The sequence below is a fragment of the Macaca fascicularis genome, chromosome 11 (assembly GCF_037993035.2).
Source record: "Macaca fascicularis isolate 582-1 chromosome 11, T2T-MFA8v1.1".
Taxonomy (NCBI): domain Eukaryota; kingdom Metazoa; phylum Chordata; class Mammalia; order Primates; family Cercopithecidae; genus Macaca; species Macaca fascicularis.
Genome location: NC_088385.1, coordinates 22744680 through 22816768, shown reverse-complemented (window position 1 = coordinate 22816768; position 72089 = coordinate 22744680). Strand labels below are relative to the sequence as shown.

Here is a 72089-nt window from a genome sequence, read left to right as displayed (position 1 = left end):
GCTCATCAACTCAGCATTAAAAAGCAAATGGAGTCATTGGCAAGATCTTGCAAATGACTATCACTTTTAATGCAAATGTCCAAAGTGAACCAAGAATATAAATCCTGAGGAAAGACCAATTCATCAATTCATTAACAATTTACAGAGGCCTACTGCATACAAGTCAGTTTATAAAGGACAGTGAATATAAAATTGATATAATACCAGTTCCTGTCCTCAATATCAAGAATCTCAAGTTTGGAAAGGGGGAAAAAAAAAACCAACTTGGAGGGAAATAATTAAAATGAATTTGAGCCTTTTTCTTACCACTTTGCCTTCTTTTCTTTTTCCTTCCTTTCCCCACCACAGGGGAGGGTATTGCATGGTAGTATTGACGGTAAAAGAAGCACAGAAAGATTTGTGGCAGGGTGTCCACAGCCTCCTGAGGAGGTGAGAAATGGGAGAAGAGAGAGACCCAAGCAGATGATGGATCCATCTACCTCAATCAGAGGCAGTGTGCGTGCTGATATCTCAGGAGGTAGGGTACATGGAGTGGACCAGAATGGGACACACTGAGAGAAACACAGCATCGTTTTTGTGGTATTCCTACCAAGACGGCCTGCCCTGGGACTAGTCATCAGGAAACACTGGACAGGCCCAGCCTAAGTGTCATCCTATACACAGAACATAGACCCTAGGCTATTTAAGACTATGAACAGCATGAAAGACAGGGGAGGGGGAAATACCCGTATTCCAAATTGGAGGCAATTGGAGAGATGCAACTGGATGCAACATGCATTCGCAGATGATATTCCGGGCCAGAAGGCAAAGACACTTTGTTGGAACTGCTGGAGAGATGTGAATGGGGTCTGTAGGTTAGGTGATAGTATTGTACCAATAATTTCCTGATTTTGAAGGTTTCCTAAGGGTCAGATAAAAGAGTGTCCTCGCTTAGGGAAACCACACACCATAGTATTTAGGGGTAGTGAGGAATCACGTCTGCAACTTGTTTTCAAATAGTTCCAGAAAAAGACTAACGGTCGTGGAGAAATATTTAGAAAAGGGGGTGATAGAGCAAATATATGAAAATGGTAACAGGAATCTCAGTGAGGGAGTACATAGCAAGCCTCTATAATATGCTTTTAACTTTTCTATATTTGAAACGATTTCAAAATAAATCCCTGAACTTTTTAAAAAAGTGAATGTTAATAAGGACTATTACAGAGGGGTATAGCAGGAGCAACCTCAGGCCACATTCCCAGGTAATGTAACTTTCTTCACTTGTTTCTTACTTAACTAAATTTCTCATTCAAGCTTGAGAGTATGCCAAGAGTCACAGAAACTTAATATATATCAACTAGGTGACTCCTCACACACCTATTTTCGGAGCGTTGCATCTAAGTTCTGGACGCTAATAACTTCCAAGATACTGGGGAAAACAGTGAAAAAATACAGCACTCAATTTCACCGGCCTTGTAGAGCTTCACCGACGCACTCATATTCCAACCTGCTCCACATCAGCTTTCGTGCAGTTCCCTGGGGAAATTTTGCTCATTCTTCTCCCAGGCAGCTTCTTCAGGTTTGCCGTCCTCTCCACCCATGAGATGCCCTGGTATTACTTAGCTCTCTCTCATCCCACCAGAAAGAACACCCATATACAACTCAGCATCAAGTATGAGGGGATTCCTGAACTGACCACCTGAGATGAACTTTCTCCCACTTTAGGAGAATGAGGGAACACGTTAAAAATTTATCTGAAATATAGATTTAAAAAAATAACTAATTTTCCTGAACATTTGAGTTTTTGATGTGACAACAGGAAGTAAAGAGAGTGGAGGGGGAGGGTTCCTGCCTGGCTTTTGGATTTCAAAATCCTAGGTCCTTGGGAGAACAGAGAGGAAGCTCTTAGAGTTTACAGTAAAACATTTTGGAGAAAAACATCATGCACTAGAGTGAGTCTCTCCTCACCCACACTCCCCACAATCCCCAAGTGAAGAAAAGGATTCTGTAAGCTGAGGAGAGGCAAGAGAGTCAGAAGAAAAATGGTGGGACGTGGCTAGGACATACAGACAGGGATTCTGTGCCCTGTTTCCAGAGCTAAGCCAGAGAGGTAAGATGACCCCGGACACATGATACATGTGTGGGTTCTAAATCAGATAGAACTGACATCTCATTTCCCCCAGCAGAGTCTTGGGGAGGTGGCAAAACCCCCCAAAATAGTGGTTTTCTGATATGTCTAAGCCAGCGGTTCTCATTTCCAGTCAAACATTGAAACTCCCTGGGAACTATGCTAATATTCAGGCCCTTTCCCAGGGCAGGATCTCAAACTTTAGTGGATATCAGAACCACCAGGAGGAGTTCTTTTTAAAAATGCAGATTTCTGGATACCACCCACACAGTTTGTGATTCAGTAGGTCTAGCGTGTGCTAAGAATTTGAGTTTCTCAGTGGTCTTCAGGTGAGTCTGAATAATGCTGTTCTTGGACCACACTTTGAGAAGTCCTGCCCCAGGTATTGGTAGCTGTAAAGCTTGTCAGGTGATTCTTCCATCCAGTCATTGTGGAGAACCACACGCCTAAGCAGATGGAGGCTCCGGCGATCTCCTAGACATCCCTGCTTTTTGTCTGGGAGAAGCAAAAAGCGCTCCCAAAGTGGGCCCAAGAGTTTCATATCAGTAGGGGAGGGGTCCTCTGACTCAAAAGCCATGTACACAGAAACTAACATGTCTAAGAAAGCCACATCAATGGCTGATCAAGAACTAGATGGGAAAGAGAGGGCTCAGAAGATGCCTCTGCGGCCAGATGACATCAAGAGCAGAAAGCCCTTTATGCCTTTTTAGGCATCCCCCTCCCCCAACATAGTCACAACCCAGGGAGAAAGTGAAGGGCCAGTGGGAATCACTGTTTGACTGACAGAATTACGTTTCTGCCACCTTAGTAGAACAGAAATTCAAAATAGAAATTGTACTGAAGTACAGAAAAATTTGAATGCTAGAAGTTTGTGGGCTGATTTTTTTTTTCTTTTACTTTTATTTTAAAGGTAGGAGGCAAGATCGTTTTTCATTTTTCATGGCTGCAGGGTGAGGGGTGGTCAGAAAGGGCGTGAGAAGAGTGGTTAAAGTTTGGCATGCTAGCTGAAGTAATGGGCATGGGAACTGACCAGAGATTGCTAAAAGGATTATCGACCTGAGTTGCAGGCCCAGCTGAGATTGGAAACCATAAATTTGCAGTGGCATCAATCCACACAGTGGTGTGACTTTTCTCCCATGGTGCTGGCAGCCACAGCACAGAAGCAGAAGGGGTTGCTTATATTGATCTAAAGTTGGAGGTTTGTGGATAGGTATAGCTGAAGGGCAAATCAATAAAATAAACAAAAGATCTTGAATGTTAGTTGGTAGGTTTAACATAACTCTCTCATTGGAAAGACTAGCCGCCAAATAGGTTTGAAGAAGGTGGAAAACCAGCAGCCCAAGGACGTAACACAGTATGTTACAAAAATGAAACATATATTCAAACTCAGTATTGCTGAGAGAGAAGAGGGCTTGGCTTCAGCTCGCCCCTACTAGGGCATCTTGTCCTGCATTCCCACTGATTACAAAACCCACACAACTACCTCACTGATGCCATAATGTTTAACCATGCCTTTTACTTAAAGAGTTCCAGGAACTGGCCTTAGGAAATAACCAAGCTTGCAGAGTGTCCCACCTCTGGAAGGAATGCTGAGCAATTGATTTACATCCTTGTTGCCAGTGGCCAGACCACCAGGTGGCCCATTACTCAAGATAACCATGGCAACCAGATATGTTGACCTGCACACCCTATCCCTCATGTGCTTTGCCCTGCCCAGCCTGCATACCCTACCCTTAATGTCAATTCCTGTGCTTTGTCTAGTAAAAAAAAAGCCGTACCAGCTCTTTTTGTGGTGTCAGGCAGGGAATCCTCTCTCTCTCTTTTGTGCTGCCTCCCTTATGCCTGGGCATAAGCTCCAAGGAAGCCTCCTCTGGGAAAACATTTTTAGCCACATGTGAATTTCTATTGCACTGAGACCCCAAGAACTGGTGGTCAGTAACCCTGTAGCACCAAGTACAGAAATCCGCAATGGATGCAGAAAGGGAGAGTCAGATAAGCACAGTTTGAGAACCTAATTAATCAGATAGACAACTTACTTAACACAATAAACTTAAAAATAATAATTTGAGGGCAAATAAGGAACTAAAGTTTCATGCAAAAGACATTCCTTTCTGAGAGAAACAAATAGCAATTCTTTCATGCATTCCCGCTGATCACGAAAACTAAACCACCACTTCACTGATGCCATGTTTGGCAATGACACACAGCAGTATACACAATATGTACTGTGCATAGCAGTGACACATAATAAATAGCAATACCATATCTAAAAATTATTGTTGCCAAACTTTTTTCTAAATGGACTAAAAGACTAATGATTCTTGTATTATAAAAAATAAAAATGTTTCAACTGAAAGATTTTTGAAAATCATAACTTGCAAATTCAAATATTACCCAAATTATTTAACATCTTATACTTAGCACCAAATAAGACAGTCCAAGGGTTATTATCTGGTGTACGTTTTAGATGCTTGCAATGATAAATAATTTCAGTGTGCAAAAGTAAAGGAGCAATTGCTTGCATGTTGATCAGCAGGCTCTATTTTAACAGTCTTTTTTTTTTTTGGCCATGAAATATCCACTAAACTGGAATTAAACCAAGAGTTATTTGTGGTGAATCTGAGAACACAACATACATGTTTGCAAAAAAAAAAAAAAAAAGTTATATGATAATGCTAAATTAAATGAGGCATTTATCACATGAGTTTTAAAAGAAGAGAAGAAATGGCATGATACTTTCTCCTAGCCTTCCCTGAGAAAATTCCTTTACAATGATTTGCTGATCAGATTCTACAATTTCATTGAAATTGGAATTGCAGAAATGAGTATCTGACCAAAATGCCTGGAAGCGCTAAATGAAATTCCAGGGAGTGATTGAAAATGTTGAACCAGATGGTGGTCAGACAATGTTTGGGAACTCCACTGTCAGCGTAATTGTGAGTAATGACAGAACTCTGAGAAGTCTGCACATTTAAATCAGATAAGCATCCAGAACATTGGATTCTTTCAGACTTTGTTTGAATGTGCCTTAGGTCATTATTTATCTTTTTTTCACTTGTTTCATTTTTGAATATTTCTATTTAAAAGATCTATTTCTACTTAATGCCTCTTTAAGCTACCTTTAAGTCTATAATTAATTCCATGAGGAAACTTTTTGAACTGAGTGTTTTGGGCATATCACACCAAAAAAGTAGCCTATTATTCATTCACCAAATGTTTTGTATGAGCTCCTCCTCTCTGCCTTATTTCTGCCACCACTTTCTTCTTCCTTTCCTTCTTCTCTTTTTTCTGAGTGCCTACTCTCAAGGCTGTGTGAGGCTCTCAGAGATCTCATTGTTTAGTGAAAAGGAAAAAAACAAACACATATAAATATAATTGTTACACAATTGTAATAACAGCTATAAAAACATACTGGGTGTACCATGAACAGTGGATGGACAATGGAGATGAGGAGGCAGGAATTTGCGTCAGAAATTATGGTCATGGAAGACTTATTGGAGAAGTAGACTTCAAAGAGAGCTGACTTCAGGATTGATAGTCCAGGCAAAGGAACTGATGCATAATATATGCATACAGCTCTAAGTAGGAGAGGGCATGGGGTATAAAAAATCACCAGCTTTTACAGAGAATGGATGGAAGAAAGACAAAAGTGAAAGCACGGAGAACAGTTAGGAATCAAGTTATCACAGTCTAAACAAGAGAGAGAGTGGCCTGAACTAGGCTGGTGGCAATGGAGACATCCTTCTCCCTTTCAACCCTTTGTACATATATCCAATTCTATTTTTATATTAGCAAAATGGCCTATGTTTGTCCCTTTTTTTGCTCATGGTTCTTTATCAGTATGTAAAGACAAAAGCATCTAATATAATTGAACATTGTTTTCCTTTGTTTCCAAATGAATTTGTTTAATCTTTCCTAAATTGCCATTTTTATAAGGGATGTCTATGAGAGATTTAAAAGAATGATGACATAGCCAAAGTCTACCTTCCCAGAATTGATAATAGTCAAATTGTTTTTTAGAGTGCAAGAATAATTTCCATTTTAGCTCATAAGAAAACATCTATATTATATTTATACACTCTCTTGTCTTGGTACCTATTTTATACAAGCACGCAAAATGGTTCCAAGTCAACAGTGTAAATCCAATCCAAAATTAAAAGCTAAATTGAGACCTAAAGGTGTTTCCCAAACAAATTTACTAAGCTCTATTCCTTCTCTCTATTAATGAAAATATCAGTGTTTATATACCCAAGTGGTTTTAGCATTATGAAAATATTCACCTATATTTCTCAACCAATTAAGGAAGGAAACTTAGCACACTTAGCCATTTATAATTGTTCATAAATTAATCATTCATTGGTGACACTAATTATAAGAGAAATACACAGTGTGACACAGACTGAAACTTTTCATTTCAGAGTAAAGTCCCTTGTTAATTAATTATTTTGTTGGTTTATGAAGGGCTTAGTCTCATGATTAGAATACTTTCCTTACTAGAAAATGAGCAAACTAAATTCTTAAATCATCTCTGTAGTCAGGCCCAAATCATTCAATATTTTTTTAGTATCCATAGTTGGGCATAGGTTGCTGTCTGCTCTGATTCTAATCTCTGGGAAAGCCTTTCTGGATAGATAACAATTTACCATATGAATGGGTGGATATGTTGATAAGAAAGAAAAATAGAGGCCGGCACAGTGGCTCACGCCTGTAATCCTCGCACTTTGGGAGGCTGAGGCAGGCAGATCACAAGGTTAGGAGATCGAGACCATCCTGGCCAACATGGTGAAACCCCGTCTCTATTAAAAATACAAAAATTAACTGGACGTGATGGCACACACCTGTAATCCCAGGTACTCAGGAGGCTGAGGCAGAATTGCTTGAATCCCAGAGGCAGAAGTTGCAGTGAGCTGAGATTGCAGCACTGTACTCCAGCCTAGCGACAGAGAGAGATTCTGCCTCAAAAAAATAAATAAATTAAATAAAAAAGAAAGACAGGAAAAGAAAAATATAATCCCTAATAATAAGTGGCTCACTTTTTATAAATAGAAAAAACTATTATCTTCCCATGATGAAATGAAATAATTTTCTTTGGCTCTACTGAGTAGCATGGGAAAGGGATTGAAATCAGCTTGGACTAAAGGTCAGTCAATAATATTTTAGCACTGTAAACACGGCTCAAATCTATTTTATTTATCACCTCAGGGAGCAAACCCTTTATTCCAAATTAGGTCTCCAAATCCCTTTCTATTCTTCAGTTTATCCTCGCTGATTTAAATAGCTATTTACCTCAGACTCCTCCTTCTATTTTTGTTTTTTCTTCTCTTTCATGTGGCCATACTTGTGATGAATATTTGAACATTTCGGCACTGCTTACATAACCTTAAGTGCCAAGCTTCTCAGAGGGAGTTGAGTCAGCCAAGCAGCACATATCGTGGAGAGGGAGGAGGAAGTGCTACCATGGTGATTTACCCAGAGGACTCACCCTACGTGAATGTTGCATAAATTAAATTCCATTCATCATCCTGGTTGTCTTTATCAAAGCCATCTCCCTCTTTTGCAAATAGCAGGGTTGAGTAGGACTAAAATACTAAAGAAAGAACAAGAGAAAGGGCAATCTATGTGCTTCTACAGGGCATTCAGAAAATCTGTGGCACTAATGAAGAAAACTTAATTCCATCAGATGGACCTGCTCCATAGTATGAGAAAACATTTTGCAGGAGAGTGGATGAAAGATGTGATGAATGAAGATGGCATTATTCAATGGTGGCTCCTGCAATAAATACCCTCATTGTATAGAGTATTTTTCCAGATTTAATCATGTGACAGTTTTACACTTGTCACTGTTTTCTTACCCAGCACTTCACCCGTCTTGGTTATTTCTTGTAATCTGTTCTGTATAGTGTCTGTGTCCCGTGGCTCCTTAACACATGGTCAATAAGAATACACGCTTGCCATTACATCAGTCACCAGATAGCCACCCATAAAAGGAGTCAGGTGACTAATTGTTGGCAACAAAAATTAGAATGTCCATGCGGTTTGCCAACCAGGAGATACCTCTGTGCAATTTATTTCCTGGGGTTAGCATGGGTTTATTTGTGTATCTTCAAACTGCGTCACTAGAAGCTGTGGGCTCTAGATCCATAAAAGATTAACATTCCTGACAGAGAGGCAATCAATAACAGTGAGAAACTTCTACTGCCTTACTTTAGAGGGACAATATTTTGTTGTTTCATTCACATTTTTTGTGCGTCTCATTTATCAGATTTATTCTATAAAGAGTTAAAAAAAAAAAAGCTCTAGGTTAAATACCTAATTAGTGTCCCCAACTTTTAAAGGTTCTCTTCTCTTCACTAATTAAACTTTATTAAATCATAATCTTGGATTAATTTTAATTATAAATGTTTTTGTAATTAATTTTCTTATTTTTACCACTTGAAACAAGTGGAAAACAAGAACTACATTAAAGGGATAATTCCCTTCATGTACCAATATTTTATAATGAAACCAAAATATTTTACATAATTTAAGAAATACTTAAATTTCAAGGTAGAATAACCATAATTCAGCACTACAGATAAGTATTTTTGGAAAAAGAAGAAGAATATATTTATAAATATTTACTTATATATATAGCATATAAATATATATGACCATATATATAAATTAATATATATATGACACCGAAAGGGAAACTCTTGTATTATAAGCACCTACTATAAGCTCATCTCTGAGCATAAAATGGTGACAATTCATAAGCCTTGTCCTCAAGAAGTTTGCTACCTAGTAAAAAAACACAGAAAAATCCTCAAACACAGTATGTCCAACAGAGAACGTATCTCCTCATACGAATTCCTTCCCCTATATGCTTTATCTCAGTGATGGTACCACCATCTCTCTGGGCCCACAAGCCATAACACTAAGAGACATCCTTGTCATCTGTTTTGCCATCAGCTCCCATTTCCCACCAACACCAACCCTGTTAACTGGCTGATTTTATCTCCTAAATGCATTTGCAATGGTTTCACTCTAGGCTAGGCTACCTACATCTTTCACATAAGTAGTGCAAAACAGTCTCTTGTTTTCCTCTATCTTCCCTTTCCAGACTCCAATTACTCTCCACAATGCAGTCAAGCAGATCTCATGAAGATATAAATCTCATAGCCTTCTCTAAAACTTCTCCCACTGGTATCCTGAGGCAAGAGTGACAGAGGCAACTACTCAGAAATCAGGATCCATGATCAAAGGAGCAACAGCAGTGTCAACCAAGAATGTGTTTTTAGCAAATCTTCCTACACACTCCCCCTATTCTCCAGCCATGGCAGTTATTAACCTTTCTAGAATACAATACAGCCTCTGTGATTCTTGGCTTCTAAATGAACTTGTTACACTTTGTCTGATAAACTCGTACTTTTTCTTTAGGACTCTGTTCAATCCCTCTTGCCTCTTTTAACCATCTCTGGCTGCTACAGTGCTGGGTTAGTTGATCCTCAGACCTTCCACATTTTGTTTATACTCACACAAAATATAATTGTTTAAATACATGACTATAGTTACGATGGCAATGATAGCCGCTATAGGTAAAGAGTATTCATTCATTTGTTCTCAATTTTCAACAAATATTTTAGAGTACCTACTATGTGCTAACACATGTAACTCTAGCATGTGAAAGGAATATGGTAGACACTCAGAAAGCATGTCCAGATTAAATTTTAGAAAAACTTTTTTTTATCAATGTTCTTTGTCTTCTTTAGGAAAGGAAGAAGGTGTTTTTTTTATCACCATCGCTGATGTTATAGCTTTTTGATTTTTAATCTTTGGTGTTTAATACAATGTCTGGCACATAATAGGTATTACGTGAATGTTTTCTGAATAGATGGACAAAGCCCTAGAAAACCCTTCCCATATTTTTTGCTAGGTGAACTCCAATTCATGCTTCACATTCAGGAAGCATTACTCAGCTCCCTCACACAATTTTGGCAGCCCTTCCATTAGCATCCCAGAGCAAATGTGCATACCCTTAGAATACAACTTAGTAACATTTTAAAATCTTTTTGAGTATCTGTTTCTTCACTAGAGTATGAGCTCTTGATATTATGTGTCTGGTTGACCCCGCATAATGAATTAATGAACGTACAGACTACAGTGAAATACAATATCTGAAAGTACATAAGAAACACCCCTTAATTTTGAATTGAAGGATGGAAGATTAGGTTTTCTTGAAGAAAATGGCATTTAAGGTGAAAGATGAATAAAATGAATAAAATAAATGTTCAGGAGTTACATAAGGGACAGGGACAGGAACAGGCAGTGCAAATAGAGAACAGTAGAACAGCAGGGTCTGACAGTGCCAGTACAGGGGGTGACAGCCGAGTCTGGGCCACCAAGAGAGTGGAGGATTTGGAGATGCTGCAGGGAAGGTGCAAGAAAGGAGCTGGGAGCCTTTCTTTTGGAAGGTTCTGAAAGGCTAATGCACGCTCAGAAACTTTGGTCAGAGGGAGAATTTAAGTGTGGTTTAGGAACGCAGCAGGCTTCCGAACATTAAAATCTACTAATGACAAGAAAGTGGTCGCTGCATTTGGTGAACAGAAAGTGAGAGCTTTCAGGAGACTGTTTTTGTTGGACATGAGAGTCGAAGATCAAAAATGCGAAGATTTCACAATGAGTGGAAATAACACAGGTGCAAAAAGAGTAGCTCATTCTGAGAATTTTAGTAATGAAAGAAAACGTTTCAAAACAAGGACAAGAAATCAAAGTTGGTTAAAGAACATTAGACTTATGAGTAAGTCTAAGAAAAAGAAGCTAATTAATGGAGGCAATATCAAGAAATGGACAAAAATGAACACTACAGCTGCTAGGATGATCCTTTGAAAGAAAGATGGCTATTTCTCCTTTAGAGATGGATTTCCAACCTTAAAAGGGTCAGCATGCTAGGCTTCTTTAGGATCTTTTTAATAGGGTGCATGTGTTCAGGGTAAATATTAGCATCAAAGTATTTAACAATATTTTATTTATTACTTCAATGGATGAAGACTGCATTATTTTAGAAAGGCAAAAATCTAGGCAGGATTGGCTGAGAGACGATCTCTAAATTTTTTTGTGACCCTAAATTTCCTTGTCTATAAGCCTCTTCCAAACCAATGCTCCTGACAGTTTTCAGTGTCAGAGATGTGGGAACGTTAGTCGTTTGCTATAGGCTTTAATGAACAGTACTGGTAGATGTCTTCAGTTTTATGTCTCTAAACATGCCTTCCAAAGACAGAAAGTTATCACAGTTAAAAGTTGTGAATTAATCTGTATTCCTGTTACTATTATTTATTCTCTGGCATACTGTGTTAGGAAACTGGTATAGAAATGTGCCATACAATTAAAACTTGATTTCAAGTCAATATACATTTCTTATTCCTGTAAGAAATTAGCAGAATGATGGCTCCCATGCACAGATCATTCAGTATTCTTAAGGTTCTGTCACAAAAACAAAAAATGAAATTTGCTGCTAAATATAAAGCTAGTTGAATCTTATAGTGACAAAATTAAAAATTAAAGAAATAAATTCTTAGAAAATGAAATCAGTTACTTTACATAATTTGCTGAATGTTGCTGTGTATAGTAATATCTTAAACCAGAAGAAAATTTCATTAAGTTCTTACAACTGCACCATGATGATCAGAGTAATTTTTCTTTCCTTTTACCTCCCAAAAGAAATGTAACACTGTTATTATCTATTATAAAAATTATCTAAAATGATAGCTAGTGAATTTTAACAACATACTAAGCTTAATATGAATTATCTTTAGTTTTGCCTTTTCCTTATCTTAAATTGTCCAGCTTCTCCCCTTTCAACCTCTAATTCATATTTTGTTTATCACTGTAGATACAGACACATCCCATACACATCCAGATCCATCCCTTATATCCTATAAAGTAAGTTCAGTCGTTCTTTAGTAGAAATCTTTTTTTAACCTACATCATGCAAAAAAAAAAAAAAAGAAGAAGAAGAAATAGGTTGACCTAATTGTCTTTTGGAGCATGTGATCTTCACAGCCATATTTACAATGTCTCTTTTTAAATGCTGATGTTCTCCCTACTCTAGCTTTAAAAGTTTTAGGGAAAACATACTGAAAAAAAAGGATGGCGGGGGTGTGCAGGTGGAAACCATCTAATGCCATGTAGGATGCTGACCTTGCTAGTTTTTAAATTCCACTGTGCTGGGCCTATCTTCCCATCTTGATTGATTAGAGCTTGATGGCATGGTAAAGGCCTGCAGCAATGTTAAAAGATTGCTGCTGCATCACTTTGACATAATTCCAAAAAGTTGCCAATGACAGTCTGCTTACCCTCCCGCTCCAACCAGCTTCTGTTGTTTGTTATTTGCAGAAGTCATTGCCCAGGTTTGGCTCTCAAGAAATCCTGAAAGTCAGATAAGTCTCTTAATGAGCAATGGGATAAGAGGGGAAAGGGTTGATGGTCCAATAAAAGTATCATCTAGATCATTCTCATAGGTAGTTACCTACTCCACTTTCCAACAAGAGTTTAAACAAATGGTTTTAAGTAAAATAAAACAGAATGCCTATATTCTTCCTTTTGTAAAACTGTGAAAAGACATCCAACTGCAAGCATGAAAGTATTTTTAATTTAAACTGATTTATAGCACATTTGAAGGATAATATATACTAAGCCTCCAATAAAGTGGAAAAATATTTGAAGTAGCTCAAGAATTGCCTTACTCCAAGATATAGAAAGTAATCCATTGTAGAGGATCCATTTTATAAAAATAAAATTAATCTTGTGAGTCACCAAGTATCGTCTCTAGTGATTGCCTCAGTATACACATGAAATATGGAATTAACCTTTATTGTCACCTCATATCCTAAGAAGGTAACAGTTTTTACTTATTTCTATAAAGATTATATGAATACTTACCTATGTGAGATTCAGCACACAAATGCAACAGGGATACAAAATATCTAAGCTAAGAAAGAGGTAGGAGTAAGAGTGTATTCTATTGTGTGTTAGAACCCCAGCATGTCTATACTCACCACATGTATCACTCATTCAGTGACTTGTCAGAAACAAATAGTCCTATTTATACTCACTTTCATTTTCAGGTTACAGATTTTTTTTCTTCAAGTAAGGTTTGATGCAAGTATTTTAGTAGTTTTGCTACTAAGAGAAAGAAATAGACATGTTTTTTCTTCTTTTATAGTTGTATTAGTCTAAAGGGGTTTCTTTTTTTTTAAGTCAATTAGATGAGCGATTTCAAGATAAATAGTTAAAAGATTTTCACTTTTTTCTCCTCTCAAAGAATCACCCCAAAATAATTAGAACAAGAAAGAGAAAACTCAATTTTATCTTTGATGCAAGGAGACATGTATAATGCAAACTATTTCTATAAATATGAAAACAGATGAAAGAACAGTCAGTGGCTTAGCAAAATAGAAAAGAGTCAAACCTAAGTGCCTACAATGGTGTAAACCAATGAAAAACTAGTTGATTTTCCCTGTGGAACCTCAGAATAATAATACAAAGGACAACACAGAATGACTCAAAAATCAGATATCATCGAAAGCAAGAATAAGCAAATGGTATAAAGTGATTTTTCAAAAATTATTATTAAAAGAAGCTGACATGGTTAGACTTTGTGTCCCCACCTAAATTTCATCTTGAATTGTAATCTCCATCTTCCCTACAATCCGCATGTGTCAAGAGAGAGACCAGGTTATTGAATGATGCGGGTGGTTTGCCCCAGGCTGTTCTCATGAGAGCGAGTGAGTTCTCACGAGATCTGATGATTTTATAAGGGACTCTTCCGACTTTGCTTGGCATTCTCTTTCCTGCTGCCTTGTAAAGAAGGTGCCTTGCTTCCCCTTTGCCTTCCACCATGATTGTAAGTTTTCTGAGGCCTCCCCAGCCATGCTAAACTGTGAGTCATTTAAACCTCTTTCCTTTGTAAGTTACCCAGTCTTGGGTATTTCCTTACAGCAATGTGAGAACAGACTCATACAGAAGCAGTTAGATCTGTGCCAAAAATGGAGAATCTCCAGGAGGAAAGCAAGAGACCAAAGATTTATTCTATGGACAACCTTCCAAGAGTAACCCCAAGCTCCAGGTACAAAGAAGGGCCAGTGTGCAGCCATACCAAAAACAGGGGATTAACATACTGAACCACAGAGCTACTCTCCCAAACCCCTGTCCACCTGGCTCCAGAATGGCAGCAGCTAAACTGATGTCTCCAGACAGAATACTGCAGGACCCTTTATCTAGAGAAAATAGGGAAAGACTCACATCTACTAACACGTAGGTCCCCTAATGACAAAGCTAACGAGCTTGTCATATGACTTTCCTAGAGTAAAGGTAATCAGTGTATAAGCCTGCCCCTACCCAACGATCTTCCAATCAGGTCTTTACCTCCTCACCCAAATGAATGGGCAGCCAATGATTATTTGGCATTTAAGAAAAGAACCCAGCATAAAATGTAGCTAGGAAAATGAACAAATGGGAAAAAGTAGCTAGGAGGAAACAGAGAATGTACAGACAACAGACAAGGCAGGTAAGAACAATCATAACGTCATAGAATTAAAAGATGTTAACAGATCAACTAAATAAGGAAAAAGTATAATAACAAAAAAATCCAAAAAAAAAAGCTCTTGGAATTTTAAAATATAATTTCTGCAGTACAAAATTCAAAAGAAGTCTTAGAAAACAATATCCTGGAAATAGCCCCTACTCCATAATAATAATGTCTCAGAAAGTAAGACAAAAAGCCAATGAGATGGGTAAGAGAAAAAAATATGAATAATGGGGATTCACCTAGGAGATATTTCATGCAACTAATAGGAACTCCAGAAACAGAACAGATAAGATGCTGGTGGGGAGATAATCATCAAAAAACTAATACAATAAAATGTTGTATAACTAAAGAACATGAATCTCCAGAATGAAAATGTTTACTAAGTGCTGAGTATAATGAATGAAAAAAGATTCACAACAAGGCAACCCATTCTGACTAACTCAGTTAGTAGAAAAATTCCTTAGATTTTGGTATTTTACTTTCGCTTTTTCTTTTGTTGCTATTTTATAACGATCCATGATGTTTCCTGAATATTTTAATGAGAATTAAGGGAAATATGACAGGATGCTTGTCTTCTGCTATGTTAAAAAAAAAAAAAAAAAAAACACTTTCGTTGGTAAGCATATATAGCACATAATTTATTATGTAATTGTACATTCTTCTATTATTTCATGGATATTAAATTTGTTTCTCAAAATAGAAGGGATGGATCACACATATACTGTCAGACGATTTTTAACCAGAGCACCAAACTACATTCAATGGGAAAAGAAAAGTTACCATCTGCAAAAATTATTTCAAGATGATTTTCAGACCCAAATATAAAAGTTAAAATTATAAAACTTGTAGAGGAAAACATAGAGGTATATTTTTCAACCATGAGATAGGCAAATATTTGTCAGATAAGACAGAGAAAACACTATCTATAAGAGAAAAAAAGTGATAAATCTTATTTATCAAAATTGAAAACTTATTTTTATCAAAATTTCCATTAAGAAGATAGGCTGGGAAAAATATTCGCAACACATAAATGACAGAAGATTGGAATTCAGAAAAAATAATCCCTGCAACTCAAAAACAAAATGGTAAACAACCCAATTAAAAATAGGTAATAGATAGTTCATAAAGGATGATATAAAAATATTGAATAAGCACATAAAAATGTGTTCAACATAGTCATCAGTGAAATGAAAATTAAAAATGCAATGACAAACAACAAAGCACTACACATCATTAGATTGATCAAAATGAAAAAGATGGAATACAAATATTGATTAGGATTTGGAGCAACTAGGACTCTCATACATTGGTAGTGGATATATAAAATGGCAATCACACATCTACCCATGACAACAATTCCACTCCTAGATATTTATTGAAGGGAAAGGAAAACATGTCCTCTAAAAGCCTTGTATAAAAATGTTTACAGCAGTTTTAGTCATAATAGCTAAAAACTGGATATAGCTCATTGACCATCAGCAGGAGAATAGATAAACAAACTGTGGCATTTATTCTATGGTGTACTTCTCAGCAATAAGGCGGCACAGGCTACTCAAACAGGCAACACATAAATCTCAAAAGCATTATGCTGAGGAAAAGCAGCCAGACACAAGAATGCGTGCTATATGATTCCATTTAAATAAAATAATGGATTAAGTAAAACTAATCAATTAGCAATGCTTGGTGTCTGTGTGGTAGGGTGTTATTAAATGCAAAGGGGCACAATTACCCTTTCTGGGCTGATGATAATGTTCTATATCTTGGTAAGAGTTATACAGATGTATTCAATTGCTCAATGCTGGCTGATCTATACATTTAATATCTGTGCATTTCTCTGTATATAAACGATATCCCAATAAACTTATATGGACAAGATAGAAGGGCTAGGATTCTGTTAGACTCAGAAGATTTCTTCCACAGTAATTATCAGAGTATTGGGTAACGTAACTATACAGCCCAAATGATGGATTATAAAAACTCAACCAAAGCAGATTTTAATATTGTTACATGAGCAGTTCCAGTTTCATGGTGCCCCCATCACTGCTTCTGAGGAACTCTACTGTAGATGGAAGTTCACCTGGAAACTTCTCCCTACAAAAGACTATACATATTGCAGAATGCCCTAAGTTAGTTATCATTAACTTCCAATGGTTAAAGGTAAGGGAGGACAGGGGATGTCCTTCCACTATAATCTCATCTCTGGGAGGTATGCCACTATAAAAGGAGGCCTTACACTGAATTTGGTAACACATGCCAACATTTATTAGCAAGCAACCATGAAAACAATCATATGAAATGTTCTGTATATGCAAAGTCCCAGCCTTACAAGTTTAATTAGAAACAGATGCCCTAGTGGAAGGAGTCAGCTAATATTCCATTGGGACATGAGGTGGATGTCATTCTTAAATCAGGGGCAGAGGTGGTTCAGACCACTCGATTCTTAGGTCTTGTGTGAGCAAAGTTGAGGCAGCTGCATCATATTTCTAGTGAATCAGCATATCTTAAACACCACCCATTTCATCAATAACAGATCACTTATACCTTCATTTATGATAATTTATAAATGCTCTAGAGCTGACCTCTGGTAAAAACAGTTGTCGCTTAGCAACTCTGTGAGTATGTGTCCAATTAGAGCAGTAGTCTTCAATCCTGGCTGCATGTCAGAATCACTGCGGGAGAGGTTTTAAGTTTCCACACCCAGAACCAATAAAATCAGAATTTCTGGGGTTGGGATCAGTCGTTAGTATTTTTCAAACTTCCCTAGGTAATTCCAATTTATAGACAAAGTTGAGAACTACTAGATTAGAACCTTTCAATGTAGCCTAATTGCAATGTATATTCCCAAATAAGTGTTTTCAATGATATTTAATCACCTTTAAGAAATAGATAATATACATTCTATATCATACTGCTGGTGTTTAAATGTTTTCAGTAAATAATACAACAGTACACAATTCATCTCATTTCCTCAATGATAGGACAGAGACAAGAGAAGTAGAGATATCAACCAGAGCTATAATAATAACTAAAATATCTCTCAGGAAGTGAATTTGATTATTCCTGAGTAATAGATATATTTCAATACGGAGGATAAAGACTATGCATTAAAAATCTGATCTTTAAGCAATTCTGTACTGAGAAGTGTCTGTGAATAATAATATGTTCCCTGAGTCAGAAAACTGACTATTCTCAGTCAGCCAAAGCAGCAAGGCACAAATAGAACAGAAGCAGCCTGACAAGAATGACATAATGGACTTTGGGAACTCAGGGGGAAAGAATGGGAAGGGGGTGAGGAATCAAAGACTACAATTTGGGTTCAGTGTACATTGCTCAGGTGACAGGTTCACCAAAACCTCACAAATCACCACTAAAGAACTTCCTCGTGTAACCAAATACCACCTCTTCACCAATAAGCTATGGAAAAAAATATACATAGAGAGAGAGAGAGAACAGAAGCAGACTCGGTGACAAAAAAATAAAACCTAAAACATACCAGAGCACTGATAATTCCATGGTCAAAGATTTTACTCACTCCTAATAATGAGCACTTGGAAAATATTTTCAGAACACTATTGCTAGTTATTTGTACTTATGGTATATAAATATGTTCATGTAAATTACTGAATAAACTATTTTCTTCTTATTTGGTGAGAATTTAAACATTGTCTTTCAATCTTTTTTTATATAAAGCCTGTTCTACCAGAAACTTTGCCCAATCCCAATCAGTTCCCTACCTTAATAGACTCTCCCTTAAAGAACTTCAGCCCAGACAGCAAAGCCTTATAAATATTCCTCTTCTTACTTCCTCTTCAGAGACACTGCTAGAGTTGCCAAGGTGGTGTTCACTCTTATTGAGTCATTTTTTTAATAAATTTACTTTTTCTTAATTAACAGGTTGTCTGGAGATATTTTGAGATTTTCCAACAGCAACATCATAAAGAACGCCTCATCAGGAGTAATTCCTGTTCTGGAATGCTATATAATACATGAACTAAATTAATGTATATTGATCATGTTTAAGTAGAAAGAAATTTAACAAGATAGCATTCCAATCAATTGTCACAAAATATTTTGTGCCAACCCATTTGTTAATTCAAAATAATCTGAGGTACCTTGAGGAAAACCAAAAATTCCAACTACCCGAATAGAGCTTGTTCACAAGTGTCAGGTAACCTAAAAGTTATTCAAGAATTATTTCTTTAGGTTTTATATCCAAATGTTATATTCAATCTCAGGGCTTTTGTCCATGATTTCCCTTCATCTCGAATTCTCTTCTTGCAGTCTCTTTCAAACACAGTTTAGATGATATTTCTGTGAACTCTTTGGTGAACTTACTCAACCTTCCCTTTATATTTAATTACTCCCTCCGCTCAGCACCCCCCCTTTGTGTTTAGCACGTAGCGTTTGTTTTCAGTATATTTCTCCATCTACAATGCTTTGATCTACTTGAGGGCAGGGTTCATGGTGTATGTGTATCCTTGTTTCTTAGGGGCTGATAATATCAGAGTCTAAATGTTGAAAATGTCAGTATTAATTGAATTATTTAACCAGTTTTGATTTTCTAATTATTTTATTTAATTGCCAACACTGTTTCTAAACCCTAACTAACTAAAGGCACCTGAAGAGTCCATTACTTTCCCAGGAGAAAAAGATCCAACAAGATGGAGATACATGACTATCAGTTGGTCAGGACAGACATTCTAGCTTCTAGAACAAGAGCAATAAAACAGAAGCTAGAAAGATGCAAAAAAAAAAAAAAAATTTTTTAAGTCAACCATTTGAGGGTCATTTTTTGTAGTTTTTGCATGCTTTCCAGGGAAACAGAATGTGCTTGGTGTACTATTTTAGAATAAAAATTTATTTTTGTAACATTTCCATTTTGGAGAAAAGAGTAATTGCTATATGAGATTCTATCAGTTTCAAAAGAGCAGGGTGTGTGTGTGTGTGTGTATGTGTGTGTGACTGCAGAAAAGGAAATCTGTATTACTTTGTCATATTTCAAATTGTTATTGTTTCTGCATTTTTTTCAGGAATATAGCCTTGCCATTATATTCCCTATTTTAAAAATAGGAATATATTTTTTCATTCTGCACTGAAAGAAGCAACTGGTTTTCTCTGTTTAAGGGGTCTGAGAAGTTAAATGGCATATTCAGGTCACTAAAAAAAGAAAAAAAGAAAGAAAGAATGTCAGAGTTGACAGGAGTCGAGATTTACCTAGCAAGCCCTCCCTCGCCTGCTGTCAATGAGTAGTTGCACGGCATAGAAAGAAAGGCATTCGTTTTAGTGTCTATAATCCTGAGATCGAATTAGAAACTCAGAACTTATCTGGGCAACAATGGACCATCACTTCATGTCTCTGGGCCTCAGTTTCTTCTTCTGTTAAATGGGAATAACGGTACCTCTTTTACAGAATTTTCTTGAGTAACATGAAAAAGTATACCACTGGGCAATAAAAATGTTTTTGTTGAATTGGAAATTTTTATAGCAACTCTATGGATCAATTAAATCAATAAGATAATTTCACTCATCCTATCCTTATTATCATCTGGATTCTCACTACTATATATGGGATCTGTTGACCCACTCAGCTCTATGAATTCAAAGCGTAACTCCTTATGAGCACAATTCAGGCAATGTAAGCTTTGCCAGGACATTGCAGCCAATAAACCACCCGCGCATGAGACCACAGAGGTGCTTCGATATCCACAAGTGGACCAGATCTCTGTTTTATGTCTCTCCTGAAAGAAGGCAAAGTGTTTTTCTCTATCGAGTTCTCACAGATGAAGTGGGCAAAAATGTTAGCCCTGTGACCTTAAAAACATCACACGAACAACTTTCCTACGCACTGCTTTGGAAATGTCACCAAATGAAATGTGGCGTTTCGAATGGGCATAAAACTGAATGAGATAATGGTACAGCCATTGCCTGGCACACAGTTGAGGACATCACCTTTGCTGCTAGAAAATATAACAGGGATGTAAAAAGTTGGGTTACCGCATTGCACAGTAATGACCCAAACATGTTGATACACCTGCTTCACTTGAAAATCGGTTCCTCTCCCAAACACAACCAAATAAACCCAAGTAAGACCTGGAGAGAGAATGCCTGGAATGGCCTACAGGTGCTTGTTTTTCTGTTGTTAGGCAGCTGGAAGTTTGGCCAATGCTTAAAATGCACACTCAGTCACTTACACTTAACACATTTTCTGTTACCATAAGTACGGTTGATAAAGTTAGTTAAAAACTCTCTCAGATAATACTTCCAGAACTCCCTTCTGTTTCAAGCCTGCTACCTATGGAACTATTCCAAGGAAAACAATCAGTAAGAATTTCAGGACAACCTCTGTGGAGCCCTTACCCCCCATTCACATGATTAAACTCTCATCTAATTGCCATTTGGCTGCCCCAGGTCTTCTAAAACTTAGCTTGTTTACTCCTTTGTAATGTATACATGGTATTAAAGCAAATACTGCTTACTCTGACTAGCTGTCTCACTGGATCATTGTTAATTGTATGTATTTCTACTCTCACCCTAGGCCAGGAGCTCATGGAGGGTTGGTGAAATGTAACACGTGAATCAATTTTGTATCACTGATGCTTAAAACAGAACTTGGCATCTAATATGTCTTCAATAAATATTTGTCGACTATCTTACGGATGCCTTAGTTGTCATACCTTATTTTCTATCAACCCCATAGCCTTTGTTTGTAAAGTTCCTGCCTCTGCATCTCCATTATATCTAATGATACCTAGATTCTTAAATATCTGGCAGCAAATTTTAGCCCTCTGAACTAACCAAGCTCTTCCAGCAACTTATCACTCATTCACTAATTTACTTTCACCAAGTTCCTAATCTACGTTCTCAGTTTCAACAAATATTCAGCGTCAACTGCATGAACACACCACATAACACGCATATATGCAAGTCTGAAAATTGCACAATCACTGACATCTATAATAACACTCTCCAATAGAAATATGGTAAGACCCACAAATGAAAGCCATGTGTGTGACGGCTTTCTAGTAACTATATTTTAAAAGTAAAAAGAAACAGGTAAAATTAATTTCTATACCTTTAAAAAGGTATAGAAATTTTTATTTAAATGTTAAAATACATTTTATTTAACCACGCATAGTAAAATGTTATTTTAACAAATGATCAAAATTAAAAATTATTAAGGAGATATTTAATGTCACATTTTTCTTATCTAGTCTTTGAAATCTGGAATATATTTAGGCATAGAGTAATTCAATTTGAACCAGCTACATTCCAAGTATAGCATGGCCACATGTGGCTAGTGGTTAGCATATTGGACAGTGCAGATGTATAAAATCATATTTTCATAAAAAAGAGATGTACATAAAACTCATATAATACATAGTATAATACATGTGATATTAAGTTAAAACAATAAAACATGGGAGCCAAGGAATAACTCAATTCTAAGAGGAAAGATAGAAGTAGGATCCCTTGGACTTTTTCTAATTCTCTTCCCTTTACTGAGCCAAGCATCCTCTCATCCTACCAGGTACGTTCTCCAATGATTGTGTGTATCTATGTATCTGTGCAAGCAGTTATGTCTTTTACAGAACTATATATAAATAAAGGATACATTTATGTGAGGATAAGACCACACATAAAGAAATGTGATTTTCTACAGCTTATATTAACACTGTGATTACAATACCTGGCAGAGGCAAAAGCAAGATAAAAAGAAAGGGCTGTGGTTGGCAAAATATATAATGGTGTACCCTTTTCCTAGTCAAGTACCGAAATGTAAGGGCAGGCAATGAGTAGAATACAGATGTGAACCTAGTTAATTGAGAAGCCAACTAATTCTGCTTTTTTTTTTTTTTTTTAAGAGGAAAAGGAATTAGTAGAAATTAATGATACTGTTTTCACAGCACCTATTATACAAGGCTTTCTTTGTTCTTTACTATTAGGATGGGGTTTGAATTTTGAATGTAGAACTTAGAACTATAAGGACTTATAAAAATATTCCCCATGCCTGGCAGAGGTTTCTGTAATGTTACTGTTTTCTATCTAGCACAGACTAGGGTGAGGAGATACAGAGAAAAGAAACAGAACACCTACGTAAGGATCAGATGTAAACTAAATGATAGAGATTGAAAAGGCTGCATCAAAACAACTCAAAACATATGTAAAGTTTACGAGTGTTGAGGGCTTATCTGATAGCATTAACCTGGGAAGCATTCACCACAAAGCAATTGAGAGGCAAGCTGTGTTTCCCAGACTAGGGATTTCATTTGATTTGACTGAGATGAAGGGAAAGTGATTGAGAAGAAGAAAGACTCTGGAATGAAGCATTATATACCCGAGGCTGATTTAAGAGAGTAGAATGGGAAATAAAATAGATAGCTTTATACAAAACTTACCAACACAAAGCAAACAGAGGTAAGGGAGGAAGGAAGTAGAGATGGTGAGCCTGGAAACCGACACTTGACAGACTTAGCCTAGATCCACTGGCCACTAGCTGGTCATATAGTCTCTCTCAGCTTCAATACCCTCATACCAAGGACTCAAAATGGTACCCACTCCATGAGGATTAAATGAGTTTTTATATATATATAATATTAAATATTAGCATATTGGACAGAGCAGATGTATAAAAATCATATTTTCATAAAAAAGATGTACATAAAACTCATATAATAAATGTGATATAATACATGTGATATAAGTTAGCACATTTGATATTGTTATTTTTCTAAATATTATATATTAAATGAGTATATATAATATATATTATATATATCATGTTTAGCATAAAGCTTGGTGTATAATAAAATGCTGAATACATTTTAGTTACACTTGTTAGGTTTGTGGGCACAAGGTTTGGAGTTTGATAACAAAGGCAACTGGGTACTTTCGGGAAGTATCAAATAAGTTACCTTTAATAGAAAAAAAGTCTTATTTTATTGCCATCTGTTGACAAAAGAGCTTGTAAATGAAGAGTCCAACTTAGAATGTGGTGGTAGTCTAAGTGAAAGGTTGTTAGAATCTGGGCCACAGTTGTGCCTAAATCAATAGAAATTAGTGAAGACTTGGCATATTTTTCATAAATAATGTGAGAATTTGTAATGAACAAGGTATGAGAAGAGCCAAGAGAAAATCATAGTCCTAGTTCTTCACAAACTACTCACTACTTGTACACTTTTGCAAGAGCACTGAATCTCTTCAAGTGTCAGTTTCCTCCTTGTTAAAATGGGTGTATTAATACCAACATCATGGGGATGTTATGAGGATTAGGGGAGTTATTCATCAAGCACTTGGAACAGTGACGGGCACATGGTAAATGCTGTGAAAGTATGTGTTGGGTGAAACTGAAAGCACAACACAAACTCTTTAAGCATTTATTTTTACTCTCCCAGGCAATGTATTTTTCAATCCATAAGAAATACTGTGATGGCCGGGTGTGGTGGCTCACGCCTGTAATCCCAGTACTTTGCGAGGCCAAGGCTGGTGGATCTCCTGAGGTCAGGAGTTCGAAACAAGCTTGACCAACATTGTGAAACCCCATCTCTACTAAAAAAAAAAAAAAAAAAAAAAAAAATTAGTCGGGCGTGCTGGCGCACGCCTATAGTCCCAGCTACTCAGGTGGCTAAGGCAGGAGAATTGCTTGAACCCGGGGGGCCAAGGTTGCAGTGAGCGGAGATCGTGCCGCTGCACTCCAGCCTGGGTGACAGAGCAAGACTCCGTCTCAAAAAAGGAACACTGTGGGCTGGACACGGTGGCTCACACCTGTAATCCCAGCACTTTGGGAGGCTGAAGCAGGTGGATCACCTGGGATCAGGAGTTCAAGACCAGCCTGGCCAACATGTTGAAACCCCGTCTCTACTAAAAATACAAAAATTAGCCAGGCATGGTGGCAGGCACCTGTAATCCCAGCTACTTGGGGGGCTGAGGCAGGGGAATCAATTGAACCCAGGAGGCGGAGGTTGCAGTGAGCCGAGATCACGCCATCGCACTCCAGCCTGGGGGACAAGAGTGAGACTTTGTCAGAAAGAAAGAAAGAAAAAGAGAGAGAGAGAGAGAGAGAGACAGAAAGAAAGAAAGAAACACTGTGAATTAGTACAACTCCAATTTGAAGGATAAGGAGAGAATCTTGAAGACACAGAGTCACATAGACAGGAGTTGTTCCCAGCAAAGAGTGCACCCGGGTTTTTTACCCAGACCAGGCTCTTTCCCCTACCACAGGCACCTCCAATGCTGTGAACCTAAAAACATGGGAACGGTGATGTCACAATACTGAGAAGTTGGCATGGGCTAATCGGTGCACTAATCTGTCGTTAGAATTCTTGTTACTTAAAGAATCGAAATATCAGAAGATCGTTAGAATTGTGGAAACAAACGAAGACCAAGCAAATGAGAACAAGCAAAGGCTATTTCTTCAGAGCTTGCTCTAGCAAGAGAGCCTCCATCACTTTCATTTTGGCAGAAAGCGGCAGAAAGGGGAGTGGGAAAGCTTCAGAGGGGAAAAAGGCAAAGGTTTCAGGTCAGCCCTGTTTGGAGGCTGTTGGCACGGGGAAGCTGTTGGCACGGGGAAGCTGTCAACGGGCTAACCTATGTGATTGGTCAGGAAGGCATGTTTGGCTTTTTCCAGTTGGACCTAACTTGGAAAAAGGGAAAAAAATCAAGGAAGCTGCCAGTTATTAATCAATTCCTGGTTGGTTGACACTGGCGGTTACAGGGGTTATTGTTTGGCTCCCTGGACCAGTTGCTAGAGATAATGACCTGACTTCCTACATGTCTGATTTATAGAGAGTGGATTGGTTTCCTGGACTGGTTACTAGAGATTATGAATTGATTTCTGGGCTGGTTGCTGCAGATTGTGGATCAGGGTTCTCTTTTTATGTATGGTCCAGCCATTGTCCATTTGTATACTCAGTCTCTCAGAAGTCACCTGGTTGAAATCCCAGCCCAAGTATTTAACCCCTAACCATTGTCCAGCATAATGGAGAACTCTATCATACAAAGTGGCCGATTCCATTCTGAGACAACTCTCACTGTTTCCATATTCTAGTGATATTAATATTTAGAAAATTGTGCCTTCTAGTAATGCCCACTGCTTAGGTCTAGATCTGTGTTCTGACAGAAAATCAAACCCTCGGTACATGGAACTCTCTGATGGCCTCCTTGGCAGATATTCCTGATATCTAAAGAAATGCAGGCTTTGTATGCAGTGGAAACATCTTGATGTCACAGCCTTAATCTTTCTATTCTACATCTCAGGGATAATCCTTTGCTCTGTCCACCCATGTATTTCATTGTAAATATACAACCACCACTCTAACTGTGAAAGTGAATCCTAACAGTAGGCCAAGATCCTTTCACCTGTTTCTAATCTGGGTAAAATATCTCAGAAAAACATTATTTGAGTCAGCACCGGTTACTAAAATGCCACCCTACATAAGTACTTGGGACTTGAATAAAATTTCAATTGATGAATTCATATTTCTTAACTTTCCCTCATAGCAGATACTCTGCTCTGTCTCCCCAACCTCCAACCATTAGAGTCATAGAACATTTATGTGCTTTTCTTTTTTCTTTTTTTTTTTTAAGACACTGTCACCTAAGGCTGGAGTGCAGTGTCACAATCTCAGTGCACTGCAACCTCTACCTCCCGGGTTCAAGCGATTCTCCTGCCTATGCCTCCCAAGTAGCTGAGATTACAGGCACCCACCAGCATACCCAGCTAATTCTTGTATTTTAGTAGAGATGGGGTTTCACTATATTGGCCCGGCTGGTCTCGAACTCCTGACCTCAGGCAATTTGCCTGCCTCTGCCTCCCAAAGTTCTGGGATTACAGGTGTGAGCTACTGTGCCCAGTCTATTTGCTTTTCTTAAGCGAATGAATTTTTTTCTTTGTCCTTCCAATATTCAAACATGAAGAACATCAGAGAAAGAAAGACATACAAATGGCTCTTGAGCGGATCCTCCTTGGCATTAGTAAAGGAAGAAGGGGTTTTCTTAAAGTTGTTATCTACCTGCTTAGATATAGCAGAGCATAAAACAACAAAATCAGAGGATCTCTTTCAGACTCCGCACCCAACCATAGTGTGTTAACCTGCTATATGAACACTGACTTACCTTCTCTGGCCCAGCCCTCTGCATTAGCAGACAATACTAAGTATTCTTACTAGGCAGAATAGGTCATTTCCCCCCATGTACTCTTACCTTACTCTTCAACCTCAAACATTGTAGTTAATACTCTTTCTGTCCATTGTGAGTGGATTACAGAAAAAAAAAAAAAAAAACTCATTGTCTTATTCCATGTTGCAAAGAAAATGTATATACTGAACAACATTACTTCTTACTATATAATACTCGCACACAAAAATTCATGCTAGTAAATAGTATCTCCACCAAGCCCCTCAACTATGTATGTGATCAATATAAAATGCCGTTAAGTCACTGGACGTGAGTCAAAGTGGGAGTACAAGGCAGACCTCAAACAAACAAGAATTTCACTATCTCCCACACCCTACCACCACCACAGAGAGAGAAAGAATGCTCATTCATCCTGTAGACAAAAACTGTATGGAGCAAACTTTCTCACAACGGGGAATCCTATCAGCCTTTCTTCTCTCCTGAGAGATTCCAACTGTTTTTAGATTCAGTCAACAAATTATAAATAATTTAACTTAGTGATTATTGCTAAGGGAAGAAAAATTAATACATAATAATGGGTAGGTTAAAAAAAAAAAGAAAAACAAGATCATGTCCTTTGCAGGGACATAGAGGGAGCTGGAGGCATTATCCTTAGTAAACTAATGCAGGAACAGAAAACCAAATGCTGCATGTTCTGACTTATAAGTGGGAGCTAAATGATGAAAACACATGGACACATAGAGGGGAACAATACACACCGGAGCCTATCAGACAGGGGGAAGGTGGAAGGAAAGGAAGGAGAGGATCGGGAAAAATAACTAGGCTTAACACCTGGGTGATGAAATAATCTGTACAACACACCCCCATGACACAAGTTTACCTATGTAACAAACCTGCATATGTACCCCTGAACTTAAAATTAAAACAACAATAATAATATGGGTAGAAATCAACAGACAAAATATGATTTTTCTTTCACTCTCTGTTGCAGAGATTACCAGCTCCCTACCAAAGAGATTTTCTTCTTCCGTGGTGGTGTTCTGGAAAGTAGCTACCCAACTTTCATTTAGGATAGAGCCATGTGACCCGTGCTCACCAATGGAACATGAGCCAGAATGAGTCACTTCTAGGCTGAAGTACATAAACAGCAGTTGTGCCTTCCTCATCATTCTTTTTCCCCATCTGCTCACTGAAATTACAAGACTCTAATGTTTGCAGGAGATGGAAGACTGACAGGATGGAATAAGCTTGAGTTGCTGAATCACTGCCTGGAATGCCATCCACAAACACTCGATCTCGATTTTGTGTGAGCAAGAAACATATTCTATCAAGCCACTGAACCATCAGCATTCACTTATTATAGCACCTATTAATTAATATTAATAATTAATACATCAATTCACCCACTTATCCTTTGGGAGATACCCCTAACCCCTACACTCTCTAATTTCAGTTGAATTATGCTGGTTCACCTCCAACTCTCCATAAAAAATATTGAATTGCTGGCTCTGCTATCATATACCTAAAAGCTACTGTGAGCAGGCAGTTTCTGGAAATCTAATTTTGATGAAAATTCATAAAGGACTTTGGACTTTAGCTGTGATCAGCCCTTTACTCTACAGACTATCATGAAGACCAGAGAGGAATGTCATGAACCTTAGGAATAGGCAGGCTCTTGCAAAATTTTTAGTCTGTAATGGGAAATGGCAGCTGGTATCCAAACCAGGCCTTAACCCTGGAGGAATCCTTTGCTTCCTGGTTGCGGTTGAAATACTGGACCTTTCTCTTCCTTTAAGCCTCAGATATATTTTCTTATGATCTCTCTTATTTCATATCTTCACACTGATAGTAAGGCCTTTTTCCTGTTTCCAAATCACTCCATGTCCTCTAGTGGAGTTTCATGTGTGCTGTTCTTACAGCAGTTATTCCACACATTTCAGTAGGCAAAGAATAAAGAAGAGAGAGAGGGTACTACTCATGAAACATGAGTAGAGCCCAAATCACATCAGGTCTCATAGGCCATGGTAATGACTTTAGTCTTTACCCTCAGAGGAAAAATGAAGCCACTGAAGCACATTAAGTATGATGAGGATGATATAATCTGTTTTGCTTTTTAAAAAAGATAGCTTTGGCTACAGGGTAGAGAATAGGTAAAGAGGGTAATTAGAATGCTGTGACTGATCAGTCAAGAGATGGTGCAACCTAAGTCAGAGAGTGGCAGAGGGATGGATAAATAACAGGCTTGTGATAAGGTCTAGATATGGGGAATAAAAAGAAAAAGAAATGCTAATGGAAGTACCCAGATTCTAATGGTGCTGGGAATGCTTTTAAACAACAGCACTTGCTCTACTGCTTTTATGTTTGCTTGTTTGTTTTCCTTACAGGTACTTTTTTCTTTTTTGAGACAAGTTCTCGCTCTGTCACCCAGGCTGAAAGCGCAGTGGCATGAACAGGGCTCAGGGCAGCCTCAACCTGCTCAGCTCAAGTGATCTTCTCACCTTGGCCTCCCAAATTGCTGAGATTACTGGCATGAGCCACTACATGCAGTCTTTCTACAGGTTCTTTTTTTTTTTTTTTTTTTTCTATTTTTTGCAGTTCTCCTTGGCGGGGCTTTATTTAAAAGGTATGTTGCCTCCATAATTCATTAAGCCAAAGCTCGGTTTGGGCCAGCTTGGAACCCTAGATGGTTATTACAGAGCAACGGCAGATCAACAGCTCTCCCTTCTGCCAAGGTGGAGGGGATCGTTCCGCTTTAAAAGCAACAAGAAAATGCTGAAACGTTGCACTCTGACTCAGTATGGTTCTGGATTGTGTTTCATTAGTTAGCAGTAAAAGGAGAAAATATTTTAAAGACTCAGTTTCCCTCCTTATAGGTACTCCTTAAGCAATTGTCCTAAAGGGTGGAAAAGTGTCTCTGAACACACATACATATACACACACAGACACACACACACTCTCTCTCTCTCTCTCTCTGCTACCTGCAAGCCATTAGTGAACCATCCATTGCCAGACAGCTCTGCTCCTCCCTCTCCCCTTAGAGTTCTCTGCTTCCCCACAGATTATGAAAAAGCTGGAGATTCACAAATGTTCTTTAATTCTGATGTCAGTGCCCAGAAACACCATCAGATAACAGCTTAGGCCTGAGGGGCTCAATCTACTGATACCTCCCTCAATAAATGTTCTTATGGCTAGTTCTGCGAAGCAAGCTTTACCTACTACCACTTCCTCAGCAGATAACCCTTCCCTGACATTCTCTTGGACATGGGGGTTTTGTTGCTTCTCTCCTCTACATGTTCTCAGGCTCCAAGGGTGATCCTTCCTAGATCCAACACCCCACTACCACCACCAATTCCAAGGACCACAGGGATTCACTTTACCTCCTCTTTCTCAGAAGGACCAAAATTCCTTGGTGCCCATCATGTTGGAGTCCTTCCTCTGTCCTCTGTTCTTGGTCCTAAGGGAGTTTATTTCCTTCATGATGAGGGTGCAGACTCAGCTTCTCTCACTTTTTCTCTGGAACCTCCACTACATGGCAGATGTTAACTGAAAGAGAGAGAGAGTATGTAGCAATTTTTCCCCTTGGAAGTTTGCCTCAGATCAATCAATTTGCCATATTTAACATTCACGCTTTGTGCATATGCTAATAAATCATTAAAATTCATGTGGATTCTAACAGTTTTGGGTTTTCTTTCTTTTTCTATATTTTGTAATTCCTACTGAATTCTGTGAATTATAATGTTGCAACTGAAAGTAGTCACCAGCAGAAATATTCATTGTACACAGGACTAAAAAAAGGAATCTCAAGTTAAAAACTCCACCATTTGTTATATACATCTTGGCCTTGAGTAATTCACAATTCTGTTTCTCTTTTCCCAGATGGAATACTTATTAACCTCAGATGCGTTTATGTGTTGTTGAACACAGTAACAAAATATGCCCCCTAAAATGTCCAGATAACCTAAAGAACCATAAAGAAGTTAGGGACTTGGGAGGTCATCAGAGCCAAGCTCCCATGTCGTAAAGACTCTCCTCCACATATTATGCCTGAAAGAGCTGGGCATTTGGCTCCCATCTGCACACTTCAGATGTCCAGGGACTCACTGTGAGATGAGCAGTCCCAGTGCTGGTTCCTGCTTCTGTTAGGAAAGTTTCTTTTACTGAAATAATATAAATATTCTCATCGCTTTGACTTCTAGTTGCTCCAGAACACTGAAAAAAAACTTATTTCCACTTCTGAATGATAGTGTTTAATTTCTGGCACACAGTTGAGTCTCCATGATGTATTTTCTTCTCCAGATTGAGCACGTGCAGTGACCTCAATTCTCCCTTGGAGGTCAGGTCTTATCAATTTCTCCCGCATCTACCCAGGTTGACTTCAACCACCCTGGGAACCCTTCTACCTCCTCTCCCGTCATCTCACCATGATGGACTCCAAATTAGGAATGCCCCTGCAGCACCTAGACCCTAACACAGACCAGGAGACATGACGCAAATACCTTAGACCCAGGAATCTCATTAACCATTCTTAACCTCAGCACAGTTCTCTTAGTTTTAACTTTTTAAGCACCATTTGGCTACTCTTAAGCCTGTGCTTCACTAAAACCCAAACGCATTTTTGACATTTTGCTGCGAAGTTAAGACTTCTTCATCATCTGCCTGTTAATTTTGAACTAACTGATGGACTTTACACATATTCTTATTATATTACAAAGAATTGATTTCTGCCTAGTAAGATGTATGAATTCTTTTTTTAACTTTTATTTTAGGTTCAGGGGCACATGTGTAGGTTTGTTAATACAGATGTCTGAATTTTTTTTTTTTTTTTTTACAGCTTGTTGTACTTTAATGTGTGATACTCAACTCAAGGTACAAGACAATTGCATTTAACATTGTTATAAACAAAGAGACATCAGATCAGTCATTAAGGGCTCCAGAGTGAATGGTATCTTCATAACCTCCATGTTTATCATCTTTACCTTCTGGATGTAATTTAATAAGATCACCAGTTCAAAGAATGATAATTGCAGCTTGTGTCGCAAATTTCAAACTCTTAACTTTAACTATGGTTGGTTCAAACACCCCTGCTTGTTTGTTGTCTCCATGTTTACCATTGCTCAAATCGAGACCAATCCATTTTAGATTTTTACGTTCTGGGTTAACCTGAGCCTCATTACGAAAAGCTCTTAATTTGGCGACCAGATCTGTGGAGTCCTGGGCAGCATTAACTACCAGTGTATTAGGAATAACAAGAAGTGATCTGCAAACTCTGCAATAGCAAGCTATTCCTGAGGCCCCATGCTGGTTGCATAGTTTTCAAGATATATGGAAAGGGCTGCTTCTACAGCACCCCCGCCTGGAACCACGGATTTTGACTTGAAAACTCTCTTCACTACACAAACTGCATCATGTGAAGAGTGCTCCATCTCATCACACATGAAATCATTTGCCCCACGTAAGAAAATCGACGCAGATGTACGAGCCTTAGTGTTTTTAAGATCAGCTCATCATCACAAATTCTCTCCTGTACCACTTCTTCTGCCTGTCCCAACACTGCAGCTTCAAAAGCTTCTTCACCTTCCAAATTGGCCAGGATTGACAGAATAGTTGCTCCAGAAGCTTGAGCAATGCCTTTAAAACTCTTCTAACTGCCATAGCACCAGCCTCCACAACGTACTTCAGAAACATATCATCAACTCCACCAGTGGTTAAAATAACGTTGGCACCAGTTGCCAGGATCTTCTGAATTCTCTCCTGGGCGATATCCGATTGTCTTTGTCTAATTTGGTCCAGTTTTCCAGGGTCTGTAATGACCACTAAACACCAAGCTTCATTTTTTTTTTTTTTTTTTTTTTTGGTTTTTGGCAGGCCAAAGTCAAGGCAAGCAACTTTTGCATTTATGATTCTCTTGGGCATGCCTTGGGATCCCACCACACAGTTGAGAGCATAGCCACTGATGTGCATACTCTCCGTTTGACTTCTCCCACGGGCTTTCAAAATATTAAGAGAATTCACTGGATACTGTGGCTGGCCTCTTATATCTGTGTATTTAATAGCAAGTACAGCATCTACTACCGTGTTAGCAAAGAAATCACCATTTATTCCTATGATTTTGGAAGACATGAATGTCTTAGCAGCATTAATCAGGCAATCTCTTCCCCGTTCATCTTTGTTAACAATTAGATTTTCATTGATATAACACACTGCTTCCTTGCAAGCAAGTTGATAGCCACTAATAACTCATGTGGTATGAATTTTCTGTTTGACTAATTCATCTGCATTTTTTAGGAGTTCTGCTGCAATAATAACCACTGAGGTAGTTCCATCTCTCACTTATTTGTCTTGCAGATCAGCCAGCTCACAAAGAACGTTAGCTGCAGGATGTTCTACCTCCAGTAACTTCAGGATGGTTGCACCATCGTTGGTAATGGTTACATCACCAATATCATCCACCAGCATTTTATCCAGGCCAACTGGACCAAGAGAACTTTTTACAATATTGGCAATCAAAGCTGCAGCCATAACATTCTGGGAGCAGATTGCCTCCCCAGTTTTGCAGTCCCCGAACATGGACAAAGGCCCCTCCATCTTCACGGTGGCGGTACACATCGACTTCTGCTCACACCGCGGGCAACCAGTATCGCGGCCCTTCGGCCGACCAGCGACCACAGCAGTGGCGGCGACAGTGTAGAGCAGACCCGAGCGATGCCCCGGGAGCTGCTGGGTAACACCGCCCCACCCACTTCCCGGCTGCCCCGGTCGGCCGCAGGGCACGGTGGGAAGCAGATGTCTGAATTTTTATTTTGCCATTTGAAATATTAGCTCTTCTTCCCAACTTTCAGGCAACTATCAAAATACTAAACAGGATAGACAACAAAATTCTGTGACAACATTTAAATGTATGAAATTTATTTTATTACTAAAATATATAAAATTTAAAAATTAAATTTGAATTATGTACTTCAAAAATAAAAATTCCAAATGTACTTTCTGATGTGACTTCTGAGGTGAGTTTGCTCCCTGCACATAAGAGGATAAAAGTAAAATAGAAATAGTCATATTCACAATTGCCAACCTGAGAAACTTAATTTTGAAAGAACTTATTAAAACCGACTACAGAAAATGGAAGGACAAGAGGTATGCTGACATCCTACTGAAGGCATTTATTGTGCTGTGCAAGGAAATTTTAGATGCACTATTCTGTAATCCTTCCCAGCTTATAGGCTTTACTTGCATAGATGCCCAGACTAATGAAAATAGGTAACTGAATTTGATATTCATTTATTACAGCAATTTCAATGGGTCTTGCACTATTGAATATATATACAAAGACTTCTAGTCACACCTGTCAATTCAGTGATCTCAAAGAGCCTTTGAAACAATGACATAAAAACCAGATAGCAAAAGAAAACCAATTTGTTTCAGCAATTTAATGTGTCTTTGGTTATGTTTCACAGATAAATATGTGCATATGCATTCAGTCCTGAGACATATGTATATATAGAATTGCTTAACTGTAATGCATTTAGCAGTAAATCTATGACCTAATTATTGCTATAAATTCATTACCAAAGCCTTTCCCTTTCACACACCAAGCGAAAATATAAACCTTGCACCATTATGAATTCTAACTGCAGCCAAACACATCTAATTATAATCAGTTGCAGTAAACTCTCACTCTGCATTAGGCATAATTAACCATGTGATAAATAATCAGTATAATAACATTTAATGTGCTGTGATAGCATTTCTAAACTATTCATGTGAATTCTAGAAAATAGAATGTACTTCAATTCTAACCAATGTTTTTAACCCTTTCGTGATTGAAATTTCATTCAGTGCCTTGTAAGAGAAATTTTAGTGCACTCACTCAAAAGTGCAAAATTGGATAAGCTTAAGGACATCCTTATGTACGTTGTAATAAAAACATTTTCTACTGTCATGAAAATATTATCTACTTTAATAAAATTTAATAGTAAATTACACCTCTACAAGTGTAGCCACTTTCTAAATTTTTAAGCATTGTCCCTAGCATGGCCAAGATTTTTCTTGGCATAGTAGAGGATATAATTAGTAATAATTTTTAATTAATGAATCTGCACTTAAAGAAAGGTGTCACACCTGGTTTGTTTCAATAATAAGTGATAACCATAATTAAATGTCTTCTCTGTCCTTAAAAAGAATAAAATATGTCTATTCTATGGAAGAATATCCTTTTATTCTAGCACATAACATTTTTTATCACCAACACTAATATTTTCTTTTTAATTCCTATGACATCAATGTCAATTTGGAACAATATAAAATAATATTTCTGATTTTCATGTCCTTTGTTCAACTTTAGGCTAATTTCTCTCATGTCATTAAATGACAAAATGATAATAGCACCTATCAGAACTCCCTGTTTCTATTTTATAAATATGACAATAAGCCCTACGGAATTGCAAATGTTAGTTGGTTATACTGTAATTTTGTTTTGCATTGTAATCATGCTTAAAAATGGATCTTAAACTAGGGTTTACAATTTTTTTCCTCTGGGCAGAAAGTGTCATAATAATATTTTCTCTAGTGAGTTTTGACCTATATTTTCATTATAAACATGGTTATATGTTACATTTAATTACTTGTCTCTTTTTTCCCTCTCTCTTTGCTCCACAAGACTTTAGCCTGGTAATCTCTATGGCTCATCTTTATATGCTATTCTGAATTAACTCTTAATTAATCAAAGTTGCCAAGTGAATGCTCTTTCATGTTATCTAGGCAATCGCTATCTGTGTTTCCACTTCATCAACTGAGGGGTTCTTCCAGAAGAGCTGGTAGAGTTAGAGTAATTCATTCACATTTCCGCACCATTATGTACAAATTCGGATAGATAAATACGAAACACAATATGCTTCTCACGAAATTTAACCTGTAACCTTGTCGTTATTACGCATGTTCTTACTGACTCACCTAGCTGTCCACAAAAAATAAAGTAGATGTCACTGAGGAGTTGCTGTCTCCTCTGTATACAGAGAGAGTTGCTGTGGATCTAGCTAAAGGATCCTACTTTTATTTCTACTTTGTTACTGTTTATAAATGAAGCTGATACAAAAATTAAGAAATAAATAAGGAAACTACATAAAAGTACTACTAAAATATATTTACTCTCAAAAAGCATATGCCTCTTTAATATTATAATGGGGGACGTGAGAGTGGAAATAAAATATTCTGTGAGAGGAGGCTCCTCATCTGTTGGCTTTATTGCAGTTCCGCCAAAACATTCTTTTATGCCAGAAAAACATAGGATCATAGGCCATTTATTTCATGTAGACCAAGCCCTGTGCTGGGAATACAAACATGAATAATATATGGTCTCCGCTCTCACAAGACTCACTTTTTAATTAGGGAAACTGACTAAAGTACATAAAATATAACTACAGGACACTGTGATCATTGCTAGAGGCATACCATGGAGGAAGTGATTGTTAGAGTCAAGAAAGAACAGTCTGATAAAGAAATGAAGTGTTCTAAACTAAGAGGAAAGCATATGCAAAAATACAAGTGCATGTACGTAACAGCCTGATCTATCTGAGGAGGTGGCAGATAGTTTCCTATGGCCAGAGTGCTGCAAGCCTGTGACCAAGGGATGGAGAATATAAGGGAAGAAGACAGTGGGAGGAAGTTGCCAGCATGCAAACCCCATGCTGACCTCCAATTGATGATCTCATTATTTATTTCCTGTCCATCACCCCATTCCTGCATTCCCTTCTTTCCTTATTTACTCAGCTTAGATGCCGTGATCCATCATTATGATCACAGTTCACAAACACCTTCTGATCCTTTGTCTGTTTCTTCCTGTGCCACATTCCCAGAGCAAAATCCAAACCCTGGTTAACTACTCCCTTCTTCTTCATCCACAGCTACATCAGAGTAGCTGAGCTGGAGGAAAACAACACAAACACAATCTTTTTTTTTTTTTTTTTTTTTTTTTTTTTTTTTTTTTTTTTTAGACAGAGTCTTGCTCTGTCACCAGGCTGGAGTGCAGTGGCATGATCTTGGCTCACTGCAACCTCCACCTCCCGGGTTCAAGTGATTCTCCTTCCTCAGCCTCCTGAGTAGCTGGGACTACAGGCATGCGCCACCATGCCTGGCTAATATTTTGTATTTTAGTTGAGATGGGGTTTCACTCTATTGGCCAGGATGGTCTCGATCTCCTGACCTTGTGATCCTCCCGCCTCAGCCTCCCAAAGTGCTGGGATTACAGACATAAGCTACCATGTCCGGCCGCAAAGACAATCTTATTAGTACTATCATAATCGTGCAGACTCACCTGACGTTACATTTTTTATTATAAATCTCAGCAACACAATTACCTTTTTCTCATAGTTTGTTTTTCCCCTCAACAACCTATCTAATACCTTCCTTCTCTTAAAACATCCAACAGCTTTTTCTCATCCATCTCCCTTATTTCAATGAGAAAATAACAGGGATCAAAAGAAAAATTACACCATTTCCCGTCACTTGTTTATACCAGTCAGTTGTATCTCTGCCTATAATCTGAGTTGTCTCTTGTAAAACTAGACAAACAATAAGCGTTCCCCTCTACATCCACTTGTACACAGGATGCCATCCTCTCCTGCCTACAGTAGCTGAAACAATAGCTTATGAAACTAACCTATTTCCCTGTTCTCCTACATCAATCATTCCTTTCTACTAACTCCTTCCCATTAATTCAAACATGCTGTAATATGTCCCATATTTAAATTACTTTATTTTATGTGCCATTCCAGCTGCTACACCATTTTTATAATTTTTATTGTAGCAAAACTCCTTGGATATATTGCTCATATGAACTCTCTCTACTTTCTCACCTCTTGTTCTCTTTTTAATCTACTTTTATCAGATTTTTATCTCCACCACTCTACTGAAATTTCTTTTATCATGGTTTTTAACGGTCTCCATTTTACCAAGTAAATAAGCAACTCTCAATTTTCATCTTATTCAGCCTACTTAAAAAAAAAAAATCTTCCCTTCTAAAATCATATTCTTCATTGGACTTTGAGGACCCCCTCCTTCCCTGGTTTTTCCCGTACCTCACTGACCACTTTCTCATAGCCCTCTCTGTTGGTCCCTCCTCCCCTTCTGACCTTGGTGTCTCAAGGTTCTATCATTGGTCTTCTTCTGTAATGACACACTTCCTCTAGATATCTCATCTAGCTCCAGAACTTTGAACACAATCTATACAGTGAGTTTTATCTCCACTTGCATTAGTTATTTATTCCTGCATGGCAAATTACCCCCAATCTAGAGACATAAAACAATAGACATCTATTATCTTTGTTTCTGTGATTTAGGAGTCTGAGAACAGCTTAACTGAGTGTCCCCGGCTCAAGGTCTCCATAAAGTTACAGTCCTCTGAAGATTCCAAGGGCTGATGGTTCTGCGTCCAAGCTCACCCAGAGGGCTGCTGGCAGGACCTCGCACAGGGGCTATGCCACTGGGCTGCCTCACAACAGCTATTTTTAGCTACTCTCAGCTAAAAATTTTAAGAGAATGCTCAAGACATAAGCTACAGTCTCTGTGTACCCTAATCTCAGGGGTGATGTATCATTACTTCTACCATATTCTATTCATTAGAAGCAAGTAGTGAGTCCAGCCCACACTCAAGAAAAGCTGATTACTCAAGAACGTGACTATCAGGAGATGGGGATCAATGAGGACCATCCTAGAAACTGCTTATCACACCACCTCTCCCACCCTTGAGCTTGGCTTATAAATCCATTGGGCTTGAGCCTCATATAGGGCCCATGTGTAGTCTTCTGCCTGTCCATCTTCTGACTATGATGCTGTCTCTGGTCTAACGCACTGGAGCATGGCAGGGGTAGCAGTAGTGGCAAATGTTCTTAATCCATTGACCACCTCCTCTACTGCGGGCCCCAGGGTAGTTCCCCACTCCTTCTGTAGTCTCAACATTCCTCTAGGGGTATCTACATGTATCTCCTCTGAGGGATTTCAAGACCCTTGCTCTGTAATACTTAAACAGGCCCTTCTGATTGATGTCCTTGCCTCTGAGCAATGTGGCAAGGCCATGTTCTCCCAGGTCAGCCTGAAGCCATAGTGAATGAGGGAGAGAGGTTCCTGATGTGAAGAGAACTATTCTTACTTTGCTAGTGGTCCTTTTCGCTCCTCCCCATTGGTGGTGGCATACGGAAGGCAGTGATGGGGTCAACACTGAAAAAGATCACATTTGAGGAATGTATGATTACAACCTAAAAGAGCTGAAGAGAAGACATAGGTGGAAGATATGGTATTTTACATTTACATTATAAAATTCTAAAAAGTAAATTTAAAATGACCAGAAAATGAATTATTGTTAACATTTACCTGCATCCTCTGGGCAAGACTTGCATTTGTGATTATCACCAACAAAGCACAGTAACTTCAATAGGGTAATTGGAAACCAGTATTCATCCAAACTACAGAGGATAATGCAGGAACATGAATAATGATGCTCACATTAAATAAATGGTATGAGGAACCTTCAGACAGACGCAAGATTTATTTTGTTTCAATACGAGCAGGATCCTAAGAGCCATGGCATTTTGAGTGATAGCAGCATTGCTACTTTATTCTCATGGTAGATTGCTGTGAACTGAATGTTTATGCTCCCCACCCTCAAATTTATATATCAAAGACTTACATTTGAGCTTTCTGATGGTGTATTAGTCTGTTTTCATGCTGCTAATAAAGACATACCCAAAACTGCATAATTTATAAAGGAAAGAGGTTTAATTGACTCACAGTTCCACATGGTTGGGGAGGCTTCACAATCATGGCAGAAGGGAAAGGAGGAGCAAAGTCATGTCTTACATGGCGGCAGGCAAGAAAGCTTGTGTAGGGAAACTCGCCTTTATAAAACCATCAGATATCATGAGACTTATGCACTATCACAAGAATGGCACAGGAATACCCGCTCTCATGATTCAGTTACCTCCAGCTGGATCCCTCCCATGACATGTGGGAATTATGGGAGCTATAATTCAAGATGAGATTTGGGTGGAGACACAGCCAAACCATATCAGATGGTATTAGGGGTGGGGTCTTTGGGAGATCATTACATTTATATGAGGTCATGAAAGTGAGGCTGCTATGATGGGATTAGTGTCCTTAGTGCCATTATTGCAAAAGTAAGAGAGAACAGAGCTCAACTCAATCTCTCTCTCTCCCCTCTCTCACTCTCTCTCTCCATTCCCCCCATCTCTCCATCATGTATAGATACACCAAGAAGAGGCCATCTGCAAACCAGGAAGAAGGCCCACACCAAGGATCATGTTTACAACATAAATCTGTTTATATCACTCCTCTGCTAAAAAAAAGCAATAAATACATGAAATCAAACTTCACAATTGCTTCTTGCCACACATAGAATAAAATCTAAAGCCTAAAATACCTGACCTCCAGCTCTTCTAATACCTTCCTCCTTTCTCCTTTATAAGGTGTACAAAAAACACCACCTCCTCAAAGAGACCTTCCCTGATTACTCTCATCTAGTCTTTTTCAATCTGTCATTCTCTAGCTCTAAATTTTCTATATTTTCTTCATAACACATCACTATCTGAGTCAACGCTGTATCTTGTAAAGTGATTTTATTTTATTCTGGTCTGTCTCTCCTGTTAAAATGTAAGTTTAATTAGGACTGAGACTGTTTATCTATTCACCACTGTAATAACAGTACCTAGAAGAGTTCCTGGGACATAGTAAGCACTGAAAATATTTATTATATTTGATAAAGTAACTGTTTTATGGCATACCACAAAAGATGTGTGTTTATAGAGCTATGGAAACACACTGAGGAGTAATTAACACCAATGGTCATGGTCAAATGCAACCTGCACATGAATGCCAGATTAATACCCGACTTCCTCTTTTTCTTAATACTACACAAATGACAAGCATACTCAGATCACTCCCCTGTTTGGAAAATCTTAGAATCTTCACATTTATTATAGAATACATTTCAAACTCATTCACATAATATTCACAGTTATTCTCAGTCTTCCCCTACCTTATTCTCCCCAACTCTAAGTTTTCATCTCTAATTTTTTTGAGTCATTATAAAATTTCAGTCTTCTCATATTGTTTTGCCCATCTGAAAGATCTTCCATCGCCCGTCTTCCCCCACAAACTTGTTTCTACGTATAGAAGTCCACATCCTTTAAAGTGATGCCCAAGCTTTCTGCTGCTCTGTTGCACATTCCCAACTACTCCCAGAGCTTGCTTGTCCTCCTCCTGTGTTCTCAGCAACTGTGCTTATTTTTTATTTGCATCACGCATTTGGCACTTAGCATTTTCTTTAGTGAATTATTAGTTACTTTTTATGTTTCATGACATTTCTGCTCAACTAAGTGTAGATTAGCTGAAAAGGACAAATACTTAAATCGTTTGTGACAGTCACAAAATTAGGACTAGAGTAAATGTCCAATAAATTAGCATTGGTTGACTAATAAGTGGACACAAATACTGCAAGTAAATGACTGATATTATACTGGGGAATAATATGTAAATGACTGATATTATACTGGGGAATAAGCTCATCTACTAAGGACTATTTTGAGTCAAGTTAACATATTTTAGGAAGAGTGAGCTTAAATTGGAAATTTACTTGAAATAAAAAGACTAAGACTCAAAGGATTTTTCTTCAAATAAATAATATAAAAACATAATATTGATAGTAAATTACAGAGAAAATGAAGATCTGTTTTTCCCAAACATAGGAATGGATCTGTAAATTTTTCTGGGAAGTTGTTCACCACACTATGAAAACTTGCTCATCAATTCTTTTTCTTCCTGTCTTTAATTTTTAGAGTAAGTCCGAAACATCAAGATGTTGATCCTCAGTCAACAGAAAAGTCTTCATTCCCTGATTCTGCATGCTTTTTGAACTTTGAGGAAGGCATAGAGTACTCCTTTGCATTTGCGGGTTGTGTTTCCACACCAAGTGCCCCTGAGATGGCTCTAAAGAGAGTCCTGAGAAGAGCTTCCCCAGAATGACAGCAGATGTGACACTCATGTGTTTCTCTGATGTTCATTCTCTTGAACTTGATTTAATTTACTCTATTAACTCTTTCTAAAAGAAGAACAGTGTTCTTGGCTCAAAATATTATTTTGTTTTATTTTGCATAAATTTGCATAATGAGGCACTAACTCAAAATATGGATAACAAAATCAAGTAAATGCATTAGTCAACCTACAGTAATTGTATTCAAGTTCAACATGGGTGGAATTATACACGTAAAATGCCTACAACTTTCAAATTAATCACAACCTCTATTGAGAAGAGGCAAGAGCGGTGCTGAAGAGCACTACTTAGCAAAGCTGTGAAGAGAGCCCTGGAGCTATTCTGTTTTTGCTAAATAACTCCACAGAAGACTGGGAGGGGCCCTGTTTTCCTACCAGTGCTATGAGCTATGCTCACACAGCTCAAACTTTATCCCTCCTGTGAACGTATCTGAATAATCTCTGTATTTTTAGGACCCAGCATGGTTTCCACAACACAGTCAGATGATCTCTCCTTTCATTTGAAATTATTCAGTTTTTCCCTAATTCATAAACTAGTTTTTCTGAAAGTGTAGTCTACTGATCACCTCCATCAGAATTATCTGCAACTTCTACACCAGCACTCTGAGGATAAGATCTACAACTTTAATTTTAAACAAGCTTCCTGGGTATTTCTCATTGACATGGAAATGTTTGAGACCCATTCCTACATAAGCACACACATATAGATCACATAACACACATTTCTCATTCTGAGAGAAAAATACACTAAGCAGAGGTCAGAAAGTAAGATTTGTTTTTCCTTTTTTTATTCTCAATTTAGGATTTTTCAGTTAGTCTTTTGTATCAGTTTCTAAAAGGAATGATTATCCACCCTGGGGGAGACCTATTTCCTAGGTAAATAATGAAAAATGGTAACACCTTTTTAAAAATCTGCTTTGCATTTGCTATTCATTGGCAAATTTGTCCTATGACGAATTAGAACCCATCATGTTCCATAAAATTCTTCTTCACGCCCATCTGGAAATGTAACATGTTTGAGCCACATAATTTCTCCAATCAAGGGCCTTACCATTTGGAGATGATTGAGAGTACACAAAGGAGAAAATCCTACAAAGTCAAATATTTTCAGGCTGTAGAAATTAATACTTGAGATCACAGTTTAACCAAATACTTTCATTAAATACAGTAAAGGGCACCGACATTTTCCAGTACTCTTTGTCATGAACAAATTTTTCAAGTCCAGTTGTCCTTGATGTTGCTGGGGGTTTTTTATAGCCCTTCTGTAGAGACTTTCTTTCCAGTGCTGGAATGGTTTATGAGAAGAGCTGGTTGTAAAGGTCTGTCTCAAATAAGTAATTTCCATGTGGGCAGATGTTGTGCTGGTTTTCTGCCTGCTTTGCTGTCAGTCATTAAAATATCTAAAATCAGCAATTTTTTGACAAATATCAAGTAATTAAATGATTATAGCTCTAGCTAACTTTTCAAAAAAAAATTAATAAAGGCCCTGTCAAGTGGATAAGTTCATGTAGTCTCCTTTCTTAATTGCCCAGAAGTGCTTCTAATAACGTGAAAGCTTTTGCTGAAAGAAGAGCTCTTAATGATGAAATGTAGAATGCTTTAAACAAGTATCATCTAAATTAGAAAATAAAAACATCAAGTTCATTAAAAGAAGTATACTACCCAAAGATTTGGGGCCAGGAAGAAATCAACAGGCTATTCAGTGGTTTCTGAGGACAAAAAAAAAAAAAAAAAAGAAGTCCTTTGTATTCAAAAACAGTACACATGACTGCTCCTTTGTGCCCTTTGAGTTTGTTTGCCTGTAATTGTGATCAGTTCATATTAATTTATCCACACTCTCTCCCTTGTTTCCCCTTACTTGTGGTTCAGGGCTTTATAGACCATTGCCAAAATGAGAAAAGAGTCATGTTTGAGCCTTAAAGATTGCATTCCATATCATAATCATCATCATCATCATTATCATCACCATTATCATCATCACAGAATATTGAAAAACAAGTAACAAGAGCATTAAATATATTTTTGGAAAAAAATATAGTTTCTAACTCTTTAATCAATGCAATAACAATAATGGCTAATATTTATTCAGTGCCAAGAAATGTTCTAAGACTTTAATCCTCAAAACAATTTAGTGAATTAAGTAATATTATTATACCTATGTTAAAGAAGAAAACTGAGGTACAAAGAAGTTAAATATTTTGCTAAGGTCATATGGCTGGTAAATACTACAGTCAGGACTCAAAAGTAGGCAGGCTAGCTTCAAAGTCCATACTCTTTACCACTGTTCAATGGTGGTATGAAGCAAATTAAATTGGTACAATAGTATGGACTTGAGAGCTTATTATCAGACCTCTAAACTGAGCTTACCAGTCATGAGTAAGTCTTACATAACAATTTAGATGTATACTCAAAGGTCTTCATAAAATCAAAGCAGAATCATTTTTATCTGATATAAAATATGCCCTAGAGTTGCAGAAAGGTCTAATTTATAAGACTAATGTAAGACATCAACTAAATGAGTATTATATTTATTATATTGATCAAAATTAGCTGTAATACAGTTATAGGAGTCTACTGTAAGAGCCCAAGTAAAAGATAATATGGTATAACCAAGAGCAAAGATAGTAGGGATAAAGTGGAGAAGAGGCATAAGAAAGGTATTAAATAGAATGTGTAAATAAGACTTGTGAATTGATTAGATATTTGGAGTAAGAATGAGTTCTGGTAGTTACAGTCTCTGCGATGAAGAATAGAAAAAGGAGGTATGCATATGGGTCTAGGTCAAATGGGGAGACAGAAATCACATAGTACTTTAAACAAAGAAATGTTAACACATAAATAATGGATAACTTACTACTTTGAAGACAACAGAAATGGTAGATATCAGTAGCAGCCACTACCTCTGGGGCTTGGACAAAACACCTGAAGAAGCAACAAATCTGAAAGAGACCTCTATCTCCCACCAAAGTTGAATTCCAGACCTTGTCTTAGAAAGGCAGCCATGGCCCAGTAATGATAAAGTATTTTGCTAGCATCCCACACCAGCAGAACACATTAGGATTTCAATGACTGGGATGCTGGAGGGAACCACACATGAGAGGTGCCGGGATGCAGAAACCACTGGAAAGCTACTCTTGGGGTACTGAGGAAAGCGGCTCACAGGTAAGTGTCATACACTGCTGGCTGCTGGCCATGGTGTGCTGCTGGAGCCTATAGAGAGGAGCGCATGAACCAGGAAGAGAAACCTCTCCTTCCTGTAGTGCCCTTCAATACTCACTACTGACAAAGCTTAACATCATGCCAGCTGACAAGGGAGAAATGTTGACAGGGTCTAGCTGTCAACATTATCACAGAGAAGGCAATAAAGAGAAGAACTGGAGCTGAGAAGCAATCAACTGAAAACTGGCACAGCATGTGCAGGAACCATGTGAATTCTATTATAGACCTTTTGAGTTTGAGATGCCTTTTTTAATACCCATATTGGATTAATGGGTCTTGAAATCTAGGGAACAGCTTGAACTGAAGGTACAGATTTTTAGACTATCAACAGATAAGTGGCAGGTAGATCCTTCGACATGGATGAAAATGGGTTTTTGAAAAGAAAAAAATGCCAAGGGCACAAGGAAAACAGCACATATCAAAAGCAGGCATAGAAAAAAGAGCCTACAAAGGAAACCAGTAAATAAATCACAAGAACAGATTTATGGTTAAAATGTGTGATGCAAAAGAGTTGAATGACTTAAAGTGTTATGTAAAAGAAAAACTGAAAATTTTCATTAGATTTGACAAGAGGTAAATTTAGTAAAAGAACTTTCATGTACAGGTAATAATGAAACCAAACTGTAATAGGTCATGAATAGTGAGGAAATAGAGAAGGAAAACATATATATTTTTTTTCACTAGGGTGGTAATTCAAAGAGAATGAAGTGTGCATGGAGACGTTGTTTTGTTTGTCTGCTTTGGTATGAGAGAGAGAGAAAAAAATGAAAAAATGGTAATGTGAAAGAAGTTTGAGCATGCAAAAGAATCCAATGCAAATCAGGAGATCCAGGAAAGACAGGAGACAATTGATGAAATGGGTACTGCAAAAGGGAGCACCTAGATTAAGGGAATCAGACTCAAACAGGAGTAAAACCATCTCTTCTATGGAAAGTTTTCAATTAGTGAACACAAATAAATGGCAGAACTTGCATCCACTCTAAAATAAACTTACTATACCACCCAACTCACATACAATACATTCATTGAATTTTGAAGCTTGAAAAGAACCCAGAGCTTCTCAAATGCTTATCCACAAACCAGTAATGTCAGAATGGCATGAAGGAAGTTCTCTTTCTAAGGATGCCTTGGGAGCTAATATAAAAGACAGGGGGTGGAGTGGGTGCGGTGGCTTATGCCTGTAATCCCAACACTGAGAGGCTGACGGGGGCAGATCACGAGGTCAGGAAATCGAGACCGTCCTGGCTAACATGGTGAAACCCCAGTCTCTACTAAAAACACAAAAAATTAGCCAGGCATGGTGGCGCACACCTATAGTCCCAGCTACTTGGGAGGCTGAGGCAGGAGAATGGCCTGAACCCGGGAGGTGGAGCTTGCAGTGAGCCGAGATGGTGCCACTGCACTCCAGCCTGGTGACAGAGCAAGACTCCATCTCGAATGAATGAATGAATGAATGAATGAATGAATGACAGGGGGATCCTAGCAACCTACTTCAACCAAAGCAGACTCCTCTTTTCCTATTTGACATGTTCTGTTTCCTTTCCCTATTTCATTCAAAGAAGAATTCAGCTATAACACCATGTGAAAGTTATGTTTAGTCCAGCCCATTTATTTTACGGATGAGGAATCGGGAGACTAGGGAGGAGAAGTAACTTGTCCAAAATTCAAGGGCTACTCTAACACTAGAACATAGGTCTTGGTTTGTTACCAGTAAGAATCTAATTAATTTATCACTTCCCTAAATTTAAACATTTATGCCACTTGCAATTTTAGTCCAAATAATTTTGACCTCAAACCTCACCCCTCTCCTGACATGGTGACATCCTGCACCATAATTCAAGAATAATCAAGACATCATATGTCTGTGCCCTTTTACAGACACACATTCAGAAATAACTATTCTAATGACATTTCTAGACTCATAAATAAGAAATGTACCCAAGGAACTGATTGCGGTCTTCTGCCGTATCAATTTCCCAACTATTCAAGTCATATTATTTTCTATTTCTTTTGCAAAGAATAAAAAGTCCACCACAGTCTCCCTTGAAAAATAATCTTCAAAATTATTTTCTTCTAACTTTCACCACAAGCAAACAAATGAAACAATATAGAAACTTTCCAGAATGGTGCAGCTACTATAGAAAGCATTATGAACGTTCCTCGGATTAAAAATAGAACTACCTACTACATTATCCAGCAGTCCTCCTTCAGAGTATTTACCCAAAATAATTGAAATCAAGATCTCAAAGAGATATTTGCACTCCCATGTTCATTGCTATTTACAATAGCCAAGACATGGAAACAACCTAAATGCACATTAACAGATGAAAATAAAGAAAACGTGGCATATGCATACAATGGAATATTATTCAGCATTAAGGAAGCGGATCACGAGGTCAGGAGATCGAGACTATCCTGGCTAATACGGTGAAACCCCGTCTCTACTAAAAAATACAAAAAACTAGCCGGGTGAGGTGGCGGGCGCCTGTAGTCCCAGCTACTCGGGAGGCTGAGGCAGGAGAATGGTGTGAACCCGGGAGGCGGAGCTTGCAGTGAGCTGAGATCCGGCCACTGCACTCCAGCCTGGGAGACAGAGCGAGACTCCGTCTCCAAAAAAAAAAAAAAAAAAAAAAGAAGGAAATCTTGCAATATGCAACAACATGGATGTATTTTGAGGACATTATGCTACGTGAGATAAGTCAGTCATAGAAGGACAAATATTGCATGCTGCTATTTATCAGAGGTATCTAAAACAGTGAAGCTTATAGAGGCAACGAGTAGAATGCTAGTTGCCAAGGGCTAGGAAGCAGAAAATAGAGAGTTGCTAATCAAACATCAAAATAGATATAAACTTTCGGTTATGCAAGATGAATACATTCTAGAGATCTGCCATACCACATAGTGCCCATAGTTAATAATACTTTCTTGTACACTTAAAAATCTGTGAAGAGGGTAAAGCTCATGTTAAGTGTTCTTATCACAATAAAATAAAATACAGCAAAAAAATTTAATTAAAAATAAAAATATAAAAACTCTTATGGTCAAACTTTAGGATTTAAGGAGAGGACTAGTGGAATCACCTTAGGAGAATTTTACAAAATATACATCCCCATGCTCTGACCAATATATGCTGATGGGTTATTAGAGCCTGGTGAGGAGAGTAGGGAAAATGGATACGAGAATAGGAATTATGAAATTTAAAACTCTCTTCAGATAATGTTATGTTTCCCTAGCAATTGATTCAACTGAACATCTTATTTCTCAGTCCTCTTGTTTATTCTTCCATGAAGATAAAAGGAAATTTTACACATTATTGTTAATTATTCACTTTCTGTGTCACTAACTGGTAAAACAATGTGAAAAGCACATTATGATAAAATAGAAAAAAGTCATCCAAGTCCAACAATGAACAACTGCTGTGAGATGATCTAAGATTATCCTGCCCAGTCTGATTCTAATAGGAAAAGGAGGTATAAATGACAGATTGGAAATCTATCATACAAAAAGGAAATGTTTGTGAACTGGAACTTGGATTAAGGGAGTTGTTTTTGACTGTTTCATTTTGTTGAGATCAGTATGTTGCTCTGCTATCCAAACGACACAGAGGTAGAAAAGCAGTTGCCTAGTGAGAAGATTCCAGGGAACTGCAAGACCTTCAGAAATTTCCAGAGCCCATATCAAACCTGGACAGGCTCTACAACCACATGCTACTAATTGTAGCCACTCATGACTTAACCTGCTAAGTGGCTTTCCATGCTGTTGTAAAAGGGAAACAAAAACAGTTTTCAAACATAAACATTTGTTTCTCAGTTCATTGCCCAGGCTCACGTTCCCAGAGTACATGCTTTCTTGCTTCTTTGACATCACTCCCACCCAACCCAACAACTGTCATAATAAGCATGGCAGCTGCGGCAAAGTAGGACCACTATGAAATTAACACTGGAATGAGTCCCTAGGGGAGGACTGGAGGAGAACAGGATCTACGTGGGAGATGGCACACTTGGATGAAGATAGTTCATCATGAAAATTTCATGATGGAGTCAGTCAGGAGTGGCAGACCTTAAAGGGAGGGCATACATCTCAGAAAAAGTACAAGGTTATTTATGGAGTGCGGAAGAGACATTATGAGAAATTCTATTTAAATTTTGTATTATTCCTTTTTCATTTCTGTTTTCCCTGTATGTTTTAGAGTGAACAATATTTATTAATGTGGAAGCGCATTTTAACACATGCATATATGCTCATACGCATATACCGTGGGGTGTACAACTTTTAAATTCTTACCAAGATGAATTGAAAATTAAAAATTAAAAAAATGGACAGTATTGATTTAGAGATTATAACTTTTTTTTTTTTTTTTTTTTTTTTTTTTGAGACGGAGTCTCACTCTGTCGCCCAGGCTGGAGCGCAGTGGCCGGATCTCAGCTCACTGCAAGCTCCGTCTCCCGGGTTCACGCCATTCTCCTGCCTCAGCCTCCCGAGTAGCTGGGACTACAGGCGCCCGCCGCCTCGCCCGGCTAATTTTTTGTATTTTTTAGTAGAGACGGGGTTTCACCGGGTTAGCCAGGATGGTCTCAATCTCCTGACCTCGTGATCTGCCCGTCTCGGCCTCCCAAAGTGCTGGGATTACAGGCTTGAGCCACCGCGCCCGGCCAGATTATAACTCTTAAATCTTCCACACTTTAGCCTTTAATTTCTTAGGCCAACATAATAAATTACTCAGTTTTAATAAATTGACATCATCTATCACATAAAATTAGTGGTTTAAGTCCCCTGGTATTGGCTCTGTGGTTTTTTTGTATTAAATTTTAAAATACTTTTGGTTTACATTTATATAGGAGCTATAAGCCTAAGAAATTTATACCTAATGTTAGCTTTGTAAACATTTAAATCATACCATAATAAATATTTTGTTAATATTGTTGGTTCATGAGGATTTCTTTCCCGCAAAAGGAGTCTCAACTTCTAAGTTTGAAAACAATGCTCTCAATCCAGACATGAAGCTGAATTTTTCTGTATAATTTAAGGGGAAAATCAAAATTGCAATTTTAATGTAAAATCAACAGAAAGTCAATAATTTCAAAAAAGCGACTTGGAAATGCAAGGACATGAATTTTTAAAAATCTGAAGATGTCAAGAATAAAAAGTATGTGGAAACATAGATAACAATGGGATATGTTAGAAGTATAACATTCTGTAGTCAAAAGTGAGCAGTAACTTTCAAAAATTAATAACCTTGACTATACATAACCATCAGTTATGTGTAAGGTACTATGTGATATGTGAGAGTGAAAGTATATTGCTATTAAATTGATTATAGGAAACCAAATTTACCATCCTGCTGGTTCCTTCACTGAGTTAAATACATCTTTAATGTGCTCATTTTATATTTTCAATAATGTCATGTTTTAATATTTGAAAATTATATTTTGACAGTTTTTGAAAATTCCACCAAGAAGTGCATTCCACCAAATTTTCGAAATTCCACCAAGAAGACCCAGACATGTCTTTTCTTGACTCCCCAAGTGATTCCAGTGGTTATCAAAATTTCCCTTCTTAGGCTCTATTTTTCTGTTTGCTTTGCTTTTCTGTCTCTGGCTTTGTTTCCTTTCACAGTCCTTGTACAACTTTGGTTCTGATTCTGGTTTGCTTTCCCAGTTGGTGACAGCAATGAAGAGGAATACAATTTTCTTGTCTGCCCATTCTGTAATCTCTGTCATGTAAAGATCAAGATTTATTCTCTGACAAGTGAGGAATGATAGATCATCTTTTTAACGGTATCTTACTTGTTTGTGATTGGGTTTGTTTTGGTTTTTTGTCTGTCTCACTTTTGCAAGATAAAACAGCCTTTTGAGACCTGGGCTGTCTTCTCATCAATGGGTAATTTATTTTTCTCTTCCTTATCTCTCCTAAAAGTTCTATGAATTGGACTTTCTACAAAGAAGGAAGTTCTCAGAGCCTTGATGGAAAGGATTATACCAAGTGCTTCTACTCATTGATACTTCAAGCAACAGACTCATGTATATTCAAGAAGCAGCAGAAAACCAGATTTGAACTGATGAGAGAAACTGATTGTGATTATTTGTTTGGAAAATTTTAGGTATAGTTTTAAGTTTTATGAGAGAAGCATTGTCTCTTTCTTCTTGATACATTGCTATCCCTTCATTTATTAACACTCTTTAAATGATACGTTATTCTCACTAACCCCTCAGAATTCATAAACAAATAAAGTCTCTTTTCTTTTAATGGTTAATGTAGTTTTTGTGCAGAGGATTAATAAGAATCTGTCCTCCATTTTACAAGGATATAATTTGACAGAACAATTACACAACCAAATTTGTTGAATTTTCTGGAGTTTGATATATGAAAATATATGTAATTATTCTTATGTAATAAACCTACCATTTTTTAATAAGTGCTGTTATTTGTTTGTTGTACCAGTTTCTACAAAGCCCTCCTAAGAAATTTGTCCATTCTGTGACTAAGGGAATTTCTTCAGGCTAGAGAGAGAAATGATATCACATAAAGCCTTATATAAGTGTTACAGCTCTTTTAGAATTTGTCTGTCAGGTATTCCAATTTTTTTTTTTTTTTTTTTTTTTTTTTTTTTTACACCAGAAAACTCCTCACAGAAAAAGAAAAATCCTGGATCTTGAGGAAACAATGAAGAGCAAAGAATTAGTAAGCATTGGCAGTAAATAGAAAAGACTACTTTTTCTTCTTATTTATAAATAATGCATATGACTTTAAAGCAAAAGTTATAACATTGTCTTAAGGGATTTAGATGTATGTGATGTGATACACATGACACTTATGGCATAAAAATAGCAGCCTGGAGAGGAGGGCAAGTGAACCTGTGTAGTTGCAGGGTTCTACATCTTACAAAAAGCAATAAAATATTTATTCTAAATAGACTGCGAAAGTTAAGGACATATTATAAAATCACTAGGAAAATCACTAAACATAAATAATACAAAGAGGTATAGCTTAAAAGCCACAAAATACCTTATATACTGTCTCTGTCCATTTGTATTGCTATAAAGGAATATGTGAGGCTGGGCAATCTGTAAAGAAAAGTGGTTTATATTCAGCTCACATTTCTGCAGGCTGTACAAGAAGCATGGTGCTGGCACCTGCTTAACTTCCAGCAAGGTCCCCAACATGCATCCACTCAAGGCAGAAGGCCAAGGGGAGCTAGCCTGTATATTGATCATATGGCGAGAGAAAAGAAGCGAGAGGCGCAAGGTGCTACGTTCACTTTTAATAACCAGCTCTAGAAGGAACTTTTATAGAAACTAATAGAGTAAGAATTTATTATCAAGAGGATGGCACCAAGCTGTTAATAAGGGATCTGCCCCCATGACTCAGACACCTCCCATCAGGCCCCACCTCCAACACTGGGGATCAAATTTCAACATGAGACTTGGGAGGGGCCAAACAAACCTCATCTAAAACATAGCATACAGAGTTTTGGAAATATTTGAATAATTTTTTAAAAGGTAGGAGAGGAACAATAGTGGAATAAAAAGAACAGCAGCAAACAGAAGAAAAAAAATGCTATGGTAGACATGAATCCAATCATATCAGCAATCTGATTAAATATTAACTATGCAATTCAAATAGAAGGCAGAGGTTCTCAGAATGGATTAAAAAAGCAAGGACAAATATACGCTGCCCAAGAGAAACACAATTTATATATAAAGAAAGACATAAGTTGAAATAAAATGGATTAAAAATATATATACCAAGCAAAAAGAATAAGAAGGTTGAAGTGCCCATACTAATATCAGATAAGTTAGACTTCAAGGCAAATAGTATTATCAGAGTTAATAAAAATAATAAAGGAAGACATAAAATTATAAACATGTATGAATCTACTACCAGAGATTTGAAATATATGAGATATGAAAGCAGAAATTGGCAAAATTAAAGGGAGGATTATACAATTCTATAATCAAAGTTGGAGATGTTACCACCTCACCCACAGCAATTGATGAAAGAACCAGACACAATCTCAGTAAAAACGTAATCTGAAAAATACCATGGACCACCATGACATAATTAACAAAATCAGCAACTGCAGATTTCACATGATTTTCAAGTGTATATGTAGATGATATATTCATTGTATTAGTTTGTTCCCACACTGCTATAAAGAACTACCTGAGACTGGGTAATTTATAAGGAGAAGAGGTTTGATTGGCTCACAGTTCCACAGGCTGTATAGAAAGCAAGGCTGGGGAGGCCTCAGGAAATTTACCATCATGGCGGAAGGCAGAGGGGAAGCAGGCACATCTCACCATAACAGAGCAGGAGAGAGTAAGCAAAAGGGGAAGTGCCACACCCTTTTAAACAACCAGATCTCATGAGAACTCACTCACTATCATGAGAACAGCAAGGGGAAAATCCACCCCCATTATCCAATCAACTCCCACCAGGTCCCTCTTCCAGCATTGGGAATTACAATTTGATACGAGATTTGAGTGGGGACACAGAACCAAACCATATCTTTCACCAATATAGAGCATAGAACCATAAAACAGGTTTCAATAAATTTTAAAAAATCAAAATTCTACAGAGTATGCTCTCTGATTGCAATAGAATTAAGTTGGAAATCAACAATGAAAACATACATATTACTGCAATACCTCTGAGATTTTAGAGCAAGCAAAAATTTCTCAGAACTCAAAGACCACAAATAATTTAAAATTTTATAAATTGGGCTTCCTCAAAATTAAAAATTTTGCTCTTTGAAACACATCATTAAGAAAATGAAAACGCAAACTACTGGGCAAAATATTTTGCAACACATATGTATGGCAAAAAACTTTGATTCAGAATAGCTAAAGAACTCTCACAACTCAATGAGAAGACAAAAACCCAGTTTTAAAAGTGGGTAAAAGTTGTGAACACTTCACAAAAGAAGATACAAAGTATATGAAATATAAAGTACATGCAAAGATGCTCAACATCACTAATCATTAGAGATTTCATATTAAAATTACAGTAAGATACAAGTACACATTCATTAGAATGACTTTTTTTTTTTTTTTTGAGACGGAGTCTTGTTCTGTCCCCCAGGCTGGAGTACAGTGGCACAGTCTCGGCTCACTGTAACCTCTGCTTCCTGGGTTAAAGTGATTCTCCTGCCTCAGACTCCTGAGTAGCTGGGATTACAGGAGCCCGCCACCACTCTCAGCTAATTTTTGTATTTTTAGTAGAGACAGGGTTTCACCATCTTGGACAGGCTGGTCTTGAACTCCTGACATCGTGATCCTCCCACCTTAGCCTCCCCAAAGTGCTGGGATTACAGGCGTGAGCCACCATGCCCATCCAGAATGACTAAATTTTTAAAAATAAAAATAACCTTACGAAGCCTCAGTGAGATATGAAGCAACTAAAAATCTCATTCACTGCTTTGGGTTTGTATTAGTCTGTTCTCACATTGCTATAAAGAACTACCTGAGACTGGGTAATTTATGAAGAAAAGAGGTTGACTCACAATTCCTCAGGCTATACAAAAAGCATGACTAGGGAGTCATCAGGAAATTTACAATCATGGCAGAAGGCACAGGGGAAGCAGGCACATCTTACATGGCCAGAGAAAGAGGAAGATAAAGATGAGGGAGGTGCTGCACATTTTTAAACAACCAGATCTCGTGAGAACTCACTCATTATAATGAGAACAGCAATGGGGAGATCTGCCTCCATGATCCAATCCCTTCCCACCAGACCCTTCCTCCAATCCCCTGTGTATAGGGGATTACAATTCGACATGAGATTTGGGTGGGGACAGAAATTCAAACCATATCAGATTTTGTGGAACAGCATGGCCGCTTTGGAAAACAGTTTGACATTTCACAAAGAGTTAAACAGTTACCTGCCATACAACTTAGCTATTCTACTGCTAGGTATTTACACAAGAGAACCCAAACATAAAAAATTTGTACATGAATGCTCATAACAGCTGTATTTTTAACAGTTAAAATCTGGAAACAACCCAAATGGCCATCAACAGGTGAATGGATAAACAGAATGTGATACATCCATATCATGAAATACTAAACTATCGAGACACACAACAAGGATGAATATCAAAATTATTGTGCTTAGTGAGAGAAGCCAAGCAAAGAAGAAGAGTATATACTACATGACTGAATGTAAAAAACATTCCAGAAGATGCCATCTGCAGAGACAGGAAGTAGGTCAGTAGTTGCCTGAAGACAGACGAGAGACAGATTACAAAGAGGAAGAGAAAACTTTTGGCTGTGCTGAAAATGTTTTGTATCTGGATTTTAGAGATGATTTCATGGCTGTATACACACGTCAATGACATTGACATTGCCAGTGTCACTCGATCAAATTACACATTTTAAACATAGGCATTTTATGCACGCTGGACTTAATACCTGGGTGATGCGTTGACAGGTGTAGCAAACCACCATGGCACATGTTTACCTAGGTAACAAACCTGCACATCATGCACATGTATCCCAAGACTTAAAATAAACCTCTGAATTTATTATACTTCAATAGAGATATAGGAAAATTTTAAAATAATTCAGTGTTGAGAGAGCAACTATAGAAAAAATAAGATGAGCCATGGGTTGATACTTTATTGAAGCTGGGAAACAAGTGCAAGGGTATTTATTACAGGCTCATCTTTACTTCTGCATATGCTTAAAATGTTGCTAATAAAATGTTTCTAAACTTCTGTAGAGAGCCTATGCAAAATACAATCTTGGTTTCTTAAGACATCTGCAGAATTTTCTGGTCTTGGTAGTTGCTCAGCACTCTAATCTCTGTATTTGCTGACCATATTATAAGGTGACATAAACTAAGTATATTAGTTTATACTCTTGCTATACATTTGTAAATGAACCAGGCCAAAGACCAGGGTTTTTTTTTTTTTTTTTTTTTGGAGATCAAGAATTATTTTTGGAGATTATTTATGATTTTAATGTGGGACTGCTAAGGAAAAAAATATCCAAAATTTGGAAAAAGGCAAAAGGATGACTACATTTTCTTTCAAGTCATGCACGCACACATGTGTAGCACACACATTCAAAGATTATTTAATTCTCTAAATTATTTGCCTCTGTTTGGTTTACAATTTACTATTGATTAGGGTATTTTACCACTCAATCAGGGTAGATGTTAACTTGTAGAAAAACTTATGTTGGTGTACAGGAATGCTTGTGATTTTTGCACATTGATTTTGTATCCTGAGACTTTGCTGAAGTTGTTTATCAGTTGAAGAAGCTTTCGGACTGAGACAATGGGGTTTTCTAGATACAGGATCATGTCATCTGCAAACAGAGACAGTTTTGACTTTCTCTCTTCGTATTTGAATACCCTTTATTTCTTTCTCTTGTCTAATTGTCCTGGCCAGAACTTTCAATACTATGTTGAATAGGACTGGTGAGAGAGGGCATCCTTGTCTTATGCCGGTTTTCAAAGGGAATTCTTCCACCTTTTGCCCATCCAGTGTGATATTGGCTATGGGTTTGTCATAAAAGCTCTTATTACTTTGAGGTGTGTTCCATCAACACCCAGTTTATTGAGAGTTTTTAACATGAAGGGATGTTGACATTTATCAAAGGCCTTTCCTGCCTCTATTGAGATAATCATGTGGGTTTTGTCCTTAGTTCTGTTTATGTGATGAATTAAGTTTACTGATTTGCATATGTTGAGCCAGACTTTCATCCCTGGAATGAAATCGACTTGATCCTGGCAGATAAGCTTTTGGATGTGCTGCTGAATTCGGTTTGCCATTATTTTATTGAGGATTTTTGCATCAATGTTCATCAGGGATATTGACCTGAAGTTTTTTTGTTGTTTCTCTCCCAGGTTTTAGTATCAGGATGATGCTGGCCTCATAAAATGAGTTAGGGAGAAGTCCTTACTTTTTCAATATACCCAAAGGAAAATAAATCATTCTTTTATAAAGATACATGCATGCATATGTTCATTGCAGCACTATTCACAATAGCAAAGACATGGAATCAACCCAAATGCCCCTCAATGATAGACTGGATAAAGAAAATATACGACATATACACCATGGAATACTATGCAGCCATAAAATGGAACGAGATCATGCCCTTTGCATGGACATAGATGGAGCGCAAAGCCATCACCCTCAGCAAACTAACACAGGAACACAAAATCAAGCACCACGTGTTCTCACTTATAAGTGGGAGCTGAACATTGAGAACACATGGACACAGGAAGGGGAACAACATATACTAGAGCCTGTTGGGGGGCCAAGGGAGGGAGAGCATCAGAATACATAGCTAATGTATGCGGGGCTTAATACCTAGGTGACGGGTTGATAGGTACAACAAACCATCATGGCACACGTTTACCTATGTTACCAACCTGCACGTTCTGCACTTGTATCCTGGAACTTAATTTTTTTAAGAAAACTTATAATAATACAAATAATTCTTGGCAAATAACAATGAAAATAAATTTTGCCTCCTAGAGATTAGTAGAGATGTTATTACAGTAAATCCAAATGACTCCTGTCAGGTAAAAAAAAAAAAAGATACTCCCAATATTATATTTAATTGCTCTAGAAGACATTGACTAGATTGTCCCTAACTTAGCAATCTTTCATTCAATTTTTTCAGTGACTACACTTGTTCTCTACTATACTCCTTTGAACCAGATTTATCACACTTAGGGCTAATTAAAAAGGTAAATCTTTAATGTGCTCACTTAAAAAAGAAATTGTGTAGAAATACCGAAATCCTGTATTAGTATCAGGCACACTATCTCTCCTTAAGGATCGAGTGGAGACATAAAGGGGCAAAGGCAAAATCAAACCACACTTTATTGATATTGGCACAGCCTGAAACCCCAGTGTGGAGCTCTATGTTAACGGTTCAAGAACTAAAGAGTGATTTCTCCTTCTTCCTAGCCCCAAAGCTAAATTTTATTACCAAGCAGCTACCCCAGATTTTTTAAATGAAGAGAGTAAGGTGGGTGGTCAGACTGCCCTATGGATCAGCCTGCCTGCCACTCGGAAGAAAGAGAGAAGAAAGGGTCATATCCATAGGCAACCTTTTAACCAATATTAACCCTTTGGCAAATGTGGCCTAATCAGCATCCTGAAATTTGATAAATCAAATTAGCCACAAAATTCTTTTTATTGTGGTAGCAAGGATTAGGAGAGGGGCTGGGCCTTGAGTTAGCTAATCCCCTAGATAGATGCCTACCTTCTATAGTAAAACGGATGTGAAAATAACGTGGGATGGGTTACAATCTAGTTGGAGAGGTCAGACTTTGGACATTAAGTAGTGTTAAACTAAATTTGGCCTGAGGATGTGAGTCCCTTCCAACTAACTGCAGCCTCACTTAGCACATAAACTAACAGAAAACCTAATTTAGGAGAACTCCTGTAACAATACCCGAGTCTCAGCCAGTGACTAACAGCTGAGCTTCAGTTCATTGCAGGTGGACAACTGATCAGACCTTGTTCAAAAAGGCAAACACCGAGTTGCAACCAAAAGAGCTATCTCTGCATCTTACTTCCTCTTCTGTTCATTAATGCTGCCTGACCACGTTGTGGGCTGGAGTTCTCCAAACTTGTTCTGGTTTTAAGGGTAGTAGGTTCAAGAATTATTCTTTGCTCAATGAAGCTCTGATAAATTTAACTTGATGAAAGTTTTTCTTTTAACAATAGTAAGAGAAGAGCTATTAATACAGATGTTCTAGGGTAAAGGAAGGAAATGTTACTATAGACTGGGGTGTTGTAAATGAACTTTGATGGGTGAAATGCAAGATTTTTTTTTTTGGAAAGAAGCAGTGACAGGAAAATCCAGGAACGCTTTGGGATTCTAGGAAGTGGGAGAGTACAAGTTCTATCCTGAGATACCAATTCTAATTCTTAAGAAAGAAGAGAGACTTTAATACAAATTCATGCATATTTAAAGAAAATATAAAAAGATGATGAGGGGGAGGGGAGAGTCAATGCAGCAGGACCAGAGGCGCAATGCTAAGTTCTAACACACACTGACATCATTGCAATACCCTGGAATAAAGGAAGCCCTAGCTTCCAGCAGTCAGGACTTCTCTCTCTGCAAGCATAGCCTCAAAGCACCTCTGAGGGATGGCTCCCAAGACATTTCATTGCTTGAAGTTTAGCAAGTTTGAATTACCCTCTAGCCATCAACATTAACTTCAGAGGTACTCATTGTTAATCTCCTTCTAAAATAAATTGGATTGGATGAAAGAAAATAAATGGTGGAAGAAGGATGTGTTTGGTTGGGAAAAAGAAAAGAGGGTGTTACAGAGGCTCAACCCCAGACTGAGCAAACACTGAAGCTTGGTATGACACAGAACCTGCAGTGGAAAAGCCAGTCCTGGCTATGCCACTAGCTGTCTTGGACAAGCCATTTAACCACTCTGATCTTGTTTCCATATCTGTAAAATCAGAGAATTAAATCAAGAGAAATGATCTCCTAGCTTCCTCCGACTCTAATATTTTAAACTTTAATTGTGAGTACAAGAAATTAAAGTTAACAGTAGACAAACAATAGAAAAGGAAAGGGACTAAATTTCACAGAAGTAAATCAGCAACAATCACTGGTTCTAACCCCTTTACAACACCTTTAAGTTGTTTACTTTCTGAATAGAAACCAAGCATATTAGAGAATGAGACAATCATAGTCCTATTCACAATACTGAAACAAACATAAAAAGAACATCAAGGACAACAAAAACACATGGTCATTGTTTTATTAATGAGATGCTGCCTCCTGCAGTACAAGGTCAACATAACACTTAAGCTTCAAATGTTTGCTCACAGCAAAACTATTTTATTTTAGTGGTCTTGCTTTGGGGAGGGTTTTTTTGTACATTTTTTTTGTTGTATTTTTAAAATTAGGGTGATGGGAGAAAAATGGGATATCAGCTTTTAAAAATTGCAGTCATTTGAAGGAAAATGCTCTCTAACTCATTATGCAAGTGTCTCTGAGAGTTGGTTGCCTTTACACGTTCTCTGGAGCCTGGCTTTCTTCTCTGTGCTTTGTGCCACCTGGTTTGCAGCTGAACAAAGAACAATCCTCTCCATTTTGCATTAGTCTTGCTTGAAGAGTTCATAAGAAAACAGTGATACCAATTGTGGCAGGCTCTTGAGAAAGTGTAATTACACAGAAACAAATAGGGTATGTGTTAGCCTAAATATGTCTGGAGTGATTTATTATTCTTGTTACAGTTCAATAAGTTTTTGTCTTTGATGTGGGGGTTTTCACTGAAGAAAATGTATGGCAAATTCTAACAGTAAAATCAGCATTACAAGAGCATGAACTCTGGATCCACACTGCCTGGGTTTGAAATCCAGTTCTGGCCCTTACCAGCTATGTGACCTGGGTTAAGTTACTTAACCTCTCTGTGCCTATTTCCTCAGTAATGAAATAGGAATAATAGTAACAATTATATTCCTGTTGAATGAGTTAATATTTATAAAGCCCTTAAAACAATGACCAGCATGTAGTCAGTGCTACATAAGTATTGACTAGCACTGTATAAATATTTGTTCAATAAACTCAGAGGGGGATGAAGACCTAAATTCTTACTTTCTCATATATTAATATTTTTCCTTTCATAATCAGCAATCATGTCTCTCTTCTGCATCTCTATCTTTAATAATTGCTATCTTTTTCCTATCCTTTTTTCTCAGATTTATTCTTTCTTGTTTTCCCACCATTAAAGAAGAGGAGAAAATAAGAATCAAAGTATCATAGAACAGGAAAGTATTTCTAATGGGGTTTAGTCCTTTCATCCACAAGGAAAAGGAACTGAAACCTAAAGAGTTTAACTGACATGCTTAGGGTCAAATAAGCTGATAAATGGCTGCTTCCTATCAGACATTCAAAAACTCCTTCCTCTCAGAGGAAATTATTTCTGATACTGAACTTCCCATTATTGCCCACCTCTCTTCTCTCTCTACCATATCTTACTCCAGCATAGGGCTGGGGACTGAGTATCTTGCTCAACTATATTCTTCATTACCTTTCTAATCTGGTTACTGCAATTCCCTTTTGCTGGCATATATAACATGCCCACAGTTCTGGAACAAAAATGAAGACACAGGATAGGATAAGAGTTTCTTTTTTGTTGTTCATAATATGCAAATTAAGATACATAAAATGAGTTAGGAATTTAATTATATTCCTATATATTTTATATATATTATATATAAATTATATATAATATATAAATTATATATATTATATATTATATTATAGGAATTTATTATAGGCATAAAATTTAAATCACAGATGATTTTGCATTTAGAGAATTAACTTTATTTAAAAGGTGAAGTTGCATGAAATTCATACTGTTCTAAAATTCAGATGTGTACTATCCTGTACGGGAGGAAAAAGTGGCTTCCCTCCACCCTTCTAGATTCTTTGGGCAAAACGTTAAATTAGCATAAGGCAGATTAACAAGAGAAAAACCATTTTAATTACCTACATAGCATAGGGGAGTTCCACAAAATATGAGACTTGAAGAAGGGTCAGATGATTGAAGCTTATGCAGCATACTGAGCTATAGAAAGTAACAGGAACTTGAAGCTGCTAATGGGGAGGAAGGATGAGGATCACAGAAGTTACGGAAAGATGAGAAGATGAAATGTATAATGAATAAACGTTGCCCTATAATGCATAATAATAAATAAAAGGTCTCTCAGAGCAGCCCTCTTTTAGATATAGATATTTTTGCTAATGTAGATTTCCTTCATGGATATAAATTTATTTATTATCACACAGATTTTCAGTGTTAACAGCTTTTCAGGGACACTCCTCTTGTGTCTGCAGTTCTCACCTTAAAGTATGCCAGAGAAGTATATTTTGGGGTGGCATATGTTTCTTATGGTCATATTTTGGGATGATGTGTCCTGAGCCCCAACTGTCCCATATCTACAGGTGGATACCGCATACAATTTTAAAAACATGCATATTCAAGCCTCTAGAATCTTATTGGTTCCCATGTTGTGTTCTTTCAGTCACTGGGCAATAGGACCTAGGACCACCAAGGTATATACACAGGCACGATTTAATTATTCATCATTGTTTACTGAAGTAACTACTATCTGCAAAGATTTGGTGATACATTAAATTGAAAAAAAAAGAAAAAAGGCCCAGCAGTGTAGCTCACAGTTTAGTGGAGAAAACAAAACAAACAAACAAACAAAGACAATTAAATCAGTTTGTTAGCTGTTAACATGAAGAAAAACACACAAAAGTATCGGGACCTCAGTTAAGAGTTAAATGTAGAGCAAAAGATATAATAGCATAATCCAGTCTGGTTGGAGAGAGATAATTAATAAACAAATACACATAATTATCAATTGAGACTACCACTGTGAAGGAAATGATCAGGGTATGAAAATGAATGAGAAAAATAAACAGGTGGAGGCCAATCTATTCGGTGTATCTGGGAAGGTTTCTCCTGGAAGTGACCTGCAACTGAAACCTGAACAGTGAGTGGAGTGAAAAGTGCTCTAGGGGGAACAGCATGAGTGCAAAGTCCTGATTCAGTAAAGAGCTCAGTGCTCCTGAGCTTTGGAAGGAGGCCAGCTGTGTTTGCTGGTTCTGAGCAATGAGTGATGGTACACGATGAAGCTGGAGGTCATGCAGTTTGCGGGGGTTGGGGGAGGGCACGGCGGGAGCCAGTGTGAGGTGGAGAGATGTTGGTCAAAGGGTACAAAGTTTCAGTTAGACTGGGTGAATAAGTTCTGGAGATCTATTGTAATGCATGGTAACCAGAGTAAATAATAATTTATCTTCTACTTTAAAATTACTAAGAGCTTAGAACATAAATGTACTCATCACACACAAAAAATGGTAAGTGGGAGGTGATGAATATGTTAATTAGCTTTAACCATTTCATAAAGTATACATATATCAAAACATGATGTGGTATACTTTAAATACATGCAATTTTTATTTGTCAATTATACCTTAATTAAAAAGATAAAAATAAGACAAAATGAAAAAGATGAAGCTAGAGGGAGAGGCAGGAGCTGGAGCCTGCAGAGACCCAAAGACAACGTTGAGCTTGTATTCTATCTTAAGTGCAGTTGCGAACCTCTGAAACATAAGCAAGGAAATTACGATTCCATTTACATTTTAAATAAATTACTTACTGATTACTAGTATGGAGAATGAATTGCAAGGGATAATAATAAAAGGGGGAGACCAATTAGAAAGTTCATTCAGTGGTACCGTGAAGAGATGACGATGAATTTGAGCAAAGTTAGAGGGTGGTAAAAACGTGGGAGAAAAATCAACTCAAGACACATTTAGGAGTTGAATGTATATTTGGTTCAGTGTGATAAAGTGGATGTTCATTTAAAGCAGTGGTCCCCAACATTTTTGGCACAACGGACCAGTTTTGTGTAAGACAGTTTGTCCACAGACTAGGTTGGGGTGGTTTCAGGATGATTCAAGCACATTACCTTCATTGTGTACTTTATTTCTATTATTATTACATTGTAATATATAATGAAATAATTATATAACTCACCATAACATAAAATTAGTGGGAGCCCTGAGCTTGTTTTCCTGCCACTAGGCAGTCCCATATGGAGGTGATGGAAGACAGTGACAGATCATCAGGCATTAGATTCTCATAAGAAGTGTGCCAGCTAGATCCCTCGCATGCACAGTTCACAATAGGGTTTGTGCTTTTATGAGAATCTAATGCCACTGCTGATCTGACAGGAGGCAGAGCTCAGGCGGTAATGTCGGCAGTGGGGAGTGGCTATAAATACAGATGATACCTTGCTCGCTAGCCCACCACGTACCTCCTGCTGAATGACCTGGTTCCTAACAGGCCATGAACCAGTACCAGGAATTAGGGACCCCTGGTTTAAAGGATACTTCCAGATTTTTGGCCTAAGTTTTCTTTCTCAATCTCACCTTGTATTTCTTCATGCCCTAGTCATCTTTGTTGTGCTCCTGGCATACTGTGGAGAGATACAAGATAATGAAATCCAGGCTATGCTCTTAAAATTTGCAAGCTCTATCATGTTATTGGCATAAAACAGACACATAGATCAATGCAACAGTTTAAGGAGCCCAGCAACAAAGCCACACATTTACAGCCAGTTGATTTTAATAAAAGTGCCAAGAACCTATAATGGGGAATAGAGGATCTTTTCAATATATGGTGCTTGGAAAACTGGATATCAGTATGTAAAAAAAAAAAAAAAAAAAGAAAGAAAGAAAGTAAAAAAAGAAATTGGACCCTTATCTCACACTATATGCCAAAATTAACTCAAAATGCATTAAAGATTTAAACATAAGACCTAAAACTATAAAATTACTAAAAGAAAACGTAGGGAAAGTCTCCATGACATTGGTCTTGGCAATGATTTTTTGGATATGACCCCAAAACATTGGCAATAAAAGCAAAAATGGACAAATTAGATTACATCAAACTAAAAAGTTTTTGCCCAGCAAAGGAAACAATCAGCAGAGTGAAGAGACAGCCTATAGAATGGGAAAAAAATATTTGCGAACGATACATCTAATAAGGATAATGCCAAAATATACAAGGAACTCAACAGCAAGAAAACAAATAACCCAATAGAAAAAAATTAAAAATTGGCAAAGGACCTGAATAGACATTTCTCAAAAAGAGACATAAAAATGGCCAACAGATGCATGAAAAAAATGCTTGACTTCACTAATCATCAGGAATATGCAAATAAAAACCACGGTGAGTGGTTAGAATAGTTAATCACTAATGGCCTGTTAGAATGGCCATTATCAAAAAGATGAAAGATAACAAGTGTTGGTTGGCAAGTATGTGAGGAAAAGAGAACCCATGTACTGTTGGAAGGAATGTAAATTAGTACAGTCGTTATGGAAAACAGTAGGAGCTTCCTCTAAAAATTAAAAATAGAATTATAACATGAACAAGTAATCCTACTACTAGATATTTATCCAAAGGAAATGAAATCAGTATGTCAGATATATCTCTGCACTTTTGTGTTCACTGCAGCATTATTCACAGAATCAACCTAATAGATGAATGGAGAAAGAAAACATGGTTATATATACACAATGGAATACTATTTAACCTTAAAAAAGAAGGAAGTCGTAGGCCGGGCGCGATGGCTCAAGCCTGTAATCCCAGCACTTTGGGAGGCCGAGACGGGCAGATCACGAGGTCAGGAGATCGAGACCATCCTGGCTAACAAGGTGAAACCCCGTCTCTACTAAAAATACAAAAAACTAACTGGGCAAGGTGGCGGACGCCTGTAGTCCCAGATACTCAGGAGGCTGAGGCAGGAGAATGGTGTGAACTCGGGAGGCAGAGCTTGCAGTGAGCTGAGATCTGGCCACTGCACTCCAGCCTAGGCGACAGAGCAAGACTCTGTCTCAGAAAAAAAAAAAAAAGAAGAAGAAAGTCCTGTCATTTATTACATAGATGAACCTGGAGGACATTATGTAAATTGTGTCAACAGACAAAATTATAGCAAATTTATTTTAAAGATCTGAATTGGCTTTTATTTGCAATTCTAAAAGTGGACAACACCAACACCTCAATCTATAAAATAAAAAGAGTGGCTGGGCACAGAGGCTCACGTCTGTAATCCCAGCACTTTGGGAGGCTGAGGTGGACAGATCATGAGGTCAAGAGACCATCCTGGTCAGCATGGTGAAACTTCGTCTCTACTAAAAATACAAAAATTAGCTGGGTGTGGTGGTGCACGCCTGTAGTCCCACCTACTCAGGAGGCTGAGGCAGGAGAATTGCTTGAACCCAGGAGGCGGAGGTTGCAGTGAGCCTAGATCACTGCCACTGCACTCCAGCCTGGCGACAGAGCAAGATGCCATAGATTAGATAGATAGATAGATAGATAGATAGATAGATAGATAGATAGATAGATAGATAAGATAGATAGATAAGATAGATAAGATAGATAGATAGATAGATAGATAGATAGATAGATAAGATAGATAGATAAGATAGATAAGATAGATAGATAGATAGATAGATAGATAGATAGATAGATAGATAGACAGACAGACAGACAGATAGATAGAGTTTCAATTAGCTGAACAAAGGAGGTTAGCTTTATCCCCAGAAAAGGAAACAGAGCAGAAACAGAAACAAAAAGTCGATTGTTTGTTTCAAAGTTACATTCCTTGTAAAAGTTAAAGCAGAAGGGAGTCCCTTCTGCAAGTAAAACTAGCCTGTTTGGGGATTTGGCTACTACCTCTCCTGATTTCTGGGAGAATCAGCTAAACAACTTAATTTCAGCTTGGTGGTGTGGAATTTTAGCATGAGTAACTCCATTTAGGTTGTCTGTTGGGCCTAGTGCAGGAGCTGGGTCCAAACCAATGGCTTCCTGTAAATTGTATTTAACAAGTGAAATACAACAGGCACAAAAAGATGAACACATTACCTCATATACATGTGGAATTTTAAAAAGTCAGACTCACAGAAGCAGAGAGTAGAATGGTGGTTATCAAGGGCTGAGGGAAAAGGAAAGTGGGAAAGGGGAAGTAGGATAGGGGAGACATTGGTCAAAGGATTCAAAATTCAGTTGTACAGGAGGAATAAGTTCAAGAGATTGATTGTACAACATGGTGACTATGGTTAATAACTATTATTTACTTGAAAATTGCTAAAAGAGTAGATCTTAAATGTTCTCACCAAAAATAAATGATAGGTATGTGAGGCAATGCATAATTAGCTTGATTTAGCCATTCTACAATGTATGCATCATATTTCAAAACATCATGTTGTCCACCATAAATACGTACAATAAAAATAAAGTTTGCAAGCTTTAGGAGGAAAATGTGGATTGGCTTTCTAAATACATTTTCACTGTGCTTTGAGAGTTCTAGGAAAAGCTTCATATGCCAAGATATCTCCTGGTATCTGTGCCTTAAATTTGACTCCTAGCATATTCATTTGGCCCTGGACAGCATTTCAGCTCTTAGTAATTTCCAATTGAAATGCAAACATCTTTAGCAAGGTCAAAACTATGTATGATTCATCCACGTCAGAAAAAAGCATTTGAGCAGATAGCTGGGAGGAAGTCTTTATCTTGGTTCCATCATTAGGTTGGGAAATGGAAACAAAAAAGAGGAAGGGCACTGAAAGAGGAAGTGGAGGATGCTCACTCTTGGCTTTCTCAGAGTTTGGCAGAAGAGCAGCCTTGGATATCACTTATGATTAGAATGTTATTTTCCTAGGATTTGAGTTTATGCAAATTCAAGTGGATGTTTAGTTGAACCAAATAAGAAAGGTGCATTTAGAATAGATTAGAATATTGCAAAGACTGAGAGGAAACCACACTGTGCTTGCAAACACGACGAATGTAATACTGTGTGATGTTCTTTTTCCGTGCTTGGAAAGATCAATAATGAAAGTAATTATGCTGGGAAAGCACACCCAGCTAGATATTTAGAAAAAGAAGGTGTTTGGAGCAATTAAAGTCAATGTCTTCAAAACAAGAAAATAATTGGAAGCTGAATGAGAGATCAGCAAGGACAGAGAGACCCAAGAAAAATCAGTACCAGATTCATTGTAAATCTAGATCTTGGCTTTTGACATTATATGCATAAAAAATTCTACAGGAAAGACAATTAAGAAAATGCAAAAACAAACCAGAAAGCTTACAAGCAATTATATAGAGAATGCAAATAATATTCCAAATATTTTATTCATTTATTCATAATTCTAAAACTGTTCATTGAAACCTTGCTACATTGATATCTGAGACATTTTAATCCATTTATTGTTTCACTGATACTTTTGGCAACTATTTATTAAGAACCTATCAGAGGATTTTAAACAGTGTAGCCAAAGGGTCCAATTTAGGATTTAGACAGTGTATTCTGAAGGTGTTGTTGAAGCCAAATTTGAGACAAACAAGAATACATACTGAAGGGAAGGTTAGGAAGCTGGTGAAATACTCTAGATAGCAGTTAATCAGAACCTGAATTTAGGTATATTGGTACCAATAGTAGGAGCAATAAACAATAATAATAAAAACAACTTGGCTGGGAACAGTGGCTCACGCCTGTAATCCTAGCACTTTGGGAGGCCGAGGCAGGCAGATCACAAGGTCAGGAGTTCGAGACCAGCCTAGACAACATAGTGAAACCCCGTCTCTACTAAAAATACAAGCAAAATTAGCTGGGAGTGGTGGCAGGCGCCTATAGTCCCAGCTACTTGGGAGGCTGAGGCAAGCTGGTTACAGTGAGCCAAGATCATGCCACTGTACTCCAGTCCAGGTGACAGTGTGAGACTCTGTCTCAAAAAAAAAAAAAAAAAGAAAATTAACATATTGTAGCACCTGCCCTGTTCTGGACACCCTTTTAAGCAATTAACATGTATTAATTCATTTAACATTCACAAAAATCCTATACAGTAAGACCTATCACTATCCCCATCGTACAGATAAGAAAACTTAAATAGAAAATGGTTAAATAACTTCTCTCAAAGTTATAGACCAAAACAGTAATAGAATAAGTAAGTGGTAAAACTGGGAGTGAAGATGAAGGGAAGAAATTTAAGAGATATTTACATGAAAGTTTTTCAAGTAATAATTAAGGAAAAATTTGGTAACCTTTTGTAAGTAGGAAAAGTTAAGAAAAACCCGATTTCCAGCTTGTGTCTCAGCTGTGGCAGTAATTGAGATGGGATAATAGCGGGTAAGGAGCCAATAGGTCTATTGGGAAGTGGATGGATTCAGTTTGAGATTTTAAAAATTTATTTTGTTCTTATTTTTATAGATTCAGGGGGTGTGCAAATACATGAATATATTGAGGCACCTGTGGAATAACTAAATGAATAGTGAGCAGGAATTTGGAAAAGTAAGTGTAAATCTCAAAAGAGACGTTTACAACAAAAGTATAAAATTGCAAGGCACTGGCATATAAATGGAAATAAAAACCATGAAGAGTTTTCACAGGAAAGCTACATTTATTAATAGCCTAATTAGGGAAGGAAATTATCCAGATTTAGTAGGCATCTGTTTCTTCCCTAAGGACCCAGTAGTCCTCACAGGTCCAGATATGTTCTTAGGTGGGTGAAAAATAAAAATGGGGGGGAGGGGTTATGGTCAATTTAGAGGAAGAATAAGTGCAGTATTTTAACTGCTTATAGTTCTCAAAGAAAACTTCATCTTAATGTCAATATATAATTTAGAGTCAAACAACTAAAATATTTCAAGCAGTAGAGTTTGCTGAAATAATGAAGACTTTTTTTTTTTTCCTCCCTTAGTGACAGGGCCTAGTTTTGTTGCTCAGGCTGCAGTGCAGTGGTGTGATCATAGCTCACTGCAGCCTTGAACTCCTGGGCTCAAGAAACCCTCTCACCTCAACCTCCCAAGTAGATGACTACAAGTATGTGCCAGCACATCTGGCTAATTAAAAAAAAAAAAATGCTTTTTCTGTAGAGACAGGGTCTTGATATGTTGCTCAGGCTGATCTCGAACTCCTGGATTCTCCCATCTTGAGCCCCCTAAGTACTCAGATTACAGGCATGAGCCACCATGCCTGGCCAAAGAGGAAATTCTTACTGTGGATTTATTTTAAAATAAAAAAAATGGTGGGGAGAATTTTATTTTAAAGGTGTAAAATAAGTAAGAATCATTATTTTTCTGAGAACTGCCAATCATCTAGTCAAAAGTGATAAAACTAAGTCATGACAAGAAACAAAATAAGTCTTTATGTCCACGTGCCACTGAAAATCCAATATAAAATATTTTTTCTTAGGGAGTTTTTTTTTTCTAGAGTATTTGACTTTGGATTCAGCTACAGAAATTATCTATAATATGTTGAAAAACAAAAGGTAGACATGTCCAGGTTAAGCAAGAGTGGAAAACTAAATCAAAATTAAAAGAATGCCATTCCTAGTTTGTCAAGGGACTGAAGTGATCTCTTAAGCATGTTCACTAATCCAAGGTCTCTGTCTCAGCCAGAGAAAAGATAGCACAGAAAAAGTAAAATAATATTTTAGGATATAATGATACATAAATCTACCAGCCTACTCTTATATTTACCAACTCATTTTAGAAAGTCCTGTGGCTGCGAGATGCCTACGTCTTGATGTCCCATTGCCAATCACCAAACAGATTAGATTGACAAATGCATACATGCATACATACATACATACATATGGAGATAAATAAATATCCTAGAATAGATATGCTTTCTAACTACTTGTCAATGAGTTATGAATACAATACTGTTTCTGCCCTAACAGATACTCATAGTCTGGTTAAGGGAACAAGTGAGGTTCTGCTTATCTGTCTTCTTGATAACTATACATTTCCCCTTTCTCTTTTTCTCTTCCTTTTTAACAAAATGGCGGCCATTGAACAACCAGTAATATGCCCAGCTCATACTCTTTCTTAAATTTCCTTAGTTTTCTGTATTACTAAAAATTCAGTGACACTTCCTTGTGTTGCCTTCACAGCACTTATTGTTTAAACAATATATTTGGCCATTAATTGTTCATCATCTTGTGATTACCTGTATTATCTTTTTAGGTCATGTTCAGATTATATCATTTCTATATATCTGCTATCCCCAACTGGATTATAAATAGTTTGAAGTCTGTAATATTGTTTCGTTCTTGCTTTTACCTCTCTATCATGCTAAAAAGAATTATTTGCATCCAGAAAATCTCTATAATTATTTCTTGATCAAACTATTTCGATGAATCAACATACTTGTTTTAAGAAAAGGTTCATTCATTCACTCATTCAGCCAAAAATTATTCATCACCTACTGTATGTCAGCCATTACAGTGAAAATGTTGTAATGAATTTTTAAAAGACCCTCATGTCTTGGAGCTTAGATATCAGAAGGGAGAGTGATGATAATTTAATACCCCAAGAGATAATATAATGTCAGATAGTGTTAAGAGCTCTGAAGAATAATAAGACAGGTTAAGGGAACATAGAGTGGTCAGAATGATCAGGGAAGGTCTCTCTGAACAGAAGTCTACCTGCCCAGGAAAAGGGAGCATTAAGTACAACGATCTGAGAGTGGAATGTCCTAATGAGATGAAGATACAGCAAGCAAGCAGGATGTTTGGGTCAGGGTGTGCTGAGGGAATAGGGGTGAAACAGGCTTGGAAAATGATTCCAGAAATTCGTATCTTGGACCTGATCTAGTCATTAGGTAGCCTGTTATTTGGGGCACTATTCTGACCTTAAAATCACCAGTATGGTTAATTTTAACCTTTCTTAATTCATAGATCTGATGATTATTTAAAAAAAAAATACATCAGTGCATTTTAAACAATGATAGAGGTTTATGACTATCACTTTAAATTCTCAATCTCGGCTTTAAGTTTTTCCAGGGGGTTCGCTTAGATAACCTCATTTTCTTTTCTTCTACAGTTTTCCTATAATACAACCTCAAATAGGCCTCACATATTTAAAGCAAAATTAACAAAGCAAAGAAATATAGATACATCCAAAATTGTAATGAGACATTTTAACATGCTGTTCTCACTAAGTCATAGGGCAAGTGAAACAGGAAAAGTTCCTTTGTCTCCCTCACAGGGTGTGTGATGGGGGTGGGGCTCGCTTCTTCAGTGTCCCGCTGGGCAAACCTCTAGGGGAGCATACAGACCAGCAGGCTGCAGGGCTCCAACCCCAAGGCAGTGTCTAGGGGTGAATGTTTGCAGCTGAAGCCCCAGTGAACGTGTGCTCTTTTAGTTTAGCTGTCCGTAGGTGGCTTGTGTTAACCAGCTCCGTTAGACCCTCTACCTTGTCACAAGGACAAAGGGCTTTCTGACAAAGACCGGGGTTCTTGCCTTGGTGTACTTCTTGCCTTGGTGTACGGAAAGAATTGGATGATATGTGAGCTTGGAGAATGAGTGCAAGGTTTTATTGCGTGCAAGTAGCTCTCAGCAGATGGGGGAGCCAGAAGAGAGATGAAATTTTCCCCTGGAGTCAGGCTGCCTGATGGCCTGGGCTCTCTTCCGACTGCCCCAGCCAAACTCCACGTCA

General features: G+C 37.6%; 2 pseudogenes; one reads left to right on the top strand and one right to left on the bottom strand.

Annotated features, from left to right (window-relative positions):
- Nucleotides 1–31622: 31622 nt before the first annotated feature.
- Nucleotides 31623–33392, bottom strand: LOC102133133 (T-complex protein 1 subunit alpha pseudogene; annotated as a pseudogene).
- An 18227-nt stretch (nt 33393–51619) lies between these two features.
- On the top strand, nt 51620–51663 carry LOC123567770 (U7 small nuclear RNA; annotated as a pseudogene).
- Nucleotides 51664–72089: the final 20426 nt, after the last annotated feature.